The sequence below is a fragment of the Megascapheus bottae genome, unplaced genomic scaffold (assembly GCF_031878675.1).
Source record: "Megascapheus bottae isolate mThoBot1 unplaced genomic scaffold, mThoBot2.hap1 HAP1_SCAFFOLD_81, whole genome shotgun sequence".
Lineage (NCBI taxonomy): Eukaryota > Metazoa > Chordata > Mammalia > Rodentia > Geomyidae > Megascapheus > Megascapheus bottae.
In genome coordinates this window covers 15850-87938 of record NW_028327393.1, presented here as the reverse complement: position 1 = coordinate 87938, position 72089 = coordinate 15850, and the positions used below count along the sequence as shown (strand labels likewise).

Sequence of the window (72089 nt, the reverse complement as noted above, 5' to 3'; positions counted from 1 at the left end):
TTATTTATACTTTCTTTTTGCCAGTCCCGGGACTCGAACTCAGGGCCTGAGTGCTGTCCTTGGGCTCTCTCAAGACTAATGCTCTACCACTTTCTGGCTTTTTCTGTATATGTGGTACTGAGGAATTAAACCGAGGTTTTGGTGCAGGCTAGGCAATCATTCTAGCACTAGGCCAAAACTCCCAGCCCTTTTTAGACCTTACTAAAGAACTAAAATGAAGACTTCAACAATCTTTCATTTTCTTCAAACCTAATATTTTTTTAAAAAAGCTCCTGTGTATTTGGATGGCTAACAAAATATTTTATGGGATAACAGGTCACTGTGAACCTGTCATGGTGGGTGAGCCTATAAATCTGATTTTGAGAAAAAGCATTTCCATTTACATGGCATGAGAGTACTGAAACTAGTTCTCCTCAGCCCCTCTTCCTCAAATCCAACATTTCACTCCTTTCTTTATTGTATTTGTATATCTACCCACAAAGATAGCACCGCTATTAGAGATTCCTTTCCTGCCTCCATCTGAAATGTAGTTATTGACTTTTGAAGTATTAAAAGAAAATGCCTTTAGAAAAGTGTCTTCGCAGAACCGTGAAGTTATTGAGATGGTATTGTAAATTTTCCAACCCAGCTTAATCCATCACATAATCTGTTGTGTCCAATAAGAGAACAGATATTTCAGATGGGTCTTTGGAATCACCATAGGTAAGTGGTCTGTGTGATCAGCGGGCAAAGAATGGAGAACAAGGTGGTTAATATTCATGTTCATACATGAAATAACCAGTGAAAATATTAACATTTTAAGTTTGATCTGTAACGTTCTTTTTCTTTAGTAATTAGAATTAAAGTTAGGATCTCCTCTTGCATTCCAGGCAAATGTTGTGGAGTTCATATTCACAACTATTTTTGTACTTGCTTTTTGAGACAAAGTCCAATTAAGTTGCTTAGCTTAGCCTCAAATTTGTAATCCTTGTGACTCAGCCTCCCTATTAGCCAAGATTACAGAATCAAGCAACCATATCAGTACTGTCCATTTAAATAACAAATTATGATTTTCTTTTCCGAATCTTATTTTTATTATGTTTAAGTGGCTTTCCAAAGAAGTTGTCATTCTACGAAGCAGTTTATGGATACAATGGCTTTGAACCAACTCCACCCCTTTTATCATTCTTCCTATCTCTCCCAAGGCTACCCTGTCCCTCAATTTCATTAACTTGTAGGATACGTACTAAATTTTAAGACGTCATACTCCCATCCGAAATACAGTTTTCAAATGCGTATTCAGATCTATGCACATGCTGGTATGGAAGTCTGAATTCAAAGCCCTGCACTCTCACTTGGCTTTTTCCCTTGAGGCTGGCAACCTTCTGCTATACTTTGGCTTCTGGCTTTTTGCTCATTAATTGGTGATAGGAATCTCTTGGCTTTCTCTGCCCTGGCTGGCTTCAAATAATGATCCTTAAAATCAGCCTCCATAGTAGCTAGGATTACAGGAATGAGCCATGAGTATTTGGTATCAGTGGTAGTTATTTGATATACATTGTAGTCCCATCCCAGCCTACTCAGTATGACACTATGAAGATAATTGCTCATGATATTTCTAAGCAAAGAAAGAAGTCCAGAGATGTAAAAAAATACTTTCCTTTTCCTAACTTACATCATCTTTGGTCCAAGGCTTTGGTGGCCTGATAATAAAATACATTGGGAAATCAATCTGTTGTGTTATCCCTGGGTATTTTTTTAAACTCAATACATAAAAAGTACCAACTGACATATGTTTTGGGGCTATATCACTCATACCATAGACACTTCTATGAATACTTTTATATTTTGGAATGTTCCATTTTATAATGCTCATGCTTTACATTATGCTTTGCATTTCAGGCTAGGTACAGATACTTGCTAATTGTGCAAGAAAGCTAATTGTGCAAGTTAGAAACTTAGATATGACCTAAATCTTGATGTAAAAGCAACATGTTCACCTCACAGCATTCTGTTTGCAGTTTGCTCTTTGGAATATGAGTTGATAAAAGGGTTTAGATTTTTTAATTGCTATCCTTTTATTCCCTTCTTTCAAAATAATTGTTTTATAGATAAAAGTCTTACATATAACTCATTTTTCTACTTTAGACTCTCCTCTAGGCACTTTTCAAGACCATAGAAATGTAAAGTGTTTCCTTCTTTCCTACCTAGGATCTTCAAAATGAAAGTGACCATATAGTAGTAAAAATCAACACAGTAAAAACAAAAACCCACAAAAATAAACAAAAATTAAAAAAAAATTCTAAAAGGGTAAGCCAAATAATTCTGGCTCTTCAGCTCAAGGCCACCACCCAACCCTTGAGCCAAGCCCCACTCACCCCCATTTTCTAGAGGTTAATTGGAGATAAGAGTCTCAGGTTCTTTTGTGCCCAGGCTGGCTTTGAACTTTGATCCTCAGATCTCAGCCACCTGAATAGCTACGATTACAGGCGTGAGCTTCCTCAAACCTGGTTTTGCTTATCTTTTTAAAACTGAGACTTCTGTAGAGAAATATTTTAATACTAAATACTGATATGTTTGACCCATTCAAATAGCCATTTCCACTGTCTTAATTCCAGAGTTGGTTTACTTATTTATTTATTTATTTTTCTACAAAAATAGATTCTACTTATCCCAAATAACTTTCAAAATTAAAAAAAAACACTCCACATATAAGTCAGGTGTTTAAATTATCAGCTCCCACTCTGAACCTTACTGATTCCATTAGCATGGCATTCTAATTGACTTGGTTATCTAGTTTCCCAGACCACAACAGATTAGAAACAGTAAAGAAGTAAAGCGTAGAGACACAGTGACAGCAGAAATGACAGCTGACATTGCAAAACAAGAGAAAAACAATGTGGGCATAGAACTATATAGCCACATTGTGCAGTAATGGATGCTCACAAAGATGAGCCCTAAATCATTAATTAAGGGGATTCAACAGATAATATTATGTTTAGAGAGCTTTCTAAGTGAAAGAAGGAAGTAATTACATGTCATAGAGATTCTTATCTAATGTTTCTTCTTGAAACTGATATAAGCTGAAAAAATACAATTCTCTAGACTAGTCCGGCAAAATGAAGTGTTAGTAATCCCATCACTAAATTATTCTACTGAGTTTCTAACAACTTGGTCCTAGTTTCCATTTTTACTGGATTTTAGTAGCTGCCTTGTTAGAAGAAAAAAGAAACCAAAAGCAATTCTGAAGAAAGTTATTTTCTCATCCTACACAATGCTAACAACATAATGATTCTGAATAGAAGGAATGGAGAAGGCACATACCAATGACCTAATGATGGAGTTGTGGAAAGTCTTGCATTCTCATTTTAAACCCGGACTAAAAAAAGGACCAGTAGAAAGGTTGAATACAGAGTTTCAATTTTACCAAACTCAACAAAATCTGCAAATATTAATTCTCATTTAGATGCATAGTACTGAAGAGGCCATGACCTAATCAACCCATTATTCCAATACATCTCGAGAGAGAGAAAGTCTTTGTTTCACCAACTTAGTGCCAGCCCCTACCAGTGACCAATAAGTCTATTATCTTCTCCCTGGGGAGGGAAGAGGGATATGGAGGGTGTAGTAAGTGTTTTCTAAGAAATTGCATTTGAGAGTATGGACTTGTTGGATGTTGACTTTTATGTGTCCTTTTAATGTGTTTTTATGTAACATTTTATAGATTACTTTTTTAAAATATTGTTTCCATTTATTAAAGAAGATAACAGCCGTATTTTGCAGAAGGACAGAGGACTGGGAATAAGTGAGATAGGTTTTATTTTCTTTTTTTTCTGAGTTATGTGATAATATGTTGCAGAGACATGATTCTTTTTCCAAGTATATATTGTAATATTAATTTCTACCAAAGAAACTCCTGCTAGAATGGCTTGAGAAATGTGAGGAAGATGTGCTATAATTTCTGCTTACAGATTTTAAGTACTTGCATGCTGTAATGCTGTAATTTAGAACAGTGGAACTTGACCAACAAAGCATTACATTTTCAGGGAACCTATGTGAACATGAATGTATTACTGGAATTTACATGAGCATCCTGAAATGTTCTAACTCCACCTGGTGTAAAAAGGACCTTATCTTTAATGTTGCCTGTTTGCTTTTGATTTGTCTTGGCTATCGCCTGCCAAGAGGCTGTATAGCTTTAAAAGAATAATTTGTTAATAGGATTTTATTTAATCTAAGCATTTTTATTTCAGGTATGGCTCTTGTAATAGAAATAAATGGACTGAGACATCACAGAATGTTAAAGTGGGTCAGGGTCAACCTGTGGTTTTCTCAGAGCTGTCTGTTTGAAATGCTTGCTCTTCTCCACCTTTGTATCTACCTGTTTCATAAATTACTATAATATAGTTTGATTCTGTTGAACCAACCCCTAAAGAAACCAGTTAAATATTATTTTAGAAAAAGACATAAATGGTTAGTAATATAAAGAAAGGTTCTGTGAATCAAAGACCCTACAGATAATGTAGATGAGGTAAGGAGATTTGATGTATAATGTTAAGTGTGGTAAAGTTTGTAAATCAGAGAATGTCAACTCCCTTGAATTCACCATGGGAAACCAGTGCAGTTCAAGAATGCAGACTCAACATGCCTACATGCTTTATTTTTATTTTATAAATGCTTTTCACTTTCTTCATTCTCCCCCATTTTCCCCTTTGGCTATACTGAGATTTGAACTCAGGGCTTTGTATTTTAGTTAGATTATTACTCAGCTAACATTTATCGGGACACAGTTGCAATTTCCATGCTGATTTCCAGCTGTAATGTAACAGTGACCACATCTAGTAATTCAAATTCCTATAAAAGTCATTGACTTAACATTAAGTCACTTGCTGTTATTAGTGATAGAAGTGTCATGGCTGCCAAATGCACTTATTACTATTAGTTTATCAAAACAAACTTCCCTTTTTCCCTTGTACTTCAAGATTTGGGGGCTTAAACTTTAAGGTAGGAAACTACTAACCACAGTAAAATTTATCCAACATCCAACAGACTGGAAGTGATTAATATGAGAATATTGCTTTTAGACTGGAATTTATACATTTGGGCTCAATACATTATTGTCTTACTAATATTTACTAAAATGCATTTAGTACATAGAATGATGTTCTATGCCTGACCAAAGAATAGATACTTATTCATAAGCCTGTCTTTCATGGCTTGATTTTGTAGAGTGATCTTTAATTGTACACTGGCATAACTATATCTCAGTTCACTTTTGCTTGACCTCCAAGTAGAACACATTGTTTAGCTCAATGTTTAGACTGACTGGCAAAACAAGATAATGAGAATAGACAAGTTCTTGTGTTTAGTATCAATTTTTTTTAAAGTGATCATCATTCTATTTGTACTTAATCTTGTCTCTAATGCAAGTAATCTGTACTTTATAGACATGAGACATTTTGATAAAAAAGTAGAGAATCAAATAGATTTGTGTATTATTCTTACTATTAGTTTCATAAATTTCAAATAAAGGCAAATCATGTACAAACTTATTTCCTTGAGAGACCAGCTTCTCTGGTTTTAATGTCTTAGATGTAAGCTCATGAATAACTTCTTTGGGGTTACAATACACAGTCATAGAGAAATAAGGGTATTCTTGGGCTCACTTCATGTAAAGACAGAGTGGATGTTTGTAGGTACTTATTTGAAAATAAAGTATTCTGAAGTGAAGTAACCTCCTTCATCCTCAGGCAGGTCTCAGCGAGCTACTAGGCCACAGCTGATAATCATTTGGCTATAATTGCTGCTGGGCCATTGTAGAATTGAATAGCATAAATTGAATCTTAACAGAGTATACTTTTTCTTCCCATTGCTTGCTTCATCTACTCTTTTAAAGTAGCTTTAACTAAATTCATCCCCCAAAAGGCAAATTCCATACTCTATCACAAACTATTTTGATAAAGCTGTGCTAATTTCTTCTCTACAAGATGTCTGTCTCTTTGAGGGTGAATATTACCTTGAGTGCTATTCTATATACGCTATTATTTTTCTTTTATTGTCAGTCCTGGGGCTTGAACTCAGGCCTGAGTACTCTCCTTGGCCTTTCTCAAGGCTAGAACTCTACCACTTGAGCCACTTCACTATGCTGGCTTTTTCTATGTATGTGGTACTGAGGAATCGAAGCCCGGTCTTCATGCATGCTAGGCCAGCACTCTAGTACTAGGCCAAACTCCCGGCCCAGTCTACATTATTTTTGACTCCAAAATATCTTACCTTGCTGTTGTTTAGTTCTTTTTATTTTTTTTCATATATTTATTATTGTAATTAATAGAAGGGTTACATTATATTTGCCAGATAGATGGTACATTAATTCCCATACATTGATACCCTTTCATATGTCTTGGTTCCCATTTCGCTCTTTTTAAAATATTCAATACAAATACAACTTTCCTACCCCCTTAAAATGCTTGAGTGTGTGGTGTGGCTAATGAATTTGAGAAAAAAAATCATGTAATTTAAAAATGTTTAAGTATGGGCCAGGAGTTTGGCCTAGTAGGAGAGTGCTTGCCTAGCAGGCACAAAGACCTGGGTTCGATTCCTTGGTACCACATATATAGAATAAATAGTCAGAAGATAGAGCTCTAGCCTTGAGAAAGTCCAAGGGCAGTGGTCAGGCCCTGAGCTCGAGCCCAAGACTGGCCTAAATAAATAAATAAATAAAATGTTTAAGTATGTATGTAATTCAGAACTGTATGTAGTAATTAGAGGCACTATAATTAGGTGCTTAATGTCCTGTTTCAAACAGATAATGCTATGTTAAATTTTCTTAAACTTAAGTTTAAAAAGAAAGTCATTGTGATCCTAAGGTGACCTGTAGAAATAATATAACCTAAAGAGTAGAATTCTATCATTTTCTTTTTTTTTTTTTGGCCAGTCCTGGGCTTGAGCTCAGGGCCTGAGCACTGTCCTTGGACTTTCTCAAGGCTAGAGCTCTACCACTTGAGCCTCAGCACCATTTCTAGCTTTTTTTTTCTATGTATGTGGTATTGAAGAATCGAACCCTGGTGTTCTGCATGCTAGGCAAGCACTCTACCAGTAGGCCAAACTCCCAGCCCCAAATTCTATCATTTTCAACCTTGAAATGCAGGGAAATTACTTCAACTTTATGAGATACATTTCTTCATATATATTTCCTTAAACAGTAAAATGAAGATAATTTCCTTTACCTTTTAGAATTTTATGAAGACTGTGAAAGTACAGAGGAGAAAACTCCATGGCTTACTGCCATTAGTTTTAATCATCAATAATAAGTATTCTAATTGATTGCAGTATGTAGACTTTGTATGAAGGAAGTTTGTAATCACTTATGACATAAAACCACACTAAAACCTTAATTTGGGGAGAGGCAAAACACTTTATATTTTGTTTATCATTTATTATTTTATTCATATTGATTATATCATTTTTATTTATTATTTATTTTGATTTTCTTAAATATAGAATTTAGCTTTGTTCCTTCCTTATTCTATATTCTCAAAAAATACTTCTTTTTAATTTTTAATTCTATATAGCCTGGTTATCTCCTGGCTTAATCCTGACCATTCAAGTGAGAAACAATCTAAGCTTCTCTCTGGAAGTCTTCCTAGGGAGTGGTCTACCAAAGCTCAAGACCAGTTATCATCTGCAGCTATACTGATTATCTAGCACATCGTTTCTTTATAACTTTGTGACTTCTAATTTTCATTCATCTTGCTTTACACTTGCACATTTACTCTTCCCTTGGCTTTCCTCTCTCCCAATGGCCCTATTCATCTGATGATTCATATTGGTGCTAAATTGGAAAACGGAAGAGTATTGCCTATTTAGTATCACTTAAAAATGTCTCCACATTGTTATATTATCCTATGTGACATAAAAGATATGTGGGAAGGCTGATGTGGCTCGTACTGGTAGGGTACTAGCCTTTAGCAAAAACTGTTCAAGGACTGTGCCCAGCCCTGAGTTCAATATCATGATGGACTTCTGTGACTAGAGCTGTATAATTACTGTCATGAAGATCCAAATTTAAAAGATGCTAAGAAATTGAAAACAAATTGATTTTTTAAAGCCAGATTCAGAGAGACTCACATGTTTTCTCTCTTGACTTACCTGGTAGTGAGAGCTAGAATTTAAAAAACGCACTATGATGTTTATGCATGTAGATATAAGCAAACTGGCTGAAGGATGGTATAGTTAGGAGAGAAATCCAAAGGTATGACTCCTATGAAGAAACTGCTGCACAAAATGAATACCAGGAAGCAGAAACTTTTTTGTGGGGGAAGTTCAATAATGGGGAGCCACATAATAGAGAGAAAGCAGGTGAAAAAAGGTTTTAATCATATCCAATACATATTCTGTGGAACTGAGTTATGTAGCCTGAGAATAAGGGTAGATCTGAGAAAATGGAAGAGAATGAAGGAAGGAGTGCCACTGAGCCAGATATATATTATTCATAATCTGACATTGAATTACAATCTCATTGTACAACTCCTTAATAATAAAAGCTAAAAAAATACATTTGCCAACTTTGGTCATTGGTGTGGATGGCTAAAAAAATTTGTAAGAGTTGCTTCTAGTTGAAATATGGAAAATGAACATGTCCTAGCCCCTCAAAGCATCACCTTATGACTTTTGCCATTGGTATTAGAGCTGTGTGTGCCTCATTATTACAAGGTTGTCATTTAGACTAATAAAATCCTTTGTAAAGATCATCATTGTCAACCATGAAACTCATCTATATTCTGCAAGGAAGAACACTTTTCAAGTGAAATAGAATGAAAATTGTGATGCAGGTGTTCGCATTTGTGCTGTATTAATCTAAACAATACTTGATCAGAATGTGTTGGTGAACATGCTCAACAAATGTGTTCCACCAAACAAAACACCAGATGCAGAGCTGAGAATGGTTAAATTAGACTCATTGGGTAGAAAAGAAAGTGGAATGCTCTAAATAAATGCCATCAGCATTTCAGGGAATGGAAGCAAATTATCCTGATAATATCTCTGACCTTTTCTCAATTGACATCTTTAAAAATTGTATTTTGGGTGCTAGATAAAGTGGGAGAATAAAAAGTACAAATAAAATTTTACCATGATCATTTTTAAAATATTTCCTCTTCCTATCAGCTGTTTCCAATGTATTTTTCACATGTAATAGGCTATTTGTTCAATGTAAAAGTTCGCTAATAATATTTCTTTCATGATGTACTTCAACTGAAAGAAAGAGTGGACATACACATGGGAATAGAAAGAGTAGAGAAGGAAACTTTTCCCAAATATTTCCCTGTGAAAAGGAATACCCATTTTTGTCTTATGTTTGGACTGATTTCCATGAAAATATACATGACCTGAGATGATTATAAGATGTAAGGGGAACAGTAGTCTCTTTTTTTATGGGCTCGAAAACTACATTCAAGTACTCTGGTGTTAGCCAAGTGAGGTTTAAAAAAATCAATTAATTCAGTGAAAGTTCTCCAAACGAATTCAATTAAGTAAATCGATTGTCTGTGTGACTGAATTAGGCCAGTAAATTTCATCAAAATGGTAGAGTTTTTAACAGAAAACTCTCTAATTGACAAAAGAGTTACAATGTTAGGGAACAGGAAAGCCAGAATCAGACATTAGTGTATTCAACTTAAAATATTGCATCTGACTTGCTTCACGGTCTTCCAAATATGCCCTAGTTAAATTCTAGATGAAATATCAGTTACTCATGAATGATCACACATTCATTCATGTCTCAAGGTTTTCTAAAATGAAGCGTTATTTACTGAATCAAGCCTATGTAATATGTCATGACCGTTAGTACCTGATCTCAAGCAATGATTCAATGTTTTCACATGTAGTATTAAAATATATTAGTGAATAATTAATGAACCAGGGACTTGTAAATAGCTTCTGTTTTCTTTTCACCTCACAAAGCTTATGTGGTTTTCCAAGATTCAACACAGAACCCATCAGATTCAGGCACAATTTTCTGTGTTTTTTGAGAGCTTTTTGCATATCATCATCATTTTTCTCTTTAATTAGTACAATAATAATTATGCTAGAGAAAATATTTAATGGTTACTATGCATAAGGCACATAGTAACACATTATCACAGTCCATATCTTTTTGTCTGTAATTTTCATAGCAACTTGGGAAGTAGACAGAACATCACATTGTATAGATGAGAAAAATAGGGGCTCACCAGGTATAATTACATTATTAAAGTTACACAAGAGTGAAACTGAGAGTCAATCCCAATAGTCTACATTAAGGCCTATACTTATACTATTTTCTTCTTAGGGACCATTCTCTCATTACTTTGCTTTAGTGCATATTTTGTCTTCTTGATTATATCTTAAGTTTGAGTAACTCAGTCTGAGCAGAATCTTCATAGAGCTAGCCACAGTACAGATTAACATTTACATATCTTCTTAGCTAACATTCCTCCATTTGATTTTTGTTGTTAATAGTTACTAAAGTTCAGGTTTATTAAAGAGTAATGTGCTTATCTAACAATGATGATAAAGTAATTCATGGTTCAATTATCCTTTCTGCATCTCCTGTGGATTGACCTCAAGTTCTCCTGGATGCTCATACACATAAACTCTACCGTTGATGGAATTTTGAGATGATGGAAAATATCACCTTATTTACACTGCATAGTAATAGCTTAAGTTAACATAGTTTCATCTTGTTTTAAAGGAATCTTCTAGTTTGTTATCATTTCACTGGCCAAGTGCAAATGCTGAAATCTTTTTTTCCAAATTATGCTGCTTATTTATGCAGACAAACCACCTCTAGTTGCTTTCTAGAAAAAGCACAAATTTACGCTGTTTTCCAAACATTAGTAGTCTAGCACAACAAATGACATCACACACTTCAAATCTGTCAGTGTTTCTGTAATTGACTGGTAGCCCAAAATACTTGAACATCTTTTAAAATTGAAGAGCAATGCCAATCAGTTTGAAAATTTGTTGAATTCCTCGTATTTGTGGTTTATGTGATTGATGATTTATTGCAATTCTTTTGTCTATGAGTATGTTTTATTCTCTTACTGTTAAGAATATCTGCCGCTGAAGCTATTATCTTCCCTTCAAATATGCCCATCTTTGTTTTCATTGAGAATGCTCCAGAGCCACCCAACCTAAGATCACCTTATTCCCTTTGAAATGGCTATGAGTTCACAATGTGTTCCTATTTCTGCTCCCAAGCCCTCTCAAATGTCCGTCCTCATCTCCATTCCATTATTGCTGTAACAGACCTAGCATTCCTCTTTACCTTAATCTCCAAGCTTGCCTCCCTGACTTCTATTAACTTCCTTTACATTTTCTACTTATTAAAACTTCATCGGAGCTATGGAACGCTATTTAATTCATGTGTTCCTGTATAAGAGTTCCTGATACTCGTTGGTTTGCCGTCTACCTATCCTCTACAATACTTCCCCTTACCATCCTCCATATCTAATCCTTGCTCCAGGCATGCAAATTGTACTTAGCCGTTCTTCATCGTTGCCATGTTAGTGAAGCCTCATTTTGTTGTTAATTAGGCCGCAATTGTCTAAAAAGAAGAAATCACCCTTACTTTATTCTACCTTTCTCTTTCCTGACACCATCACCAAAGATCACCAAAGGTGCCTTATTCTTGTCTGAATGGTTGTATCCCTCATTTCTGTCACCTATCAGGCTTCTATTCCATTCCACACTGTGCAGTTTTTTTTTTCTAGTAGAACATTTCTTGAAATGGGAGGAAACGGAACCTATGTCTCATTTGCAATTTTATTCAATTATCCAAGTTAGATCCAGCTACGTGTAAAGTGTTTAATCAGTGGGTAGATGGGCTGATAGGTTCCTATCTGAAATAGGTGCACCCATTTTTTCTATACAATACTTTTTCTGTATCTGAATATTCTACAAAATAAATATCCTTAAATCAGTTTAAGCATTTCACATATGCAATAGTAATTCTCATTCTACTTAATGTTAAATATCTTTTAGGACACTTCTGAAGATGATCTTTTCTTTGTATTCTGCATAAAGAGCTCATAGTATTTTGTATTCATTTCCACATGGACAGATAATTTAAGCATGTTATCATTGTCTAATTGGCTTTATATGAAAGTGTAAATTCAGTATCACTGGCTTTATATTATTTTCAATTAATTATAATTCAAAATGTGTTTGGTACAAGGTATAGAGGTGCATGCTTATATTCCCAGCACTTCGGAGGCTAAAGGAGGAAGATCCTGAGTTCAAGACCTTCCTGGGCTACATTAGGAGTCTGTTTTGAAATATCAAAACAAAGAAAATTGGTAATAGGAAATAACACAGGTAAATTTAACCTTCTCAGCCACATTTCCTCATTTATATTCTTCAAACAAAAGAAATCTGTTCTTCAAATTTCTTTCTTTATCTCTAACTATCACGCATTCATTCTTAAAACTTGGATTCTCTTAGTTTATCAAAATCCTGGAAAATATTTATGGATAGTAGATACTTCTATAAGTAAGACATTATGATTCATGACATTGTATACACACTGCTAAAATAGCAAGGTTCTATTCCAACAATTAGTTCTTTATTTTTGTGCTTAAAATGTACCATGGCAGTGCAATACTAAAGCCTTTCCTCAGAGCAGCAAGCTTTCCTATACAACAAATCTCACTAAGTTCTTACTATTGATAGCACATATTTAGTTACAAGATGTGCATGTAATAATAAAATATTGATTTGTGACTTGAGGCTTAGTAAATATTTAATAATTTGGTACAGCAAATATTTATCATCAGGAGAAAGAAATGATTAGAAAATAATAAACTTGAAAATATAAAATTAATCATGAGTAATATAAGGTAGCAATATTTGGCTTCACTTTAGGTATCAACCAGGGGAAATGATTTATGATTTTTCCATATAGAAAGCCAAATAGATTAAAAAGTAAAAGAATCTATTAAGTTTCTCCTACATTGTGCAGAATTTAAAGTGTTATTAATCTTCCATATTACTGTGGTTTCTATAGCAACCTGAAAAATCTTGTTAAAATAAATTCCCCAACAGTTGTTTGTATTGTCCCAGAAAAAAATAGATGAAAGAAAGTGCAGTGTATCTGAAGATTGTGGAAATCAGGTTTTTAAAGACATGTTTCATGGGCACATTTTGGTTTGCAGAAAAGTATGTTCAAAACAACCAAGATCTACAGATGAATGCTAAAAGTTGTAGGCAAAAGTTTTAGGAGGAAAAGTATATCTGCATTATCTTACCCCCCGCATCTGGGATTTTAGCAACCACAGAGTGAAAACAGTTATTTTTACAGTAGAGAAATATAAGTTACCAAGGCAAAGAACAACACTAAAAAGACATACAAACATCAATGTCTCCAGAGGCATATTGCTCTGGGTAGGGAGGGCCACTTCTGGAATGTTTTTGCAAGCATGTAATCTCAATCTCATCATGAGAAAACCTCATGTGAGAAACCCACATTGAAAGATAGCCTACATGGTTCCTCAAAAGACTAAACATAGAGCTCCCCTATGACCCAGCAATTCCACTACTTAGCATTTACCCAATCGTCCAAATACAAGGACATACTAAACTCACCAGCACAATGTTCATTGCAGCACTATTTCCCATAGCAAAGATATGGAACCAACCCAGATGCCCCTCAGTAGATGAGTGAATCAAGAAGATGTGCTATTTATACACAATGGAACGCTATGCTACTGTCAGAAAGAATGACATTGCCCCATTTGTAAGGAAATGGAAAGACTTGGAAAAAATCATATTAAGTGAAGTAAGCCAGACCCAAAGGAATATAGGCTCAATGGTTTTCCTTATTTGTAATAATTAGTACATAACTTGGACTCTCCTAGCAGAGGATTATAATAGCTCAAAACCTAGATACATAAAACTATATAGGATGAGGCTAAATGAAAGGACCTCCAGGATATGGAAACAAGAGCTCTATAATGAGTGAATGTTTTTCTTAATGTACATTATTTCTCATCTCTTTTGTTATCCCTTGGTTATTCTCATATTGTAAAAATATCTTATCTTGTTATCTGGTATATTGTACATATGTTCATTTATTTGGAAGAATAGGAAAGGGATAGGGAAAAACAAGATGAGGGGAGGGAGTGGAGGGAGGAAAATGGGGACAAAAACATGAGAAGGGGTATCAATGTGTGTGAAGTAATGTGCCTTCTATCTGACAAATATAACTGTAACCCTCTATCAGTTATAATAATAAAAAAGAAAGCCTACAGAATAACTGATGAATATGGGTCCAAACTGTGTCTAGTACCCAAGTACTAAGAAAGACATCAGAAATAAATGTAATGTGGTATCCTAAAATGATTGAATTTCAGAATAATAGTATTAATGGAAAACTCTGGAGCCTACATCAAGTGTGTAGTTTGGCTCATAGTTTTAAACCATTGTTTCTTTGATAGTGAAAATGGAAGATTTTAACAGGAGAAGTAGAAGCGGAAGACACACCATAGCACACCCCACTATCTCTGTAAATTTTCTGTGAATCTAAAGTTGTTGAAGAAAACTTCTATTTGCACCATGTTTGGATTATATCATAAAGTCCATAACCAAGTATTGCTATAATTAATGAACATATCCATAGCATTAATGGTATGTCCTTTTTAATAATTAAGAAAACAATGATCAGTTTGTCAATATTCAAAGAGCAGGGTTTTTTTTGTCTGAACCTACAGGAAGCTTTGGGACATACTGCCATATTTCTAGGAGTTAGCACAGGGTGGAAAGGTAGAGACAACTCTTAGAAAATTGGTATGGTGAGCAAACACTTGTGTTTATTCTTCAGCTGACAGCACTCGTTGGGAGATTACTGTTCTAACTTGAGTTCAGGTTGATTCTGTTGTTTTGTTTAGTTTTGGATTTTTTTGAGTAACTCTATACAGCCAATGTATTTTTGTCCAGAACCATTATTTGTATCTCAGCCTTTCCACCTATAGACTACTTTTGCTGTAATAATTTAGACTGACTGTACTTTAACACATGTTAACTGGTTTAGCAGTAGATGGGTATGAAAATAAACTAATAAAAATTATTGGAAAAATGCGCTCGATTATATTTTAATCAAGCAGCAGGTAAGCAGCACTTAAACTATATCTAATTAAATTTTCTAATGTGGCATTGTTCAGCTTTATAGGCAATTAACATTTACATGATGTATGTGGTAGTTAGGGAAAGTTGGATTGGCTGTCTGTGTGTGATGAAGGTACCAGTATCAGGGCCTGAACTGGTTAAGGGTAATATTTGTATCTGTATACCAGTATTTCTCTCAAGGATAGCCTGCAGTAGTGACTTAATTTGTAAAATATAAATATTCAAACAAAAATTGTATAAATACTCTGTATTCACCTCTGTGAGCCGTTCTCTCAAACAGAATATTCTCAAGCACGGAGTACTTGAGTTAATAATTCTATTTGTATATTTAATTGTCCCAAGTATAAACAGTGATACTCTATGACACAGAAATAGGATGAGATTTGACAGATCAAACTGTACTATTATCTGGATAACAGTACAGGAAGCCTTTTGTAGCAAGGAAAAGAGAAGGGATGGTAAATGCTCTGTGTACTCCTAGGACTGAATACCATCCAACATGCTACATAATTCCCATTGTTCCAAAGAGGCATTTTAATATTCCAGGGAAACCTAGTAGAAACCATGACTACAGGAGCACTTGGTTGAAGGCATCCTGCTACATTTTTAGCCGTTGTCTGAAACTAGATGACATGTTAGGCAAATGAAAATCATGACAAAGGTGGTATAGACATGGCACATGAGACACAACTAAATTAGATTGGGATTTACTAAATTCTGGGAAGTTTTGATGAAGTTGTAATATGTAAAAGACGTGAAGATGGATGAGTAGATAGCACTGTAAGACCTACTAGTAACATCAGAATATAGATGGTAAGGGAAGAAAGGAATACAAATAATTACCTAAACTGCAAGGCCTTGGGTTCAATCCCCAGAACTGCACACAAAAAGAATACAGAAAATCCTAAATGGAAACAATTGAGAAAGGTTTGCAGAGAAGCTAACAAAAAATAAACAAAGAATTAATTTGGAAGCTACATTGTGTCAATGAATTTCCTTTGGTTATTAAAATTATATGATATGTTATATCTTAATCTTTATAAGTTAGGAAAATAGCCTTTAATCCATGCACATATTACTGCTTGCAGAATGTTATTTGTTTTACAGCAATTGATATAGTGAAAGAATCTAAGAGCATTTTCTGTATCTATGAACATGTTTAACCTGTGCTATGCCCTTTCAATACTTTGAAGACCTTTATTCATCAAATGCTTTGTAACACTTAAGTAAATGTTAATAGACATTATCTTACTTCTCTGAATATTGCAATCCTCAATTTGTCCCTGATGAACAGCAGACCATGCTGATAATGTAAAAATTCCAGTTTTTTTGCCACAGGACTCCCCTTAAGCAGGCGCCAGGCACAAGTAGCCACAGCCCCCACCCCGCCCCGCCCCCGCCCTGCCCCCGCGGAGGGCGCAAGGGGCGTGGCCCGGGGAAGGGCCATGGTTTGGGAGTCGCGGGGTGGGGGAGCCCGGAATTCCCTCCTCCTAAAGTCAGGCATCCCGGGCCGGCTCCGCAGTGGTCCCTGCAGGCTGCTGCCCCGCGCCCCATGCCTCGCGCCCCCACGCCTAGGAGGTGGTCCGGGTGGACGGGGAGAGCGGGAGGGCCTGGGCGGGCGTCTGCTCTGCCCGCCGCCCCTCTCTGTCCGGTCCAGAGCCAAGGCCACAGCGACCCTTGCAAGCGCGGCCTGAGGGCAGGTAAGGACCCCGGCGCGGCCCCGCGGGCTGGGACTGCTGACCCCGCTCCCGGAGGCGCTAGGCCCGGGCGCCCTACTCCGGGAAGGCGACTCCCTGATCTCCGCTCTCCACCGGCCCGGAGTCTGGAAGTTGGGGAGAAACTTCTCCCCTCCCCTGGCCCGGCGGGCGTGTGTCTTCTGCCCATGCTACCTGCTCGCCACGGCAGAGGTCCCCGCCCCACCCCGGGCTTCCAGGTCCCTGCCCGCGTCCTCCGGGGCGTCCTGTGCCCACCCCGCCCCCCGACAAGGTGTGCGTGTGGGTGGGGGAGGGAGGTTGGGTGGGAAATGTGTGTGTGTGAGTGGGGGGGGGGCGTTGAACCTTCATTCGGATCCCCGAGCCCTGCCATATCAACATTTAGTTTTATCAGAATTTTTAGACAGTAGCTGAACGTCAGTGAAAAATTGATATGTTTGTTGAGGACACAGAGGGTCCTAAATTTAGAAAAAAAAATAAAACCCCCACCAATTGCTTTTGGTCACAATTTTAAACATAAGACTGTTCATATACATGTTTCAAGGATAAAAGATGAAAGGGCTCCTAAAATATGTACTTAGTTATAACTACCGTAATGTTATAATAACTTTAATTTTCCAGTTAGTTTTGCTGCCTTCATAAACCACAAAATTGACTCCTTTCTGTTTGACCGAAAGTGAAATTACAGCTTTTATCTGTCTTCCTGGGATAGGTGGAATTTGTCTTATGGTTAGAGTATATATAATATTAATACATTGTTGGGGGAAAATGTCTAGTTCAGGAATCCTGAAACTGAAAAAAAAATCAGTGTTTATATAAATGAATTTGTATCTTATTATATGTAGTAGTAAAAGAAGAAATATACTAAAAGAAAAGCAGTGACTGAGTAAGATACTTATTACCAATCCAACTTGTTTATTCATGGTTCATTTTCGTGGATCTTAAGTTATACATACTTTTTATATGAGTAATTTTTTCCTTAAAAATATAATTAGCTCTTACGTTGGGCACTGGTGGTGTAAGCCTTTGGTCCTAGCTAGTCAGAAGGATGAGACCTGAGGATCAGAGTTCAAAGCCAGCCAAGGCAGGAAATTCTGAGCAGACTCTTATCTCCAGTTAACCAGTAAAAGCAAGAAGTGGAGGAATGGTTGAAAAGGTAGAACACTACTCTTGAGTGAAAAAGATAAGTGAGACCTTGCCCTGAATTCAAGCCGTAGCAAAAAAAAAAAAAAACCCACACAAATACATTTAGGTCTTAATCTAGTCAATCAGTTCCGTGGACATCCCTTATTAGTCTAGTTAAGAAAGAAGCCTAGTAAAACATTTTGAAAAGCATTGTTAAGATTTGCTGTCTAGGAATATACATCTGTCTGTTAAGAGATACAATTTCAATGAAATTATGCCTTTATAAGTTAAATATTTGCTGTCTTGGAATGCAAACTTGGGTGGCAAGACTACATTAAGAAAAAAAAGTCTGCAGGAAACTTATTTCATTAAAAGATAGGTTAGGAAGGAGAAGGCTGTGATTGCTATTTTGTTTCTGAAGTGGCAGGGTGTTTTTGTTTTTCCACCGTTTGTTTTTTAACCTAGTTGTGGTGCAGTGGAGTTGGCCTTTGTGTAATGCATTAAGCCGAATACCTCTTATGTGTGCTTTTCTATATCTGGGCTTTATTTTAGGTGGAAGTTTTCTTTAAAGAATGTGTGTAATGTATATAAGATACTTGGATTAAGAACTAAGTGTTTGGTGATTGGATTTAGAACTTTAGTGGGGCTTTACTTTGCCTTAGGGGTAAACTTAAAAAAAATGGTTGGGGTGGGGTAATGTATTGAGGGGTTACAGTTACGCCCGGCAGGTAGTGGGTATATTACTTTTTGAATTTTGATACCTCTTCTCATGCTTTTCTCCCTCTTTTGCTCCCCAACCCCCTCCAAGTCATCTTGTTTTTCCCCCTTTCTTCCCTATTTCAAATAAATGCATACAGTAACAACAGGTAGGGTTAGGTTTATTTAATCTTAATTTTTATATACTATTTAGTGTGTATAATTGCCTTGAAAATGCTATGTACTCACTTCCAAATGTATAATAATTAGAGAATTTCAGAAAAGATATTTGCAATAAAGTTCTGGGTTCTTTTAGGATGATAATTATTTGACTATTTTGAGAGTAGACACTAGGTTTACTTACTTTAAATGTAAGTGAAAAATAAAATAAATACTGTTGTGTTGTCAAATACCCTGTTTTTCAGGAAACTGGTCAATATATCAACACGGCATTTTGGCATCACGGGAGTAATTTTTTTTTACTTTTGTCCATTTTTAGTTTTCTAGAGTAGAATGCTTTTAGACCAATAAATCCAGCCTTACATTTGACATTTGACATAGATTGTTAGGAAATTCTGTGAAAAATAAGTTGTCATTACTTAAATTTTATGAAAGTGTATATCAGCGCAAGGAAGATATACATCTTCCTTCAAGGGATATGTTTCAGAAGGAAGCAAATGACTGTATGGTGTTAGAGTTTCAGAAATGCAGATGGAAAGACTTAGAAAAAATCATATTAAGTGAAGTAAGCTAGACTCAAAGGAACTTAGGCTCAATGGTTTCCCTTATTCGTCATAATCAGTAGAAACCTTGGGCTCTACTAGCAATAGAGCAAAATCTTGACACATAAGGCCATATAATGTGAAGCTAATTAAAAGGACCTCCAGGATATTGAAAGAAAAGCCATATAATCAATGATTGTTGTCTTTTTCTTTCTTTTTTCATATTTTTATTACAATTAATAGAAGGGTTACGTCCTAATTAGCTAGGATTATAGGTGTGAGCCTCTGTGCCCAGCAAGTCCAGTTTTATTTTTTTTTAATATTGATCTTTTACTCAGTGGCAAGGCATATGCATATGCATATATTCCTTTTTTGTGGGTCATGGGTTCCTCAGCTTTTCAGCTCTGTCACTTTGAGCCACAGAACCACTCCTAGTTTTCTGGTAGTTAATTGGCGATAAGAATCTCATGGACTTTTTTGCTGGGCTGGCTTTGAACCACAATCCTAGCTCTCAGCCAGTACCCAGCAACATAAAGATTTTGAGCCAGGCACCAGAAACTCATGCCTGTGATCCTAGCTACTCCAGAGGCTGAGATCTGAGGATCACAGTTTGAAGCCAGTAGTGGCAGCAAAGGGTCAGAAGTGGAGCTAATAGTCAAGTAGTAGGATGTTAGCCTAGACTGGAAAAAGGGAATGCATAACATTTAGACTCTACATTCAAGCCCCAGTACTGTGAAAAAAAAAGACAATCTTGTATTTCAAGTTATCTGCTTTTTGGACTTTAGTTAACTAAGCTGATTTAAACATCTAGAAAAGTTTTATTAGTGAAGAAACTAATTCTCGGCAATAATACTAATTGCATCCAAAGGAAAAATCATGAGAAAATATATGTTTATTTATTATGAATTAGATACTTTCATTCTTTACCTATAGTCATTGGAATGTCTTAAGTTAAAAGACTGAGATTAGCCAAAGACACCTAAGGCTAGTGTTGTAGACTCTGGGTTAGAAATGCCAAGTACTTATTTTTCCTTTTAATTATTACACAAGCATTTTATTAAAATCTTAGAAGAGATTAATAGAAATGAATATAAAGGAAAAAAATCTAAAGTCATACAAATTGTCACCATCCAAACAATTAGGCACTAACTCATATCCTTCTTTAACCATATGGTTCCTGATGCCTTTGAATTTTAATATGTTCAGCTGATTCCTTCCTATATACAAATACATATGATTTATACTCATTATCTATCTATCTATCTATCATCTATCTATTATCTGGACTCTTTCTTTGCTTTTTTTCTCAATGACTCACTTTTTTATCAATGAAATAAGCATCCTAAGTATGATTCTGTACACAGGAAAATATGTCTGGACATGTTTGGATTACTGGTCAGTGCCCTCCACATCCTAGAAAGATATACTGGATATAGAGGGCATATATGAGCCCCTGTATTCATGTGCTTTTGTTTCACATATATACTTCTCACATTTTCCTGTTCCACTCCTTCTAAAAGAGGAAGTTCAAGCATCTCGTCAGAATGTGATTCCCACATCTTCCCACAGCTTATTGTTCATCCCATTATTCTGCAGACTCCTTGCTTTGTTCTTTTAAAGAAGGGTGCTGCTCAATCCTCTGAGGCTGCAGATCTAACAACACGAAGTCCAGTAAAGGCACAAGTTCTAGGTAAGAAGTCCAATTTAATTCTAAAAATTTATTTGACAAATTTTCTTTGTAACATATTGGCTGCCATGTTTCATAATCAATAAAAATGATAGCTAACAAAGGTAAATTTAAAAGGTGGATCCAAGGAACAATTACAATGGCATACTTCATTTTTTTTTTTTGCCCGTACTGGGACTTGAGCTCAGGGCCTGAGCGCTGTCATTGGGCTTTGTCAAGGCTAGAGCTCTACTATTTGAGCCACAGCACCACTTCTGGATTTTCCTATGTATGTGGCAACAAGGAATCAAACCTGGGTCTTTGTGCATGCTAGGCAAGCACTCTACCACTAGGTCAAACTCCTGGTCCCCCCTTTTTCCTTATAGGCCAAAAGTCACTTTGTAAATTGACCAATTTTTTATCATTAAGTTCTTTGAATAGGTTCATTAGAGTATGCCACAGAATTGGATTCCATAATGAGGTTCAATTTAATGTGTTCTGATACAATAGGAATGTCATGGGATCACTTACAGGGGAGAAGAAGTGATAAGCTCACTTAGACAAGAGACTAGATTTAGGAAAATAAGGTATGGATATAGAAATGGCAATGAGCAGATGAAGAACTTTGTTGGAAAAGGAAGGTCACAGTGGACAATTATGAAAAAATATCAATTCACTTTCTAGAACAGCATCTTTTTTAAGAAATATAATAAATCACTCTCTCAGAAATGATGCTTAAAGTTGCGATAGCTATTATTAATGGAGAGTCTGATCTGAAACACAATCCTAAAGGTTCATGGTCACAAGGCCGTTCCTCCCTGGTCTTGTCAGAGAAAGTGACACAGTAGGAACCACCTTGCCACTAGGGAAGTGAAAACCATCTAAGGAAATACTGTTCATTCTGAAAGTTTTAGATGCAGTGCAAATTTGATAAAGAAGTAAACTTCACTTCAAAGAATGCCCGATCTGGGCAAGTAGGGAAAAAAGGCATCTTTAATGAATGTTACAAATAGTAGATTAAGTCACAAAAGAGGAAAACTGATTGCCAAATAAGAGAAGAAATAGTTCTTGAAAACACTTGCTGTTGAGGTGAAAACAATTGGAATGAGCTGCTGATAGGTTACTTAAATGAGGCAGATAAGAATAGGGTGATTGTGGTTCTTAATGTACAGTTATTTCTTTTTTCTTTTTTCCCCTTCTGGTTAATCTCATGTAGTTACTGTATCTGGCTTTGTTACCTGGTATTTTATATATACATTTATTTGTATATTTGGGAGGGGTGCGTGGTGAGAAACGGGACAAACATGAGAAGGGTTATCAATGTGCAAGAAGCAATGTACCCATTACCTGACAAGTGTAACTATAATCCCCTATACATTACCCTGACAATAAAATAAAAATAAAAATAAAAGAATATGCACTTTGAATTTGCTTTTTTATTATTTTTTTTACATTTTATTTTTAGCCTTTATGTGTTGGTTCACTTGTATCAAATAAATTAATCACAGAAATGTTTGCATGTCTTCCTCTCAGATGATATTCAGTATATATTCAATTGATGAAAATCTGGGTCATTAAAGTAATTCCTGAAGGGAGAAATAAAAGTATTTTGCTCAGGCAGGGTTACTTTGAACACTTGAGGATAAACTTTTGTTATGTCTAATTTAAGAATAGACTTCTTTCTTTTACTATCATTTATCTGACTTCAGTAGATGACTGGTGAAAAATATGGTTTTCTCAGCAGGCCATGACTCTCAGTCTATTGCAGCAGAAGAGCAAGAGAGTTGTGAGGGCAGGGAACATAAACAGCCTTTGGTATGTTCATCATTTACATTCTATCTTTTCCTACAAGTGTATTTTATTTATTCAATAATATAACCAAAGGAATTTATTTACCTCACAGACTACTCTAAACAATCAATAGTTCAAAATAACAAGTGCTCTATAATTATTTTACTAAGTATGAATATTGAGACATTATTGCATCTGAAGGAGATGACTAACAAGGAAGGGTTTATAATATTACAACACAAACAAATTTTTTTTTGCCAGTCCTGGGCTTGAGCTCAGGGCCTGAGCACTGTGCTTGGACTTTCTCAAGGCTAGAGCTCTACCACTTTAGCCTCAGCACCACTTCTGGCCTTTTCTCTATGTATGTGGTACGGAGGAATCGAACCCCGGTCTTTGTGCATCCTAGGCAAGCACTCTACCACTAGGACAAACTCCCGGCCTAGAATTTTTTACTTTAATGAATGGAATCAGAAAATATAACTAAAAATTTATAGATGGATTTAATGATAACTTAGCATATGTTGATATTGGGTAATTTGCCGTGATTATACACATATGAATGACGTAGAGATTACCAAGTTGAAGAAAACCATTAGCCAATGCATCCTACAGGAACTTAGGGCTTGGTTTTTTTATAGCACATTAAAAATTGTTATGTGTTAGACACTGAATCCATTTCCTTTTCGGAATAATTACCTTTGGAGAGATAGACAGGAAACAAACAGGATGAATATTTACATGAGAGAGAAGGAATCTGTCAGCAAAGAATTTTCATCTCTAGAATCCCTTCCAGTGAAGATGTTAAAAAGGATTTCATTTTCTTGCTTGCGGAAATGGAAGCCATTAGGAAGAAAATTCTATATTCAGACAATGGGTTCCCTAATATGACACTGTATCAGACAAATGAATATCTAGGATACATTATCCAGGGAGACAGAGCAGAGAATGCCTAGGTTCATCATTTTATACTTACAGTCATATATTGAGCAGTTGATAGTGAGATACTCATTATCCTGGCATCTACATTGTTACAATGAATAAGAAAGGAATGATGGCAGAAAGACAAGACACATTTTTCACATTTAAGAATTAGCTTCTTACCAGATACAGAGGCTGGGAATTGGAAGGTCCAGGTTCAAAGCCAACCCCCACAACAGTCTGGGAGACTCCTGGTCAACAATAAGTAGCCAAAAAGGAGGCAGGCAGTGTACCTCATGGGGTAGAGTCCCCGAGTGGTCTAGAAAGCTGAACAAGAGTAAGAGGGGCCCTCAGTGTAAAGGTTGGAACCAGCTGAATCTGAAAACCAAAGAAACAAAAACTGTCCTATTGCTTTCATTCTTAAAACTTATTATAACTTTTCCTCCTAGGAAAGAGTTGTATATTGTGATTAAACTTATTTAAATGTAATGTAAAGAGGGGCCTGGAGTTTGGCCTAGTGGTTGAAGTGCATGCCTAGCATGCACTAAGACCCAGGTTCGATTCCACGGTACCACATACATAGAAAAAAGCCGGAAGTGATGCTGAGGCTCAAGTGGTAGAGCTCCAGCCTTGAGAGAGTCCAAGGACAGTGCTCAGGCCCTGAGCTCAAGCCCAGGACTGGCAAAAAAAAAATGTAATGTAAAGAACAAAATTTCCATTGAGCTCTCTGTTATTTACTGCTTTCTTCTCACTGAAAGCTTTTCCTTAATATATAGGTTCTGTACTTCTGTCTTTGTGTATCTAGGACAATACTCTTCTTTTTTCTTTTGATGTTAATTCTGAGTTGTGATCTCAGGGCCCCTGCCCTGAGGGTATTTTTTTTGCTCCAGACTAGCAGTCTCCCACTTGAGCCAGGCTCTATTTCTGGATTTTTAGTGGTTCATTGGAGAAAGAGTCTCACAGACTTTGCTGCCTAAGCTATTTCAAACTGCGATTCTTTGACCTCAGCCTCCTGAGTAGTTAGGATTACAGTTGTGAGCCATTAGAGCCCAGCCGACATTACCTTTTCTTTTGCTTAATTCAGTATTAGGATCTCTCTTTATTATACAAATATCATCTTTTGAGATGTAAGCTATTCTTCTCCTGGAAAGTGTTTTTATATTTAATTCTATCCCAGTGAAAATAGTAGTACTTTTAAAATTATGTATTTGATACCCTATCCTCCAAAGCTCATGGGATATGCACGATTGCTGTCTATGTTCTTGAGTTAGTTGCTTGCTGAAATACTCCCACCAGCCATAGTTCTGTGCATCTGCTGGGTTTTTCTATAGTCACACGCTTGAATGACGTGATCAATGACCTGACAACAACCACAGCAGCAACAACAGTTGTTTCAGATGCAAATCAGAAAGAAATAGCCACTGCAAATAACAGGGTCCTTTTTAATGAACGGTAGCATTTACCCTTAATATTGAAAAAGTAATTAAATCATAGCTAGTATTCATACTTAAAATAGTATCTTTTTATCTTTATCTTATATATTTGATTCTTGATTTTTCCTCTAACCTTACATGAAATGAGTTCATTTCAGAAGGATCTTTAGTGCAAATATAAAAAGATGAATAATTACCATATTTGTATATTCGATATATGGCATTAGAAGTATTTTCAGAAACACATACACATTTTGAAATACTGTTACTTACTTTATAGACCACAGACCAAATCAATGGAACAGGTGGCACTAATGTCTTCTCTAAGTCGTCTGAATCAGTCCCAGAAGAGTCTGCATTGCCTCATTATGAGCATTTCTCCATGCAAAGTAAACAACACAGAATGGAAGGTGAAGGTAGGGCCACTGAATACCTGTAAGGTCCTTTTTTAACCAGTCCTGGGACTTGAACCCCAGCTTGGGTACTGTCTCTGAGCTTCTTTTGCTCAAGGCTAGGACTCTACTACTTGACCCCCAGCCCCATTACTCTTTTTCTGAGATGAGACCATTATGGAACTTCCTGCCTTGACTGGCCTTTAACCCAAATCCTCAGAACTCAGATAGCTTAGAATACAGTTGTTGTGAGTCACCGGCACCTGGCTTCTAAGGTCTTTTAGATTACTTACACTAGCACTGCTTATCACTGTTATACAATACCAATGTGTTATTATTGCATTAGTGTCACAAATATGCCTCAGGTTAAAGTAGAATGAGGGCTACACACTTTGCCATAGAGAGATGATTCCCACTGCATCGCTCTCAGTGGAAAATCCCTCCTGTGTCTTTTTACTGTTCTTCTCCTCTATGCTCTCCCATTCTCACGGAGGGTCACACCTACAATACGACAGGAACTTTAGGTACCTTTCACTTTCACCCCAACTTAGGAGACCCTAGTCAGCTCTGTAAATGCTAATCCCATATTTAGTGCCTACCAGATCTTTTCAAGCCTTGGTTCAAAAGCCAGCTACTGTTTCTCATTGCTACAGATTTCTCTAGATTTCTCATGTACCTTCCCATATCCATACAGGAGTATTCTTGCAGTCGAGCATTTAGTTTTCTTTTGATTTTTTAGGTGTTACTGATGCCTGATGAACTACACATGATATGAAATTTACAGTTTATTTTTTCACTATTGTATTCCATATATGTTTATTCATGGCCACTAAAGGAGCGAATAAACATCACTCACAAAATCTCTTCATGTTCCTTTATGTGACTTTATTGGGAGCTTTCCAAAAGCCAGGCAGGGTGACATGTATTTGTTTTGTTTTGTTTTTTGGCCAGTCCTGGGCTTGAGCTCAGGTCCTGAGCACTGTCCTTGGACTCTCTCAAGGCTGGAGCTCTACCACTTGAGCCTCAGCACCACTTCCAGCTTTTTTCTATGTATGTGGTACCGAGGAATTGAACCTGGGTCTTCATGCATGCAAGGCAAACACTCTACCACTAGGCCAAACTCCTGGCCCCGGCAACATGTATTTGTAATCCCAGTGCATCTCTGGCTAAGACTGGATTTAAAGTTTCAGACCAGCTGGAACTACATAGTGAGGCCCTGTGTCAAAACAAGTGGGGAGGAGGTGAGTGGCAGAAAGGAAAGATAAAAGTAAGGAAATTTCCAAAAGTTATGTAAATTCTCATTGCCATTAGCTATTAACATCAACATTACTGGTTTCCTTTTCTCTGTTTTTACAAGTACACTGTAATGTGACATTGGTTGTGAGTTTTAGCATTTTAGCTGGTCCCTGCCCTGCTGCATATCCAAGTCCTTTCATTGCTTCACAGACGCATGCTGATGGTTGCTATCCTGCCAGGGCCAATTCTATTTGTGTATCATCTCTGGTGAATTGTCTTTCCACAGCTCATCCTGAAGAGTTCAGATCACAGTTACTCTAACAGCTTTCATTTTTGAGAGGATACATTTTTGGCTTTATTTTTTAAGCTCTTAATATGATCACTGTGTGTGTGTGTGTGTGTGTGTGTGTGTGTGTGTGTGTGTACACGTGTGTATGCACATGTGCAGAAAGTCTGGAAGTCTGAGGCTCAAATGCTTGGCATTTTGCTTTTGGTTGGTTCTGTACCACTCGAGTCTAGGCTCAACCCTCTGGGGGTTTGCTAACTACCTGAAGATAAGGGCCTCCTGTATTTATTTACTTGCCCGCCCTGATCCTGTGAGCCTCCTGAGTATCTAGGATTATAGGGTTGAGCTACAGCATCCAGATCTATCAGCATATGATTTCTTTCTTTTATTAAGTTCTCCCAAGTGCAGAATAAAATGTATCAGTTGGGACTACTGAGAAAACTACAGAGTAATCACGGTGTTTAATACATGACTAGTTATGCTCATCAACCTTCTGTATGATTTCTGTAATGTACAACTTGATTTCTTGAGCCCTATTTTTGGAAGCAAGTCACTTTCAGATAAAGTTGGTTCTTTCTGTCTTGGTTTCATAAATTGTTAAGATATTTCAGGACAAGATTTATTGAGGGTTAATTCTGCCCTGTTGAAGCAAGGCCTTTTTGATGTCCTCTGTTCTATAAAGACATCAGTTCCTGGCAGTGTGTGAACAATAGGTAATTTTCTGTCATCTCTTCATGTGTTGTATTCCTCAATGCCAGGCCCCTTTCTGAACACACGTGATCCACTGCTCTGCTACATATGCAAGGGGGTCCTGTGTAGCTCTCCTGAATTCCCCTTGTTCCTCTCTGAACTCTCCAGTGCGCTGTCACGTGACACTCATCCTCCTCGCTTCCATCAGCCTGATTTCCTCACCACTGCATCTTGGGAACCTGGAGTATGCACCACCTAGCTCTCTTCTTTCTGTGCTTTGGTCTGTACCCCTCTCACAGAAGGGCCTGGGCACTGGGAATATTTTCTTCACTGTCTCTCAAGGACACCCCTCTGCAATAGTTTAGCAGTGCATTCACTGACTCCATTCTCTCAAATATGTTGTCTTCAAAGTGCTTTAGTGTGGTTTGCTTGAATATTTTTGGATTGGCTTCAGGCAGAAGCATAGCTCAACACAGTTTACTCCATCTTAGGTAGAAACAGACTGCCATGAAGCATCAATAACTATTGTAGATTGGATAAATATCAGCTCATAGTCTCTCTTCCTGTCTCCTTTTTAGTGTTTAATTATCAGGGTAGCTATTTTCTTCTGGAAAGTACTCCTGTGCCTAATAAATTCCTAGAACAAGGAGAAAATGCATCTAGTTAATCGACAGTGGTCATTTTTCTGCCTTTCCACTGCCCTAGGCTCTAAGCTAACCCAGAACAGGGATGTAACCTGCAGAGCTTTGTACAGTGGTTTCATATGGGGTAGAGTGTCCAGAGTGAGAATGAGAGATTATGGGTACATCTGGTCCTTTATGTGCCCAAAGAATTTTTTCTGTTTTCTTTCAGGTCAGCTATTTCAGACCCAGGATGCAATTCACTCATATAAAATATCTTCACAACTTAAAAAAGACAGTGTAAAATACATATAAGAATATGTTTGGAAAATGTATTGAAATGCCAGGAAAAGGAGCGAGCAGAAAGCAAAGTATTATCACAGTTACAGTGTGAAGAAGAACAGGAAAGAGAATTTTGTCATTGGAGGTATGTATCTAGTTGTGTGGAAACATTTGAGCTCCATTTAAATCCATACAGAAAAGAACTTTTGCTGTGACTGACTTCCCTCTCACTTTCTTCAGGGTTTTGTTTTGTGGTGCTTGATATTTTTTGATGAGTTATTTACCATTGATACATGAAGTAATTAAAGGAATATTTTCATTGCCAGCCCTGGGGCTTGAATTCAGAGCCTGGACACTGTCCTTGGGCTTTTTCCTCAAGGCTACCCTCTACCTCTCAAGCGACAGTACCACTTCTGGCTTTTCTATGTATATGGCACTGAGGAATCAAACCCAGGTGTTCATGCATGCTAGGCAAGCACTCTACCACTAGGCCAAACTCCCTGCTCCAGGAATATTTCCTGAACCTCAGTTTTAATGATGTAAACAAAGTAGAACAGACATCTCAGTATATTGCAAAAACTTTTTTTTCCAGTCCTGTAGCTTGAATTTGGCCTGGACATTGTCACTGAACTTTCTCAAGGCTAGCACTCAGCACCACTTCCAACATTTTTTCTGTGCATTTGGAACTGTGAAATCAAACCCAAGATTTCTTCCATGCTAGGCCACTTCCATACTCTACCTCTAGGCCACACTCCCAGGCTGCAAACTCTTTTTGAACCTTAATTGTTTTAATTAAAACTGATGCTGATGAAGAATATTCTTCATATAAGTAATTTTATATATTTCTAATTATTTACGTTCAATAAATGTTATGTGTAGCAAATATGTCTACCTGTGTAAAATATGAGTAAAGACTTTGATCAATATTTCAAAAATACTCATAGAATGTTTCTATTCTTTCACAATTCCTTACAATATACAAATGTCATTTCTACTCAGTAAAATGTTTTTAAAAATTATATATTTATTTTTCTACAGCTGGTTCTGGGGATTAAATCCAGTGCTTCAACTGTGTTAGATTCTTCTGTTTCTCTGAGGCTGACAGGAGCAGTCACTTATTCTCACTCAACAACAATGAAAGAAAAAGTTGATTAGAAAGTAGTTCTTTGGGGTGGGCCGGAGTGTGACTTAGTGGTAGAGTACTTGTCTAGCATGCAGGAAGCCCTAGGTTTGATTCCTCGGTGCCATATATATAGAAAAACCAGAAGTGGTGCTGTCGCTTGAGAGGTAGAGGGCTAGCCTTGAGGAAAAAGCCCAAGGACAGTGCCCAGGCCCTGAGTTCAAGCCCCAGGACTGGCAAAAAAAAAGAATTCTTTAATTATTTTATCTACTATCCCTATTATATATGCATATCTAAAAATTAATCTATGCTAGAAAAGTTACTGTTTTATTTTAGTAACTATTGTATTATTTAAGTTTATCATTTAAGTTCTTCCTAGTATTCATACTGATATTAATCAGTGACACTGTTACATAAAGGAAACATGGAAGTGTGGTTGCAGATATTAGAAAACTTAGCTTGGCTTGGGGTTCTGGTACTGGGTAGATACATGTTGTGTGAAAATATCTTAAGGGGCTACCTTACACTGCAAGTCATTCTTTGAATCATTGGAAAGATTGTATAAAGATAAAACTTTTTTGTAGAAAATGTATGCACATTTGTGCACATTAACCTTCAAACTTATTAGCTACATTGTGTTACCTAGTTTAGTTGAGAGAACAGTAGGATTATATAAAAATGACTTTCATCTCTTATGAAAAATATTAGAGTTTCATTTTCATATTTTATTCTAGTAAAAGTAGCTTCCTAAGTAACAGAATTATCTTTAATTGTTCCTTTTCTACTGTGGTAGCTTTTGGAAGAGATTTAAGTGACATACTACATAAGGCTAGAAAGGAAGGGATCAAAAAAGTTTTATTATGGTAACATGTGAAGAGATATCGGCCAATGAGCTTTACATTTTCTAACAAAAGAAATTTTAGAACTGTATTCATGTCTTAAGACTAGATGACAAGAAGACAAATGCACATTGCTCATCTGAACAGAACAAGGAAAGACAAGATAATAAAGAAGGCAATCAGCAACCTTGTGCATGTGATATGGAATTAGAGACTTTACGAAATGCCTTGACTCAGGTAAATAAATCTGCTACAGACATCCAATTGCTATGTTTATTTCATTTATTTCATTGCCAATATTATTTTTGTATCCCTTTGATTTAGTATATTCAGCAGGCACCTGCACAAGGAACTGCATGATTAGGCAATTTCATCACTGCAAAACCATCAGAAGGATGCACTTCCACACACTTAACACACCTGCTTCATCAGTAGACTTGCTATCCTGTGGGTCCACCTTTGTATGCCTGGCCTGTGTTTGACCAAAGCTCTGTATGTGATTTGTTATTGTTTCACTTAGGCAGGACACAGTGTGTCTCCTTCTAGAAATAATGATATTTAAAACAAATAATTGGGACTAATTCTTAACATCTAACATATGTTTAGTATATATTATCCCTTCCTTCTTTCCTTCCTTCTTTCCTTCTTTCTTTTTTTCCTTTTTCATCCTCTGCTCCCCTCTCCTTACTTTCCCTCCTTTCTTTTTTCTTCTTCTTCCCTTCCTTTTCCCTTCTTTTTTTTTTTGCACTACTTCTGGCTTTCTTCTATGTATGTGGTACCGAGGAATCGAACCTAGGTCTTTGTGGATGCTAGGCAACCACTCTACCACTAGGCCAAACTCCTGGCCCCTCCCCTCTTTTTTTGAGCAACTGAAATTGAATTTAGAGTTCGAATTTGTTGGACAAGTACTCCACTGCTTCAGTAACATTACCAATCCTTTCTTTTGTTTTTTGCGTGATTGTCCTGAGGCTTGAACTCAAAGCCTATTCACTGTCCCTGATCTTTTTGCTCAAATCTAGCACTTTATCACTGAGCCACAGCTCCATCTCTGGTGAGGTGTGTGTGTGTGTGTGTGTGTGTGTGTGTGTGTGTGTGTGCGTGTGTGTGTAATTGGAGAGAAATATCTCACAGACTTCTATGCTATGGCTGGCTTTGAACTATAATCTTCAGGTTTCATCTACATGAATTGCTAAGATTGCAGGACGATCCACCACTGCCTAGCTGCCAGTCCTTTATGTGATTTAGTTGCTTTTCTCTTGGTATACATTTTGCACAGAGATGGCCACAGACTATGGTCCTTCTTATCCTTGCCTATCATGTACTGGGATCTCGAGTACATTCCAACATGCCTGGCTTGCTGGGTGATAAGGGAGACTCATCACATACCCTCCTACACCTCCTTCCAAAGTCTACCTCTTACATACCTAGTGTGAGCTCCTGTGGCAGACCCTCGTGTTCTATGTTCTTTCTTTCTTTTTCATTTTATTATCAGGGTGATGTATAGAGAGGTTGTGGTTAGATTTGTAAGGTAGTGAGTACATTACCTCTTGAACATTTTCCCGCTTCCCATGTTTTTCTCCCACTTCCTATACCTCCACCACATCCCAAGTTGTAAAGTTCATTTGCAACGTATTTTCTTGTGAATATTCCTTTTACACTGCTTCATCCTTTGGCCTTTGTCTCAGCATCTTGCTTTTCCCCTTTCCTTCCCTGATTCAAATAAATAAATAAATATATGTATAATACATCAGGTACCAAAGTCAGATACAGCAACAACAGGTGATAAACAATAAGGGAAAAAAGAAAATAGAACAATAAAAATAAAAAAGCAGAGTAAAGAAACAGCTTCACATAATACATTAAAGGCATCAACCACAAGGGCATATCTCCTTTTTCCATATCCTGGAGTTCATTTCACTTAGACTTATATTTCCCTCCTTCAGTGTATATGTTCTAAAGGAAGGAGTAGAAGGCATATTGATTTTAATCACTGGAATAAATATTAATATAGGTATTTTAATGTTAAAGCTTTGAAAGTATAATTACACTAGTCAAATATTTTGTGAGGTGATTATGTTTCACACTAGAATCTCATCTCTGACCGTATTAAAGAATTATTTTTGATTGTTGTCAACATTTTGTCATAGGAGAAATTAAAGTCTATGTAAAGTATATTGGATAAAGGACCTTAAATTGTCAGATGCGCAGGTTAATACTTGTAATTTCTGTTAGTCAGAAAGCAGAGATGAATAAATCACAGCCTGGTAAAAATCAGGAAGCCCCAATCCCAGGAAATAACTGGGGCCTGGTGAAGCTTTCCTTTAATGTAAGCAACACAGGAAATATCAGTAGGAATATCATGGCCCGAGCCGTGCCCCCCCCCCAAAAAAAAACAAAATAGCTTAAAAGTAGAGATGTGGCTCAAATGGTTGAGCAATTACCTAGCAATCAAGAGGCTTTGAATTTGAGCCACATTACAAGCAACAAAATGGTGAATTAAAATAAGCACTGTTTCAAATTTAAGATCTGCTCCTCCCAGTTATAGTATGACACCAAAAAATTAAGAAAATGTATTTCTAGCTTTCAGAAGAACAAAAAGAAATCAAGAGGGAATTTTCCAAACTAGCAAAAGACAGAAGACTAGAAACTGAAATCTCATCAAATTGTCTTTGCCTGCCCAAGGAGATACAAATGGAGCAACAAAAACTGAATTCTGAGGTATTCCCTTTAGTCATTTCCAAGTATTGTATGATTGTGCAGATGGACACATTTTAAGAACCAGCTCTGTGTGTTATGGAATTGCATGTGTGTATGCAATTGTTGGTCTCATCACATGAGGTATAGTGCAACAATGACAGGATGACATTCCCAGTGGCCTCAGCCAAACAAGAGGTTTTTTGGGGGGAAGGGGGAGGGGGAGAGCCATCCAGGGTTCCCTTGCCCAGCAAGTCACAGGCTATGTTCAAAATACCGCTATTGCCAAAATCCAAAGACAGCCAGGCACAAGTGGCTCATGGCTGAAATCTTAGCTACTCAGAAGACTGAGATTTGAGGATCGTTGAGGATCGTAGTTTAACGTCAGCCTGACAGAAAAGTCCCCATTAGACTCATCTCCAATTAATGACTCAAAACTAGAAATGGAGTTGTGGCTCAAAGTGTAGAGAGCAAAAGAGCTCAGAGACAGTGCTCAGGCCCCAAGTTCAAAGCTCAAAAACAAAATCCAAAGAGAAAAGAGAAATTTGTAAATATTTTCCAAGAAGAAAATGGGTATTTTATCTTTTGTATCAAAACTCTTGAAATCAACCACTTGTATTCTAAGTTTTGATGTGTGGATGTGGACGTTAATTTCTTCCTTCACTTGTAGATAAGAGAACAGGGAGCTGGGATGAAACCCTACTGTAAAAGTCATTTCCTTCCTTTGAGAAGAGCCAGCCTCTACCTCACATAACCTCCTATTTCAGTCAGAGAGCTTTTGGGAAGTGATGTGTCACAACAAACCCTCAAGCTGAGTCCCTTCCACAAAACCTCATTCTCATCCCCAACTCCATATTCATTTGTTTCAGTATTTCAAGATAATTTGTAAAGAAATGATTTATGAATTTCCCCTGAATTGCAAATATATCACATTAATTTTTCTCTCATTTTACACCTAGAATAAAAGGCCTGAAATGTTAAGCATACGTATAATCTATAAGTAGTTGATAAAATATCTACATTATGCTATTGGATTTCTTTTTAAAAGAATATTTATGTTAGCTGGGCTCAGTGGCTCACACCTGTAATCCTACTCAGGAGGCTGAGATCTGAGGATCGCAGTTTAAACTCAGCCTGGGAACTAAAGACCATGAGACTATTATCTCCAATTAACCACCAGAAAACCGGATATAGCACTGTGGTTCAAGGGGTAGGGCAGTAGTCTTGAGCTGAAGAGCTCAGGGACAGAGCCCAGGTCCAGAGGTAGAAGAGTAGCCTTGAGCCAAAGAGCTCAGGGACAACACCCAGGCCTAGAGTTCAAGTCCCACAACTGACAAAAAAACATACTTTTACTGAACAGTTGTCATTATTAAGGAATTGTTACTAATGGAATTATTTATTCTCAAAAAATTGACATACCAAGGTTTTTAAGCAATAACTCTTAAGCAATTATATATCAAAACCACGTAAGGTAGTATAGGGTACCTATACTGTAACTGTACTAAGGTAGCTTTTTAAATAAATGCGCATGGTTTTCTCACAGTGGTAAATAGAGAGCTTGTTTCCTTTACTAGATATTACCATATCATCTCACTTACAGAAAGAACTGCCAAAAAAAAAAGGACTGCCTCTCCATTTTCTGCTAGGTCCCATTTTACTTTGCACCTTTGCATCTGAGTGCTTGCTAAAGTTGCCCGTCATGAGCCCTGTCTTAGAATGAATTGCTTTGAGGGATATCTTGACTTTAGAGTTCAGCATTTGAGGTGCATGGCTTTCCCCTGCCTCTGATTGTCAGCTCCATTACTTGCCGTCCAATGGAGAAGTGCCATTGTGCTTTCTGCTGCATGATCATGACCCCCTGAATAGCACTGAGAACAAGACATCTATCTCTTGCTTCCTGTGCCTAAAACCACTGCTGCCTTTGGCACCTGTAGATACTTGCTTTAGCCATGGGGATTGATTCTGAAACCTTGTGCTCTCCACTTTCTGTCATTGTTACTGCTGTGAAGAATTATTGGTCTCCTGAAGACTTCTCCAACCCACATGCCACTTCGTAAAGGATGGCATGTTATCAGAATATAAAATGTGATCATATGCAAATGCAGACAGTTCTCTGTGCTACTGGCCCTTTCTGGATGTTTCCTAGCTTAACATTTCCAAAGCCAGTGAATTCTATACTGTTCTGATTTTCATGGCAACAATGGAGAATTGAAGACACAGGCATTACCTTGCATGATAACACATACTAATTAGCTGAGGAGGGTGGTTCAGAGGCAGGCACTGTGCAAACTATGAACATGCTACCACTCACACTTTGAGATGCAGAGCCCATTTATTACAGAATAACATGCTATTCCATCCCAAGCGTAGCCTAGTTCTGCATATTTGTATATGTGAAAGTTTCATATTCTATACAATGTGTTAGTGCTTTAAATTCCAAATATAAATGTTTTCCACAAACACTTCCCCATTTTGCCAATTAGAATGTCTGATAAAAAAAACAAACCTTAAAAATAATGTTTGAGCAAGAAGTAAAAGGAGAATCTCTTAAAGGAGGAGGACTGGGATCATGTAGAGAGTAATAGGAGAAGCTAATAGAAGATATGATTAACATAAAATATGTGCAAAGAAACCCATTGTTCTAATACACACTCAAAACATTTTTAGACTACAAAAGTTCTAGAACAGGGTCATAATTATGTCTGTACAAGGCTAGCCAGTATAATTGTAGGCTCTGTGGACCATGTGAATTCCTTGAAACTGCCTTAGCGAAGTACACAGTATGAGCCCTAAAGTGGACCAGAACAGCATGGGGATGAAGGGGTCTCACAATGCTTGAAACATGCCAGCACAAAAACAGTTGGTGTACAAAAGTGTACCAGAATGTTGCTAAAATGTTTCTCATCTCTTTTAGTTGCAAGAAGGAAAGGAGGAAGGATGCACAGAAGCTGTACCAAAGGCAAAGGAAATGGAAGATGAAATGCAAAAGTATAAATTGAAGCAGCATAAATTACCTACATCTGTGTGAAGCTAAGGAACCTGCATTCTGAGTTCCTAAAATGCATATCCAGGGGTTTGGGAAGTAGTTCAGTGGTTGGGAAGATGGTTGGCTGAATGGGGGCTTTTATAGGATCCACAACAGAACAAGAAGAGAAACATGATATGTGTATAACATCTCAAGTTAATCCTAATTTTGCACATTTTATATGAAACAAAAGTATGATTACTAAAATCTTTTGAGGCATTTCAGAATTTCTATAATCATTTATTTAGAACCTTGTTTAAAATTATATGAAACATTTAAAACTGGATACGTGGAAATAATTATTTTAAAACCTGCCTTGTAGGCTTGTACTTCAAAATTTCCTATTGAAAGCTACCATAGAAAAGAAAACAAAGAAAATTGAAAGACTTCAACAAAAGCTGAAAAGACAAAGGGCAAAACTGGCAAGCTCTCCTTTGGTGAGTCTCTTCCCAAAGTCTACCACACTAAAGAGGAAGACTTCTTTTTCCATTGTCAGAGTAAGGAATGTTTAAGTCAATTTAACAAAGGTTATTGATGGCCGTATTTCTTTTCTCATTGGTTGTGGGGCTTGAACTCTGGGCCTGGCCACCGTCCATATCCAGCTCAAAGCTACAGCTCTACCCTTTCAGCCATAGTGCCAATTCCGTTTTTTTACTGGTTAATTGAAGATAAGAGTCTCACAGGACTTTTTGCCAGGGCTGGCTCTGAACCTTGTTCCTAAGATCTCAGCCTCCTGAGTAGCTAGGATTACAGGCATGAGCCACTGGTGCAGTATTTCTTGTATTCACATTGGTGCTTCATCCTCTTTACAGCTGTTGTGTTGACTTGATGGCACTTGAATTCAAAAAAGTTGATGAAGTTTGTAATAAGATGCCAAGGAAACTAGATCATTGTAAATGAAACTTTTATGCTCACTTAATTTTATCAATGGTTAAATTTTGCCATCTAGAAATTGGTGTAATATCAGTATCAGAGAGTATTTTTAAATTAAAAAAAATAAATTTATTGTAAAGATGATGTACAGATGAGTTACAGTTACATAAATCAGGTAATGAATACATTTGTTTTTGAACAGTGTTACTCTCTCCTTCATTTTCTCACAAGTTGTTCCCTCCAGATCTCCTGACCCTCCCCGTAGTTTAGTACATTTACAACATACAGTTTTTGATATTACAAGAAATTTAAGTAAAAAACAAACTTGTACTAGAGTCCTGAGTTTGTCTTTATAATCTAATATTTCGGTGATGTTTTGCAGAGGAATCATTTGTAATCTGAATTCCTCATGAAGAATGCATGGTATGTCCCTAGGGAACACTTTTCCCTCTAGAATGTTTTTCTCTCTGGCATCTGAAAAGAAAACCTAGCTGAGCATGATGCTACATACCTACATGAACTCAGCCCATGGGAGCCAAAGTGAGGGCAGCTTCTGTAGGTGGCTGTAGGTGCATAGGGAATTAACATTTCCCTATCTCAAAACAAACTGGGCATGCTCATAATCATGTTCATAATCTCATGTCTAAAATCTCAGCTACTTAGCATTGTTTAAGCATTGTTGCTTAAAAAGTATTCCCAGGTTTTATTCTTTGTTGTTGTTTTTGTTTCCTTTTTTTTTGTCTGTTGATTTATCTGTCTTTGTGGGGGTAAAGGAGAACATAAAGATAGGGAACAAAGAGTAAACAAATGTAGCAGTGGTACTCAGTAGATTCTATGTTGAAAATGAGTTGCACAACTTGTGGGTGGGAACGGGAAGGAGTGACATTGTCCAAGAAGAAATGTACTCATTACCTGACTTATGTAATGCCAAGCATTCTGTACTTCCCCTTTCTAATAACAATTAAAACTGAATATTAAAAACTAAAACATGAAGAAACTATTTCACTTGGTTCGTCAGACTTTCCAAGTCTTTCTTAAACAGCTCATCTCAGTAGAAATTTTTGAATCATTCAAGATGCCGATGTGTGGAGAGAACTGAAAGCTACATAAGAATTTAGCAGGAGAAAGTGTCTCCCGTCACCCATGCTTGCTCCTGTAATGATCAAGAACACAAGATGGCATGGGGAGGACTCGATGCGAGTAGTGAGGTAGTTGTCTCCAGGAACTGATTCTGGATATAGTAGCTGTTTGCATGCAGTTCCATTATACACGTAGACATTTGTGATGACTGATCTCTCTGAAGGCTGAAGAAACACTGAAACATATGAATTAGTACCATTTAAGTGGCATACTTTGATACACAGGACAGGAAAATACACTGATAAAAGGTTCTCCAAACCAGGCACTGATGGCTCACTCCTGTAATCCTAGCTACTCAATCAAGGTTCAAAGCCAGCCCTGGCACAAAAGTCTGTGAGATTCTTATCTCCAACTAACCACTAGAAGGCTGGAAGTGCACCATAGCCTTGAGCTGAAGAGCTCAGGGACACCGCCCAAGCCCAGAGTTCACGTCCCATGACCAACAAAAAAAGAAAGAAGAAAGGAAAAAAGAATAAAAAAGTGTCCTCCATGAAAGAGACTGCCAGGTTACATCAGATACATCAGGTTCTTAGAGAAGTGTATTAAGGAATTGAAAGTTATAAAACGTGTAGTTCTATTAGTCATGTTCAAAAATAATAAGGGTTTTGTTTTTGGTAATTCCCAAAGATGTGAAGTAGACATGTGGCCTAGGTTTATTAGCCACTTTGATCTCTTCTAAGATTCAAAAGTTCAATCTGAGATCTATCCAGCTGTATCCCTAACTCCTCCAGAGGTGCTCATGTCAGAGCCCATTAGCCAGGGATTCTGGGTGAATTTATTTCACAGGCACTGGGTTAACATGGAAAAACCAATCAAGAATAGGCTCTAGATATCCAACCCTGCAAATAATGCAGTTGAATATATGTCTGAAAGAAGCTTTAGAACAAGACCATGGCAAAAATAGGTCTCTAGAAAACGGCTCACCAAACAGAATTGGTGCAAGTCCTATAAAAAAGTCAGGGATTGTGGGTGAAAGCCAGACAAAAAATGATATTCAGCATCTTCAGGAAGTTTGTCCTCCTACACACGAGACCAGAAAATCACTGCTCACAGCAACATGAGTTAGAATGAACAAGCAACATGTGACACCATCTACAGAAGGGACCTCGGCATGTAAAGGATTTTGTAGGTCTGTCTACAAGTACAATGGCAGGAACAAATACCATAGAAGTATAAATGATCTCCTTAAATAGGTAAGGGCTGGAAATGTACATGAGGGAAATGAGTTTAGCCTTGAAAGGCTATGGAAACCGGAAGGGGTGGGACCAAATGTCAGAGATTGCTGCAAGTTCAATAGGAGTAGCCAGACGCACAAGGAAAGGTGTGGCCACTGTTTGTAAGTGGAAGTGATGAGCAAAGCCAGACGATTCCTCTGCTTGGGATGGCTTTCCACGCATGCTCCGCAGAACTCAGCCTCCTGATTGTCTGGGCTTACAGAAGTGAGCCATTGAAATCATTGTTACAGTAGCTGTTTTCATGAAGTTCTGGGCTTTGCATGGCCAACGCTGTAATGCTTAAATATGTATTTTAATTTGATTTAGAGCCAAGGGCATGTTCAAAAGGGTTCAGAAAATTTAATGGAAAATCAGATTGAATGCAGGCTTAAAATGTTGGAATCTCAAGTTTCTCAACTAAAACAAGAACAAGAGATGCACAAAATAGAGATTCAACATTCCAAGGAGTTCTGTGTAGAGAGAATAACCCATAGAGAGACCCAACACTATGAACTCAGCAAGTAAGTAATAAACTGAGAATGACAGAACATAATCCAAGGTCAGTGACTGTGTCTCTAGAGAAATGGTTGATGAGATTAGTAGGCTATGAGACATAAGTACTATGACTTTGGAATATAATTGTTAGTAAATTAACTTGTAAAATGTTACTCAAAAATGGGTACTATTATTTTCTTTATATGGATTTTCCCACTTAACTCTCTTATATGATGAATTTATTCTCTTAAATTATCTGCTACATATTCAATGTTAGTAATTAAGAAAGATATGTTGTTGTAAAATTCCTTTGCAGATTTGATATAAATAGAAATGCTGAATACAGCTGTTTTTTTGCAAGATTCTACCCTAATTATTTCTCATGGGGATGTAGCAGAAAAATACTATTAACTCCAAGGTGTCAGACACTAGGGCTAGTCTTCTAAACTAAGACTGGAATTGGTCAGTTCAGTGGCTGCATTTTTGTGTGTGGCCACTTGAGGGAGGCTGGAGATAAAATGCCTTTAGTGTCGCTCATCTGGGTGGGATATGTGCCTCTTCTTCCAACAATAGGACAAAATATTTTTGGGCAGCAAGTACGTCAGCTTCCTGGTCTCTTTTGTTATGCTCAGCACATTGCAAGCATCGACGGGAAGCATGGCTTGTTCACAGGCTTAACTCCAAGACTGTGTTCAGGAGCCCTTGGAACTGTGGTCCTTAGACACAGGAACTGGAAGTTTCCATAGAGAAGCCTCATGTTCCTTTGACCAAGTTATCAAAGAGACAACTCGAGAGATGATGGCTCATTGTGCTGCTACCCTCATTACACATCCCCTCCACATGATCACTCTGAGATGTATGATACAATCCATTGGCAGAGAATCCAAATACTGTAGACTTTGTGACTCCATAATAACTATCTTTTGGGAAGAGGGCTTGCTGGGATTCTTTTAGGGTCTCATTCCTCACTGCCTAGGTAACATCATTTCTCTGGGGTTCTGTAACTCCCTGGCCTACCTCGTGAACACATATGCACTGGACACTGGGGTTTCAACCATGAATGAAATGAAAAGTGATTCCCAAGCTGTCACAGCATTCTTTGCCGTATGTTGACCTATACCTTTATGCTTGTATCTAATCTTATGGCTGTCAACAACTGCAGGCTTGCTGGTGGATCCCCTCCTTATTCCCCACTGTATACTTCCTGGATAGATTGCTGGTACATGCTGCAAAAACAGGGAAATATGAGCCAAGGAAATAGCTTGTTTTTCTGGAAGGTCTCCTGTGGGAACTCTTATTATTACGACCTGAGAATGTTAATTTGAAGATGTGAGGCAGGGACAGTGACATTTCTATAGTCCCAGATGCACAGAATTATGGGAGAGAATGTTGATTTCTATACAGTGTGGCGTGCTTTTTAAATAATCATTTAATCTTGGGAAAATGGAAAAAAATGCCTTTGGTGTTTCTCTACTGCACTGAAAGGAGAAATGAAGAAGGGGTTAAAATATTTCCTTGTTCAGTGTGATGGCAAGTGGAAGACAGAAGGGGCAAGTCCTGTCAGGTCTCATTGAAGATAGATAAAAGGAAGAAACTGCTCAAGAGCTTTTAAAATGATTTCTGATCCTGCATTCAGCTCTTATTCGTCCCAGAGGTTGTGACTGAATTATAATTCAGTGACAAATGCTTGTTTCTGCTCATAATATATAGATAGATGATGAGACTGAATGTTTTCTAGTTCTTGGGAATATTATCTAGAAACTTTTAGTTTGATTTGCTGAAAGGAAATTGTTCCTTAGGTGTTCTTTATTGACTAATGAAATGCTGGTATTTGTCCTTGGCAAACTTCACAGGACTGTGGATAGCATGAAGGAGGCCATTGAAGGAATTTCCTTGGTGATTGCCCACACTCAGTCTCTTGCCCATACTCCTGTCACAAGGCCTAGCAGCGAGGGCTCTTCTATGGAAAACCTTCCACGTGATGCAGAATTGAAGGGAAGTTTCCCTCCTCGAGAAAACCATGTGACTTCTTCCTCAAATGCATACACTTCAGTTGAGAGCCTGGACCAGTACCTGAGCAGGGTCAGTTGCATTTCAATATGTTCCACTGGCTTGCAGTATTTGAATGATTGTTCTTCAGTTTTTGAAATCCTGACTTGTTTGACTGCTTTGTGTTCAGTTAATATTGCTACCATTCAGTGTTCATAATAGAATTGGAGATCTGGGCATTTTTTAAAACTTCAAGCTCTCATGCTGAATCTCTACAGTTATTTTGTTGTTGGTGGTGGTGGTATGTCTTTGTTGTTTACAGTGGTGCTTCCAATATCCTCCATACCTGTGCCCTCCACTCTCAGTATAATTTCAACAGTTGTTCTGGTTTCATTCATAGTTATCAAATAGTATACTTAAGAGCATTTCATACATGTCCCATACCTTCTTCTGTCATGTCCTTACTCCCCACTGCTGTCCCTTCCCCCAAAAGTTCCTCTGGTACATTCCTATTATTCATCTTTAAAGTCTAGATTTACAAGATAGAGAGAACCAGTGACATTTGATTCTCTCAGTCTGGTATATTTGGCTTAACATGATAAGCTCTACTTCTATTTTCCTGCAAATGATATTATTTCATTCTTTATAGCTGACTGATTTTCTGTTTTGGCCACATATTGTATTTATGCATGTGCTCCTTGATGAACAGGTATTTGTTTTGATTCTGTGTTTTAACTCTTTTGAAGAGTACTAATATAAGCACAAAGGTACAGTGAGAAAAGATATGTTTTGTGTAACTTGCCTCTATAAGGATATGGAAATTGGCATTTTAACTTTCTGTGGAAGCTGCATCTGAATTGGTTTGGAAATGAACACTGCTGTCTAGACACATCACTGACCGTGCTTACTACCTGCGTGACTTCACCTCATAGAACCTGATTGTCCTGCACCATCTCAAGCTTACCATCCACTCTTGAACTCATATGCTTACAATGTCAGCAGAGAATTTTATAGACCTGTAAACTTAAAAACTGAACTTTGTTTCATGGATAAAATTGTGTCATTTGTTGACCTACATTTTTTGTTGTTGTCAGTTGTAGGATTTGATATCTAGGCCTGGGCGTAGTCCCTGAGCTCTTTAGCTCAAGGCTACTGCCATATCCCCGAGTCACAGTGCTACTTCCAGTTTTCTGGTGGTTAATTGGAAATGAACAACTCACGAACTTTAGTGCCCAGGTGGATTTGAACTGCAATCCTCAGATCTCAGCCTCCTGAGTAAGTAGGATTGAGGGAGTGAGCTATGGCACCCAGCTACAAAATTTCATAATTACAATGTTCTTGACAAGAACAAGTTTTCCTAAATAACATTTATTATTCTCATTCTTTTGGAAGTGATGATATATTTCCATTGAATTTTAAGGAAATAAGTGAATTTTACTATACTCCATTTCCAACTTCCTGTGCCACACTTGTGAGCTCTATTCTTTGTCTTTAAATTCTCAGTCATACCATCACTAGAATGCCTGATGGATAAGTGAGTAGTAAAAAATAACTTCCATGTTAGGGATGGCGAGTTTAAATTATCAATTTGTTTCTCCTATTCAGATTCTGCGCTTACTGTCCTCCTCTCATCTATAGGTGTCATGTAACCATTTCATCCCACCTTGTGATACAGACCCGGTAAGTCCCCGTGTGTGCACCCCTGGAAATGTGCAAACTGTGACACATGCCAGTCACTGCTGAGTGTGTGAGAGTACATTGATGACAGTTTTGCTATTTATCCACTGTTTGAATATTTCTAGACCAAGATTAAAAATTACAGAAGCAAAATATTTATTGGAACACATAGACAAATATGTCATGTGACCCAGCTGTTTAGCCATTTACATCAGTGAGCCTTGGCTCAGAGCTCTGATGGGATACTCTAGATGTTTGAACACACAGAGAAGTCACACAAGTCTGGGTTAAAAATGAAATTCAGCCACATCTTCCTGTTCAGCTCCTGCCCAAATAGGCTTATAGAAGGAAAAAAATGAAAGATGCCCAAACATGTTTTAATATATAATTAATGATATCCTAGCTGGATAGTGTTTGTTTTGTTTTGTTTCAGAGTTTTTCATCTAAAAAAAATGAGGCTCCAGGTATTCATGATACACAGTCATTTACTGGGCTCATCTGGCACAAATGAGGAGCACACAAAAGCTTTCTACTTCCCCATTGTTAGGCTTAGCACAAATGTGGAATATTCTCCTTAGCACTTAGCAGAAAGATTACAGAATTATTTTTCAAGAAAATGATGATTGAGTATGAAAAATGAATATATTGACCCAAGCAAGATGTAGGGGAAAATAATTTACATAGTTGGAGGCAAGTAGGTTTTTGCTGATTTTTAATGGTATACAAATCATAGAATGTTTACATAGAATCTAACGGATATCATGTATGCATGATTATGCTGTGTGGAATTTGACTTTTGACTTTGAGTCTTTGATATTCTTTTATTGTTGGGAAAATATATAGAAGGGTTACAGTTACATTCATCAGTTAGTGGGTGCATTACTTCTCACACATTGATACCCCTTCTTGTGTTTTTGTTTCCATTTCCCTCTCCCCACCCCCTCCCAGTCATCTTGTTTTCCTCTTCCTTTTCCTATTTCAAATAAACAAATAAACATATATATAATATACCAGGCAATGAAGTCAGATACAGTAACAATATGAGATTAACCAAAGGGCAAAAAAGAAAAGAGAAATAGTACATTAAGAACAACAGTCACACAAGATAAAGCTCTTGTTTCCATATCCTAGAGATCCTTTCATTTAGTCTCATCCTATATGACTTTAGGTACCTAGGTTTTACACTATTGTAATCATCTGCTAGGAGAGTCCTAGATGTGTACTAATTATTACAAATGAGGGAAACCATTGAGCCTATAGATTCCTTTGGGTCTGGATAACTTCACTTAATGTGATTGAGTCTTTGATTTTCTTATTCTTTGAAATATCAGATTTCACGAGTCCTGATCTAGGAAGAGTTCAATACTCTTTTAGAATCAATCTCTCTCTCTCTCTCTCTCTCTCTCTCTCTCTCTCTCTCTCTCTCTCTCTCTCTCTCTCTCTCTCTCTCTCTCTGTGTGTGTGTGTGTGTGTGTGTGTGTGTCTCTCACAGACTCATACACACACAGGTACACACACACACACACACACACACACACACACACAAATGGGTTTAAGGTTCAGAGTTAATTCATCTGTTTTAAATATTTTAAACTACAGTCCTCCTTTGTTCCTGGAAACAAGAAGAATGCCCAAGAGAAGTAAAAGATTGCTGTGATGCCAGAAATCTTTAAGAGAAAAGCAACGGAATATCACAGAGCCTCATGTAAAATGTGACAAAAGAAACTGTTTGCCTGAAGGATGCTGTGGAAGGCAAAGAGGAAGGTGTTCATGAGTACACAGGAATGTCCCAAACTGAGATCTGAATGCCTGGTACAGCACAAGAACCTGGCCAACTTCTAGATACCTGGGCAAAACCAAATTGGCCTTTCACATCAGAATCAGAAATTTCAATGTAGTAAGCCTAGAGTTCCTAAAGGTTTTACAATATGTCTGTTTTGATAGATTCCAATAACACTTTTGTTACGCTCAATAAAGCTTCCATTATCATGCTTGTTACACAACAAAAGACTTTTAATTTCTACTTCTTGTTATTACTGTTCTTACTCCTCGGTAGAAAGATGGTCAGAGGTGGTAGATGAGTTTGGGAATAGGTGGAGAAAAGTGAGATAAGATAATGTTGGGTTATTAATAGAAGAGAGGAACATTGTTTTCATTGGTGGTGGTGGTTGGTGGGGCTGGAACTCTGGGCCTGGCCATGGCTCCTGAGCTCTTTTCTCTGAAGGATAGTTCTCTACTTTGAGTCATAGCACCACTTCCAGTTTTCCCAAGCCCTAGGTTTAAGCACTGGGACTGGGAAAAAAAAAGTTGGGACTGGCACTATCATTTTTTCCTCTGGAAGCACAGATGATAGTTTAAGTCTATAGTTTTCAAGAATACAATTCTAATTAATCCCAAATAACTACAAAACCAAACAACAACTAAAACTTCAAGCCTATCAAGTTCAGTTAAGTTTTGGGGGGCTTTGGGGGGGCTTATGTATTTTTTGGTTGGTCATCGGGCTTGAACTCTGGGCTTGGACCTGGTTTTGTCCCTGAGCTCTTCAGCTCAAGGCTATCTCTCTACCACAATGCCACTTCCACTTTTCTGATGGGTTTAATAGGAAATAAGAATCTCATGGACTTTCCTGCCTGGGCTAGCTTTGAACCTTGATCCTTAGATCTCAGCCTCCTGATTAGCTATGATTGCAGGTGTGAACCTCCAGCATCCAACAAGTTCAATTTAGTTTATCTTGACTTTTCAGATTTATCTCCTATTCTTTTGAGGAAAGAGTATGGTGAGCAGTTATGATGGGACAGTTGGGTAGATGGACTCAACAGTTCTTGTTCTCTAGTGTGTGGGGGAACTCTGGTTACCAATAATTATACATATCAATACAGATAATAGAAAAAATTGGGGGTTTGTACTGATGGATATGCTATTTACACAGTAGGCCACAACTATTTACAACTATGTACCAAATAAAACACTTAACATTGTTGTAAATTGGTGAGTCTATTGGATAAATCCCAGAGTTTGATGATCGTAGCCCAGTGACCACTGATTTCTCAACTGCAGTTGAGGGTGGAGGTGGTGGGAGTCTAGGTTTGTTTCATTTCTGCTTTTAGGAAGCAGCCCTTTGCTGTTTTGAACTGTGATCTTCAGATCACATCCTTCTGAGAAGCCAGAATTACAGGCTTGAGCCACCAGTCCCCAGAATACTGTTTTTGATGCAAACCCCAGAGCCTAGAGTTAAACAGACCTAGCTGTGATCATAGCTCAAATCTCCCTGGAAGGCCCAACCTTCTATCTCCTTGATGCTTTCTCTCTGGTGATCTCAGCCAGACACTGTGTAGAGTGCATCCCTGTTTCTATCCTGTGAAGAACAAGACAACAACTTCAGCCTCTGGGAACACACAGGCTCCTTTTTTGAGGCTTCTTCAGTTCCTCTTGTATCCCCATGAGTCAAAACAGAGGAGTGCCATGTACAGAGAAACTTGAAGGTCTTTTATTGAAGACAGTGGGCCTAGAGCTGGCTATTTCCAAAAAGATTCTCTCAACCAGGAAGGGAAGTTGAGCTGGGTTTTGAAAGTCAGCAAAGCTTAATTGGCAGCGAGGCTAACTTCTGACCAATTAAGCAGACAACTGGGGCAATGAGGAACCAGCAAGAGGTGTGCTTTAACTCCAGGTGGCCAGAGGCCAGGACTGGGTTAGATAGTTCATCCCCCCCTTAGTGGTAACTAATGGAAGCATTGGTTTAGTTTGAAATCATTCTCAGTTGTTAGGTAAGGTGGTATAATGGCTGAGGAGGTATCCTGGGGTAAAATTTGTCCTGGGTAGTCACAGCTGCTCTTGCCACACAGTTTCCATTCTGTACCACACAGCTCCCGTCCCTGTAGAGGCTGACATCCACACATGGCCATGTGGTTCTTGCAGGCCAGGGTGAGTTGGCTGGCTAAGGTCTAGCAGGGCTGGACTGTCATGAATGGGAGCCTCTGGGTTGTCATCAGGAAGAAGAGGGGCTGGGTTTAGACATCACCTGGGTGCAAACTGGAGCTGAGGCTGGTACTACATGTATAATCATGAATCATCTAAGTCTCTATGGTATGAGAGGTGATCGGTGTCAGCTTTTTTTTTTTTGGCTGATCCTAGGGCTTAAACTTTGGGCCTGGTGCTGTCCCTTAACTTCTTTTGCTCAAGATGAGCACTCTACCACTTGAGCCATAGTACCGCTTCTGGATTTTTGAGTAGTTTACTGAAGTGAGAGTCTCATGGAGTTTCCTTCCCAGGTTGGCTTTGAACTGCAATCATCAGATCTCAGCCTCCTGAGGAGCTAGGATGAGAGGTGTGAGCTACCAGTGCCCAGCTAAGACACATTTCAGGTATAATCACTGCATATTTCTAATACAGATTGGTTTACCCAAGAAAGTAAAGAATAAACTACAGCGCAGCTCCATTAACCTAAGAGTTAAATTTTAATATCAAAGATGTAGCCAGCAATGAGCATGCAGGTAACCATCAAAGACATTGTAAATTTAAGTCCCAAACTGCTCCTCTCAGTGAAGTCCTTTGTTGAGTCATAGCACAAAAGACTACTGGGACCTAACCTAAGAGTGTGCTCTCTAATTTAGGATTGAAATCCCTTCTGTAGTGGTCATGAGACCTGTAGTCTTCTCATCTAGTTGGTTTTCCATTTCATTGACTGCATCTCCATCATAATTCCTCCAGACAACTGTTCACAATGCTTGTATCTGGAACCCAAGAGGCACTGCAGCTTTCCACCTGAAATACACCAGCTTGTGTCTGTAAAGAAATTTAGCTGTGGAAGGCCAAATAACGGTTAAAAGAACATCAAATCCAGAACCACATTGGAAACAGAGTCCACTGAAAATACACTAGCTATAGTTTCATTATATTATTTTCCTCATTTTCAACAATTTTCTGTTACCAATCATCTTATGCCTGCATCTTTTGTTGTTTTTTTTTTTGTCAGTTGTGATCTTGAACTCAGGGCCGAGGTGCTGTGCCTCTTTGTGTTTGAGGATAGTACTCTGCCACTTGAGCTACAGTGCCACTTCCCCTTTTTGAGTGATTAATTGGAGATCAGTATTTCATGGGTATTTTTTCTGTCCAAACTGGCTTTGAACCATGATCCTCAGATCTCAACTTCTTGAGTAGCGAGGATTACAGGTGTGAGCCACTTGCATGGCAGATATGAGGGCAATGATAGAAAATAAAATTTTGCCATTCTCCCCCAAACTACTCCAAAATAGGAAAATTATTTTTATTCATGATTGATAGTACTGCACGTGAAGTTCACTGGGTGAATATAGTGGGAAGGAAATGCCAAAAGTAACCACAGATTGTTTCCATTTATGTGATTCCAGACATGTCAGAATAGAAAATACTTCTTCCAAAAGCAAAAGAGCAGAGCAACATAGGATAAGAGGAGAGGAAATAGAGATGATGGGAGCCAAGAGAACATTCTAGTAATTAATGCTACATTTCAGAGACATTTTTACATGAAATGAATATCTAAAAGCACTACCATCAATAAGCACATTTCAGTTTTCTTTCTTTATCCTGTTTCATATGAATATTGTACTTTTTATACAAAAAAGAAACTAAAGTCATATCATAGTAATGAATTGGGTATATGGTAGTTTAGGATAATATTTTACAGTTTACTGATCATAAGCTGAATCTATATAATAGTGATATTTCTGATTCCTGACTCCATTTTGAAACCCACTAAAGTGCAAGAGTATCACTCTTTTTATTTGCCTCAAATTTTCTTCCTTTTTTTTTGCCAGTCTTGGGCTTGAGTTGAGGGCCTGGGCACTGTCCTTGAACTTTCTCAAGGCTAGAGCTCTACCACTTGAGCCTCAGCACCACTTTCAGCTTTTTTCTATGTATGTGGTACCGAGGAATCAAACCCAGGTTTTTGTGCATGCTAGGCAAGCACTCAACCACTAGGCCAAACTCCCGGCCCAAATTTTCTTCCTTTTAAGTAGAAAAGAATCAAGTCTCAAAAACTCTGAAATTCAATTGTGTTACAGTACTTGCTCCAACAGATGTGTGAGGATATTTGTGAAAGGCAGTTGAACCTCAAATTATAACACATTCAGAAGCTTGTTTCCAAAATGAAGGGTTGCTGCAGTGGTAACAAGTAATATTAGCAATCTCAAGTCATTTTGTCTGAAGCCAAATCTAAGGAAGACAGAATTGTAAGGAAAAACAGTTCATGGGACTCTTTTCTTCAATACATTATCATCTTTCTATACATATAACATGTCTAATTCACCATCATGAACTTTCTGAAATTGACCCATGTTTTAAAAAAATGGTTTAAAAATCACACCTTTCATCCTTTTTCTTTAGTTAAAGTTTTGAACTGAAATGTTATGTGTGACAAGTAGCTGGCCCAACTGATATAAACAACTAAATCATATTAAACTTCTTTGTCAATATAAAGAGCTACATCATTCTATCATACTTGCCTTGAATTTAGGCATGAGAAAAACTTATCATAGCAATTCAAAAGGAGCGGATCAAAGAAAAGGAAAACTGTAGAAGAAGCTAAGACTTGATGAAAGCAATATTTGTAAAACACTCAGATCTGATAGTCAAGTATTAAAAATGCTCTAAAGGAGATAATGAACAAGGTCTACTATAACAGTCAGAAAATAAGACAATCTCACAAAAAAGAAATGGCATTGATAGGCTCTCTGCTGTTAAATGTAAAGACTAATGATTCAGTCCACAATTCCTTTTGGATTCTCAAAGGGGTTCATTTGAACATTATAAATCTCTTACTCTATTTTTCTCTTGGTTCTTTTCAGGGAATAGTTAGTTAGAGGTAGCAGAGAGGGAGAGACAGAGAGAAAGAGAGAAGAGAGGGAGAGAGAGAGGGAGATAGAGAAGTTTCCAGTATCCTTCAAGAGCATAAAGTAACTCATCTTGCAGAGAAACACAATGGTTACAACCAATGTGAGAAAGCCTACCATTCCTCTACTTACCTTAAAAGCCCAGGAAAGAATTCACACTGGAGAGAAATCCTAGGAATGTAAACAATATGAAAAAACATTCCCCTTTTCCAGGGTCCTTTAATGAACTTACACTGGAGAGAAGCTCTATGGATGTAAGCAATGTGGGAAAACCTTCATTCTTCCCCATTTCCTTAAAAGACAGGAAAGAATGTACACCAGAGAGAAACTCTGTAGATATATGCAATGTGGAAAAACATTCTCTTTGTTTTGTTAACTTGAGGCACAATAACGTAGTAACACTAGAGAGAAACCCTTCAATGTGAGTGATGTGGGAAAACATTATTTCTGGTTATCTTTGAAGACATGAAAAATCTCACACTGGAGAGAAATCCTAAGGATGTAAGCAGTGCGGAATAATATTTATTCATCCCTGCTACCTTCAAAAACATGAGAAACTCAGACAAAAAACCCTATATGTGTAAGCAGAGTGGGATTTTCTTCACACAACTCTCTCATCATTAGAGACATGAAAGAATTCACACTAAAGAGAAAAACCTATTTGCATAAACATTGTGTGAATAGTGTCTCTGGTCTAAGTGCCTTGGGAATCAAACTATACATGATGGTGAGAAACCATGTGGACATAAACAATATGGGGAAGAATTCACTCCTTGTCATTCCTTGTAAATCCTTTTGTTTTTTGTTTGTTTGTTTGTTTATTTGGGTTTTTTGTCATGAGGCAGAGCAGGAACCAGAGCACTGAACAGTGACCCTGCAGGTCAACCAGCTGCCCTTTGCCTCCTGTCAGGCCCTCTTCTGTGATGATGTATTAGGCAGTAATCCTTTCAGGGAGGAAATTTCATTTATTTGGTTATTTTTGTTTTATTTGTTATTGTTATTATAAAGGTGATATACACAAGGTTACAGCTACGAAAGTCAGATAATGAATGCATTTATTTTTCTTTTCAAACTTTTACTAGTCAGGGGGCTTGGGCACTGCCTTTGTGCTCTTTTGCTCAAACATTTTACCACTTTGAGCCACAGCACCATTTCTGGTTTTCCGGTCGTTCGTTGGAGATGAGTCTCATGGACTTTACTAATTGGGCTGGCTTTGAACTGTGATCCTCAATTTCCGCCTCCCGAGTACAAGGATGACAGGCATTCGCCACTAGTGCCCAGCTGTCACAGGTTCACTTCTTTTTAGACAGTGTCAGTCTGCCCTTTCTCTCTCCATTTATTGTTTGTGCTCATATTTGTATTTGAAATCAGCCTTTGGCATTGTCCCTTAGTTTTTGTTATCAAGGATAGTGCTTTACTCCTTGTGTCACAGCTCCACTTCTGGGTTTTGGATATTTTGGTCTTATGGTCTTTTCTTTCTAGCTGTCCTCAGATATCAGCATTCTAAGTAGCTAGGATTACTGACACTTGGCACTGTAGAGCACAAATCTTATCTCAGAAGCATGGATGGGCATGGAGGAATCTTTCTCCTCTGGGTCTTGGTGTACCAACACAGGAAGGTTGGCTCATAGGTGGTGATCACCTGATGCCAGGGCACCAGAATGTGATTACCTGTAATGCAGAAGGGCCTGCGGGGCCATATCTGGGAACACTTTGGGTGCCACACCTAAGGTAGGTGCTTCTTACATGAAGATGGAGGCCCCGGATGGTGTTCAGCACACTACAGTGCCCATGACAACCACACAGAGAACGATCCCATCTCAGTGTCCACAGTGTTTCCTATAAAGGGGGTGCAGGAACAGAAGCCCATAGACCAATCAGGAGCTGGGTCAGACCCTTCAGAAAGCCACAGAGACCAGGAAGCTTAATAGGAAGCAACGCTGTTAATCCCTGCCACAGGGACAGAGTTCAAGCCTTAGGACACACACGCACACAGACACGAAAACAGAGTTTGAGAGAGGAGTGCTGCAGCTCTGGATAATTTACAGGAAGCGACTCAACTTGCCTCTCTCTTCCAGATGACATCCAGTGGTTGGCAGGATCTAGTTCTCCCATCCTATGCTGAGCCCTCAGTGAGGAAGCCCCTAGACCTTAGCTGACTGGCCAGAGGCCCTGGCATTGGGGCTGTGCTGTCCCCGCCCCCTTCCTCTGGGCTCCGCCCCCACACTCTCGGGCATGCCCACTCTGCATAGGGGACAGTGGGTGACAAGGCCTTGGGTTCCTTGACTGGAAACCTCCTTGCTCTGCTCTCTGGGTAGTGGATGCACTTGGGAGCTTCAAGAGGATGCAGCACCTTTCTGCCATGCTGCTCACTTCAGCGCCCGGTAGGATCAGGCCAAGTCTAGTTCCTCAGGGCCCCTCAAGGCCCACAGCCTTCCATGTCCCACAGGAGGCTCAGAACCAGACATGGGCCCCCTGGGCTTCTCGCAGAGCCCACATGACAGATGTGAGCCACAGCATCCAGCTTTTTATTGAGCTGAAACTTGTGATATTTTGCTGTGATGTCCTTGGACTACCATACTCACTTCTCAGCTTCCTGTGTAGCTGAGATTATAGATGTAAGTCACTGCACCTGTGTTAACCATTCTTCTCTAAGTCTTTCTGCACATATATTTTTTCATTTTTTTCAAATTAACATTTTATATGGACGTTTCATGTTTTTGTGTTCTTCTTTGGATCTATACTCAAAATGTGATTATGATTTGTGCTTGTGATATGCCTCACATGATAAAAGTTTAAATCCACATCAGCCTTACAGAGCAGTAGGAATTAAGAATCCTATTTTGTTTTTAACCCTTAGCTTCTTATCAAATGAAAATAATTCTAAAGGCTCCAACTTCATAATTTCATATTAATATCATTAATGCCCAAGATAAGGATGTAAATATAGCATGTAGTGTCCAAGTGTTACTTTCTGTGTATAGATTGAGGGCGATAAGAGTCTGACATAACCTAACTTCTTGTGTCTGAAGGAGATAATTGAAAGGGTGTTTAATATTGCAAAACAAACAGAATCTTTCATTTTAATGAGTGGAATCAAAAAAATAGACTGATGTAAATACAGCTTAGCATAGATTTACATTGGACATTCTGCTGTGAGTATACACAGATAAAAGACCCTGTAGAGACTATAACCAAGTTGAAGGAAACCATTAATCCACATATCCTGTAGGAACATAGGAATTGGTAATTTATGCCATGTTAAAATTCTGTTATTTATAAAATTATGTATAAAATTGTGTTACATTGTATATTTGCTATGTATAGACACTGAATCACTTTCTCCTTCTGAAAATTTACCGCTGGAGAAACAGTTAATCAGTGAACAAACAGGATGCATATTTACATTGTAGTGTTGTATCAGCAAAGAATTGTCTCCAGAACCCCTTCATTGTAGGAATTGAGAAGGATTTTTCTTGGTGGCTGAAAGGAATACCAGTAGGAGGAAACATTCATATTGAGATTTTGGCTCCTCCAGAGAAAGAATACTGACAGACATGCCTCCAGGGACGCAGAGCAGAGAGTGCCTAGGTTCATCATTTTATCCTTCCAGTCAGGGAATGAGCAGGAGGCAGCTAGAAAGATACCCATTTCCTTGGCATCTATGTTGTCATAATGAATAGGAAAGGAATGATGGCAGAAGGAAATATTTCTCACATTTAAGAAATATTTTCTGAGTAACACACCTACTACCTGGTGAATGTAACTGTAATCCTTCTATACATTACAATAATAATAATAATAATAATAATAATAATAATAATAATAATAATAATGAAATATCTTCTGGGAGTCGTGCTGTGGTTCAAGTGGTAGAGCACTAGCCTTGAGCTAAAGAGCTCAGGGACAGCATCCAGGTCCAGAATTCAAGCCCTACCACCGGAATAAAGAAATATCTTCCTACCAAACACAATTTATACTTTTGTTAATCAAGAGGCTGGGAACTGGAAGGTCCAAGTTCAAGGCCAATTCATCACAACAGTCTGGAAGACTCCCTGTCCATAATAAGTAGCAAAAACGGATGTAGGCATTGTGCCTCAAGTGGTAGAGCCCTGGAGTGGTCTAGAAAGCTGAGCAAGAGTAAGGGGCCCTCATTTTAATGATTGGAACCGGCTGAATCTGAAAACCAAAGAAACAAAGAATTGCCCTTTTGCTTTATATCTTAAAGCTTATTATAATTTTCTCTCATAGGAGAAAGTTGTACATTGTGGTAAAACTTGCTCTATTAAATCTAATGCACAGAACAAAGTTTCCATTGAACTCTCTGATATGATTTACTACTCTCTTCTCACTGAAAGCTTTTCCTTAATGCATAGGTTAATATGCTTTTCTGTCCTTGTGTATCTAGGACAGAGCTCTCGTTTTTCCTTTTGGGGTTGCTCCTGAGTCTTGAATTAGGGCCCAGGCACTGATTATTTTGTTCCAGGTTAGCAGTCTCCCACTTGAGCCACAGCTCCATTTCTGGATTTTTAAGTGGTTCATTGCAGAAAAGAGTCTCACAGACTTTGCTGCCTAAGCTGGTTTCAAACTTTGATTCTTTGATCTCAGCCTCCTAAGTAGTTGGGAGTACAGGTGTGAATCACCAGAGCCCAGCTGGCATAACCTTTTCTTTTGTTTAAATCACTATTAGGAATTCTCTTATCATGGGAATATCATCTTTTTATATATAAGCAATTCCTCTCTTGAAAATGTTTTATATTTAATTCTATCCCAGTGAAATAGTAGTACTTTTAAAATTATGTATTTGATACCCTATCTTCCAAAGCTCATGGGATGTTCTTGAGTTAATTGCTTGCTGAAATATTCCCATCAGCCATAGTTTTGTGTATCTGCAAGGTTTTCCCATACTCACATGCTTGAAGAACATGACCAATGACCTGACAACTATAGCAGCAACAACACTTGTTTTCAATGCTTATCAAGAAGAAATTGCCTAAATGACAAAGCCAGTTCAAACAAGGTCCTTTTTACTGAACAGTATTAATTAATATTGAAAAAATAATTTAGAAGTAGTAGCCATTGTCATCAGAAAGAAGAATATCACCCCATTTGTAAGGAAATGTAAAGACTTGGAAAAAATCATATTAAGTGAAGTAATCCAGACCCAAAGGAACATAGGCTCAATGGTTTCCCTCATTTGTCATAATTAGTACAAACCTTGGACTCTCCTAACAGAGGATTACAATTAGCTCAAAACCAAGTTACAAAAGGCTACATAGGATGAGGCTAAATGAAAGGACCTCCAGGATATGGAAACAAGAGAAATATAATATGTGATTGCTGTTCTAAATGTACTATGTTGTTTCCCATCTCTTTTGTTGTCCCTTGTCATATTGTTACAGTATCTTACCTTGTTATTTGGTACATGGTATATACATTTATTTGTTTATTTGAAATAGGAAAGGGAAGGGGGAAACAAGATGAGGGGAGTGGGTGGGAGGAGGGAAATGGGGACAAAAACATGAGAAGGGGTATCAATGTATGTGAAGTAATGCACCTTTTATCTGGGGAATATAAGTGCAACCCTTCTATTAATTACAATAAAAAAAGAAAAAGTAGAACGTATAAAAGAAATAGTAGCCATTATATGTAGCTAAAGTAATATCATCATGTCTTTATCTTATATATTTTCTTCTTAATTTTTCCTCTAACCTTTAATGAAATGTGTTCATTTCAGAAGTATCTTCAGTGCTAATATAAAAAGATAAATAATTACCATATTTATATATTTGATATATGGCATTGAAAGTACTTACAGAAATACATACACATTTTGAAATACTTTTACTTTATAGACCACACAGCAAATAAATGGAACAGATGATTCTTTTTGTTATTTTTATTATAATGTTTTAAGGGGTTACAGTTACATTCGACAGATGGTAGGTGAATTACTGGAACAGATGATTCTAATGTCTCCTCTAACTTGTCTGAATCAGTCTCGGAAGAGTCTGAATTGCCATATTATGAGTATTTCTCCATACAAAATATACATCAAATGGAGGGTGAAGGTAGGGCCACCACATTGAAAGGAGGATGAAGTTTGGACAACTAAATATGTCAGAGGTGTTTTATCCTTTTTTTTTTTTTGACCTGGGACTTGAACTCAGGCTTGAGCTCTGTCCCTGAGCTTCTTTTTGCTTAACACTGGGGTTCTACCACTTAAGCCATAACCCCATTACTGTCTTTTTCTGAGAATCTTATAGGATGAGAGGGACTTATGGACTTTTTTTTTGCCTTGGCTGTCTGTCTTTGAACCACAATCCTCACATCTCAGCCGTCTTAGTAACCAGGATTAGACTGTGAGTAACCAGCACCTGAATTCTGAGGTCTTTTAGATTACTTACACCACCATTGCTTACCATTGTTACACAATACCAATGAGTTATTGTTGCATTAGGGTCACGAATATGCCTTAGGTTAAAGTAGAATGAGGGCTACACAGTCTGCCATACAGAGATGCTCCCCACTGCATCGCTCTCAGTGGGAAATCACTCCTGTGTATTTTTCATTGAGTGCTTCTCCTCTGTGCTTTCCCATTCTCACAGAGGGTCACACCACATACAAATACAGTACTGCAGGAACCTTAGACGCCTCTTACATTTACCATAGCTCTGGAGACCATGGTCAGTTCTGCAAATGCTAATCCCATAATTAGTGCCCACCAGATCTTTTCAAGCCTTGGTTCAAAAGCCAGCTACTCTTTCTCATTGACATGTTACAGACCTCACTTCTCTAGATTTCTCATGTACCTTCCCATATCCTAACAGGGGTGTTCTTGCAGTAGAGCATTTAGTTTTTGTTCAATTTTTTAGGTGTTGTTGATGCCTGATGAACTACACATAATATGAAATTTACAGTTTGTTTTCATCTATGTATTCCATATATTTTTATTAAAGAATTTATTAACATTGATTTTTATATCATATTTCAAATGACATGTTTAACAAACGAGTATTCAAGAAGGGAATTTTATATGCAACCATTGGCACTTAGTTTTTAGAACATAATCAAAATTAGACTAAGGGTTTGTATATCATAGATACATATTGATCTATGTAATAAAACATTATATCTATAGAGTTATAGGTTTTTATGTCTATGTAGTTGTGTTTATATTTCCAATACCATGTCCATAGCATTGGGTATGCAAATATTGAGTCCTCTCTCTTTTACTGTTTGGATCTAATAGCCACATATTAAGAATACCATGCGCCTTTTATTCCTTTGGTCTTGACTTGTCTCACTCAACATGATTCGCTCTAGATTCATCCACTTCCCTGCAAATGCCATTATTTTATCCTGTGTGTTGGCTGTGTAGAATTATATTGCATATATACACCACATTTTCTGTATCCATTCATCTACAGTAGGGCATCTGGATGGTTTCCATCACTTGGATATTGTGAATAGTGCAGAGATAAACATAGCTGAGCAGGTATCCTTATCATATCTTGGGTTATGATATGCAGGATAGATGCCCAGAAGTGGTATGGAGTGATCGTAGGGAAGGTCAATTTTCAGTTCTTTAAGAAACCTCCACACTGCTTTCCAGAGTGGCTGAATTAGTTTACAATCCCACCAGCAGTGTAGTAGGGTGCCTTTTCCTCCAGAACCCCGCCAGCATCTGTCATTGTCTGAATTCAAAATCTTGGCCATTCTTGTTGGAGTAAGGTGGTATCTTAGGGTTGTTTTTATTTGCATTTCCTTTATGACCATGGATGATGAACATTTTCTCATATGCTTTTCTGCCATTTTAATCTCTTCTTCTGATAAGTCTCTCTTTAGTTCCCTTGCTCATTTAATGGTTTATTAGGTTTGGGGGGATTAGTTTCTTGATTTCCATGTAGATACTGAATATTAAGCATTTGTCAGATGTATTATTGGTAAATATCTTTTCCCAGTTGGTTGGCTGTCTTTCTACTTTAGTAGCTATGCTTTTATCTGTGCAGAAACTTTTTATTTTTAGGCAGTCCCATTTATCGAGTCTCTCTCCAATCTGTTGTGACCCTGGGATTCTGTTCAGGAATCTTTTGCCTGTGCCTATGAGTTCCAGTGTCTCTCCTACTCTATCATATAGCAGTTTCACGGTTTCTGGTCTGACATTGAGGTTTTGATCCACTTTGAGTTAATGGTTGTGCATGGCGAAAGGCTAGGGTCAATTTTTAGTTTTCTGCATGTGGCTGCCCAGTTTTGCCAGCACCAATAATTGAATAGACAGCATTTGTTCCACAGTATATCTTTGGCTCCTTTGTCAAATACAAATTGCCAATAGGTATGCGGTTCTATTTCTGGGTCTTCTATTCTGTTCCATTGATCTTCTGGTCTGTTTTTATGCCAATACCAAGCAGTTTTTGTTATTATGGCTCTGTAGTAGAGTTTGAAGTCTGGCATTGTAATACCACTAGCATTGCTCTTTTTGCCCAGAATTGTTTTGGCTATTCTAGATATTTTCTTGTTCTATATGTACCTTTGGATTGTATCTTCTATTTAACTAAAGAATGTCTTTGGGATTTTGATGGGGATTGCATTGAATTTGTATATCAATTTTGGCAGTATAGCCATTTTCACTATGTTGGTTCTCCCTAGCCATGAGCATGGGATGGCTTTCCATTTCCTAATGTCCTCTTTAATTTCTTTTGTTAGGCTTTTATAGTTTTCATTGAATAATTCCTTTACATCTTTGGTTAAGTTAATTCCTAAGTATTTTACTCATTTGGGGGCTATTGTGAATGGGATCATTTTCTTGATTTGGCCTTCTGTTTATGTATTGTTGGTGTACAAGAAGGCTACTGACTTCTGAAGGTTAATTTTGTGTCCTGCCACTTTGCTAAAGTGGTTTATTAATTCTAGAAGTTTAGGAGTGGATTGTATTGGGTCACTCAAGTAGAGGATCATGTCATCTGCGAATAGGGATAGTTTAATTTCTTCTTTCCCTATGTGGATCCCTTTGATGTCCTTTTCTTTCCTTATTTCTCTGGCTAAGGGTTCCAGCACTATATTGAAGAGAAATGGAGAGAGTGAACATCCCTGTCTAGCTCCTGATTTTAAGGTAAATGGTTCCAGTCTTTCATCATATGTATTTCATATATGTTTAATCATGACTGCTAAAGAAGTGAATATACATCAGCCACAAAAGTCTCTTCATACTCCTTTATGTGGTGTGTGACCTTTCCAAAAGCCAGGCATGGCAACATGTATTTGTACTCCCAAAAAAACGGTTTGAATTTCCAGATCATCTAGGACTACATAGTGAGAACCCGTGGCAAAAGTGAGATGAGGGTGGGGAGTGAGGGGAACAGAAGATAAAAGGAAACTTCCAAAAGTTGTGTAATTTTTCATTGCCATTAGCCATTACCATCAACATTAGCAGTTTCCTTTTCTTGGCTTTACAGATACACCATAGTGTGACATTTGTTGTGAGTTTTAGCATTGTAGCTGGTCCATGCTTTGCACATACATGCCCCTTTCATCAAAAAGGTCCTTTACATTCTTAGTTAAGGTAATTCCTAGGTACTTTATTTTCTTTGAGGCTATTGCAAAAGGAGTTGCTTTCCTGATTGTTGCCTCATTCCTCTCACTGTTGGCGTAGAGGAAGGCAGTTGATTTTGAGGGTTAATTTTATACCCTGCCACCCTTCCAAAGTTTTGAATCAGCTCAAGGAGCTTGGGAGTAGAGTCTATAGGATTCTTTAAATATAGGATCATGTCATCTGCAAAGAGGGAAAGTTTTACTTCCTCTTTCCCTATTTGGATCCCCTTTATGCTTGCTTCTTGCCTTATTGCACTGGCTAGGAATTCTAATACTATGTTAAAGAGGAGTGGCGAGAGTGGGCATCCTTGTCTCATTCCTAATTTTAGAGGGAATGGCTTTAGCTTTTCGCCGTTAAGTATAATACTAGCTGAGGGTTTGTCATACACAGCCTTTATTATATTGAGGAATGTTCCATGGATTCCTAGTTTCTCCAGAGCTTTTAACGTAAAGAGGTGTTGGATCTTGTCAAATGCCTTTTCTGCATCTCTTTAGACAATCATGTGATTTTTGTCCCTGCTCCTGTTGATGTGTTGAATTATATTAATCGATTTGCGTATGTTGAACCAGCTTTGCCTCCCTGTGATGAAACCTGTTTGATCATAGTGTATAATTTTTTTGATGAGTTGTTGTAGACGGTTGGCCAGTATTTTGTTGAGAAGTTTTGCATCGATGTTCATCAAAGAAATAGGTCTGTGGTTCTCCTTCTTTGATGAATCTCTGTCTGGTTTGGGGATGAGGGTTATACTGGTAAGCTCTTAATATGGTGTTTGTGTGTTTGTGTGTGTGTGTGTGTGTGTGTGTGTGTGTGTGTGTGTGTGTGTGCTAAGACTTGAAATCTGAGGCTCAAACATGGCTTTTTGATTATGGTTAGTCTTGTTCCACTTGAGTCAAGCCTCCATTCTCTTGCCTTTTGCTGGTTAACTGAAGATAGTGCTCTCTTGTTGTTACCTGCCCCAGGTGGCTACAAACTCTGATCCCCTGAGCCTTTTACTATCTAGGACTATTGGGATGAGCCACTGGCATGTCTTTTCTTTATTAAGATATATTGGCATGCTGTTTTTTTCTTTATTAAATTCTTCCAAATGTCACAGGGAAGCATATCACTTACAGTTGGGATTACTCAGATAAGACACGGGTGGTAAACACATGGGTAACTTTAGTTATCGTCATCAACATTCTGCCTGATTTCTATCATAAATTGGTACTGCATAATTTGAATTTCTGAGCCATAATTTTGGAAACACCTGAGTTACTTACAAACAAGTGGATTCTCTGTCTTAGTTTTATAAATTGTTAGCTATTTCCACGGTTGATTGTTAATTCTGCACTAATGAAGCATGTTAATTTTGCACTGTTGAAGGAAGACCTTTCTCATGTCCTCTGTTTTATAAGGTCATCATTTGCCTGCAGTGTGTATGAATAACAGGTAGTTTCCTGTCCCATCTTCCTGTATTTCTATCTCAATGCCAAGCCCTTTTCTGAACACATGTGAATCCACATCTGCTAGCCATAAATTAATAAACTACCCTAGGCAACTGGTCCTTTAAAGAATGAGCAAATGTCAGTGCTACAGATGAAGAACCTTAAGAATGAGTTCCTCCTAAAAGGGCTCCTTCCCTTCCTCACTGCCTGTCCATCCACTACCCACGAGGGATATGCATCTGTCCTCATTGGATATACAGCCTTGGGCTGGGACCCCGCAGCCTTCAGAACCATAAACTTCTCAGAGTCAGGTCTTTTATTATAGCAACAAAAACTAAGACATCTACCATTTCCTCACACTCCCACTATTTTCTAGGTCAGAAAATGCAACTGATTGGAACAACTAGAGACAATTTTGAAAAATACATACAAGTATAATATTTGATTTTTAACAGACTATATGAGTTTGTAATATAGCAATCTGATATCCTCAAATATACTTGAATGTTAACTGCTGAAATTAGTATGTAATTTGCCTTTGGTTTTGCATTCAGTTTTTGGTGGTGCTGAGGTAGTCTTTACCACACAGCTGTGTCCTCAGTCCACAGCACAGCTTCTTATTATTAAATGCATTGCACAATATCTCATTGCAATTGAACAATTTGGGAATTCTTCCCTTATGAGTTGGGGTACTGACCAACAGAACTTACTCTTCATTGGGAAAGGCCTGTCTGTTCATTACGAACCATATGTTGGGCCTTACTGCTTCTACTTTTGAGTGGAAAAGCAATATTCACTTCTGTGGTCCTAAAACCGTTTTGAATCCCTGGCTGAAGTGAAATAAGAAAAAGATGACATAACAGATGAGGGATGTGTCTCAATTACATGGCGTCACAGGCCGTAATTTACCATCTTGTACCCATAAACTTGGTTTCACCCAAGTGTTAAAATTGTCACATAGGAGCCAGGAGAGTGGTGTTGGGGTAAAATGCTTGTCTAGCATGCACAATGCCAAAGAATTGGTTCTTCAGTACCAAATACACAGAAAAGGCCAGACGTGGTGCTGTGGCTCAAGTTGTAGAGTGCTAACATTGAAAAAGCCTAAGGAAATTGTCCAAGTCCTCAGTTGAAGCCCCAAGACTGGGGAAAAAAAACATGAAAAATTGTCACATACACTGGAATGAGTTATAAATATGGATGTTCTTCTTATTCTATTTTTAGTGTTTTATCTTGTAAATTTTTCCACAATAATTCGTACTACTATGTATATTGTATGATGAAACTGTATGGTAAGAAAAGTTTTAGTGACTATACCCATGGTGACAATGAGATTCTACCATGTCAGCCAGTCTATTTTTTTAAAGATAAAAATGAGTTCAATAGCCCGGAAGTCATTAAATATAGACAGTTTTACTGGTAAACTGTTTATATTTTCATTGTTTCACTGAAATATAAAAGCTCCAACATTCACTTTGGTAAAGATGGCATGCTATAAATTTGATTGTGCACGGATGGAAAAAAATGAGGTCTGAACATTCAGTAGAATATTTTCATTTTCTCCATCTCTCCTGTCTCTATTTTAACTGCTGCGCTTTTATGATCCACAGTGCCACCCCTGGAATTTTGCTTATTTAGAGGTAAGAGTATCTCAGAATTTTCTGCCTGGAATGGCTTCAAACCTGGTACAAGTGTGAATTACTGGCACCCACTAATTCTCACTAATGGGAAATATGTTCACAGCCAAGAAATGTATGTAGACACATTGATGGATGGATAGGAAAACAGAAAAACAGATTTTTCCAACAATTCTTTATTGAAAAAGACACTCAGCCAAGTTCTCTTTTGGGGCAAAATGAACAAGGGAGGCCTCAAGTTTGCTTTTACCAGTTCTCCTGGTCATACAGAAAACCCTAGTTCTGCATCGTTATTTTGAGATTATTTTGAGGTTATTTTTGATGTTTGCCTCTAGTGTGGCTAGACAGTGATCCTACATTCTGCTTCCTCCCCTAGCTGAGATGATAGGAAGGTGCCACCATGCCCAGGTTTTCTGCTAACATGAACTTTAACATGAACTTTTTTGCCTGTGATGATCCAGAACTACAATCCTCCCAACCTAGCTTTCTACACAGAAGCTACAAGTGTGAGGAAATAAATGCCTGTGTTTAGGATCTCTGTGGTAGTGTTTAATGGCAAAGTTGGATAACTAATATAACAGGGATGCGGAAACATAGCATGGAGAAAGGCTGAGCCAGGGTAAGAGGACTACAAACCAGGTGAGGGACAAAGTGAGAAGACAGCGTGCAGGGAAGGTCAGGGAGCAGGCAACAAGGAACTGTCATGCCCTTTTGTCAACTGAGAGGCCAAGCATCTTATTACCTTTCCACCTCAGGAGAATGAGAGGAGCCGATGTGATGATTATTATTTTTTCTGTGATTATTTCTAAGTAGTTGTACAAAGAGGTTTTAAATCAGCCAATGAGTTAATGAGTACACTGCACCTTGATAAATGTCTCTCTTCTTCCCCATCTCCCTCAACCCTATGTATCTCCCCTCATTTTACTAGGTTCCAGTTTCATGGAAGTGCATTGAAGAGTATTATGCTATCAATCAAATCCTAATGAATTTTATTTACTTATTTAATACCTGAGTTGAATTCACCCACAAAATATGACCCCTTTCTAGATGCTTTGGTTACAATGCTTCTGTCGCTGTCCCTGAGGCACTCACTGGAGGAGAAACCAGGCACGTGGGCATTAAATGTTACAGCAGAGGTGTTCACAGGGTCCTGTGGGAACACAGTGCAAAAGAGGGCCTAAGTCACCACCACCCACATAACGATCATCAGTGATGAAGAACTTTCAGGATCACACACACACACCAGACCTTGAAAACGTGCACTCACTGGCCCCTCATGTCTTGCAATCATAGTTACTCAAGAGGCTGAGATCTGAGGGCTATGGTTCAGACAGCCAGGAGAGGCCATGAGACTCTTATTTTCAGAAAGTGCTGATAGTAGTACATAGCTCAAGTGATAGGTGTAGCTTTGGGCCAAACAAAATCAAGGATGGAGCTCTAACCCTGAGATCAAGCCCAAACACACACACATGTGATCTAGAGGACTAGTGCTGCTCCTGTGGGTAATTTACAGGAAGCAGCTCATCATGTCTCCTCTCTCACAGATGACATCAAGTGGTTGGCAGGATCTAGCTAAACCATCAATGCTCAGTCCTCAGTGAGGATGCCCCTAGACCCTAGCAGACTGGCTGGAGGCACTGGCATTGGGGTTGTGCTGTCCCACCCTCTTCCTCTGGCCTCTGCCCCCACACTCTCGGGCACACCCACTCTGCACAGGGGAAGGTGGGAGAGGAGGCCTTGGGTTCCTTGGCTGGAAATTGCCTTGATCTGCTCTCTGGTTAGTGGATGCGCTTGGGAGCTTTAGGAAGACGCAGTATTTTCTGTCATGCTGCTCCCTTCAGCGCAAGGTAGGAACAGCCAGGTTCAGTTACGGGGGGAGGGGGGAGGGAATCCCATGGCCCATAGTCTTCCATATCACACCCAAGGTGCACAAGCCTGCATGGGTCCCAGGGGGCCATGGTAGCCAGGGTACTGCTCTACTATCTGAGCACACACTTGCTTGCTTTCATTCTTTCCTCCTTGATTTTCTTTCCAATTGTTCTCTTTTTTCTTCCTCTTCTTTCTTCTGGTTAATTAGAGATAAGAGTGTCAGTCAATGGATATTCCTGCCAGGGCTGGGTTTGAACCTCCATCCTCAGATCTCAGCCTCCTGCATACCTAGGATTACAGATAGGAGCCAACAGCTCCCAGCCTGTTCATGTTTTAAAACAGTCAATGCTTTTCCTTCTTATAGCATATTCAAACATAAAACAAAAACGATGGTTTGAGGCTCACACATGTAATTCCAGATAGTCAGGATCTGAAGATTGAGGTTCAAAGCCAGCTGGAGGAGAAAAGTCTGAGTTTCAACACTACTTAACCAGCAAAATATGCCAGAATTGAAGATGTGGCTCAAGAGGTAGAATTACAGCCCTGAGTTCAAAAGCTAAGGAGCAGTGCCCAATTCCTAAGTTCAAGCCTCAACACATACTTGTGTGTGTGCACGTAACACTCACACACAAATGCACACTTACACACACACAGAGAGAAAAGTTACATGTTCAGTAGTACAAAATTAATGCTTTCTTTTGCTGTTTCATATCACCCTGGGTTAGTGAGACCCATTGTGAATAAAAGACTGAGGTACATTCCTACCAGAACCTCCTCATCCACCCCTCATCCAGCTGCCAGACTGGTATCTTCCAGGCAGGCTGCTGGTATTTGTCCACTTTCTTCTGGAAATCCCAGGAATCCCATCCCTAGCTGGAGACTTGGCAGATGCCTGTACTTCAACAGCCAGCCAGCTACTCTCCCAAATCTCAGGATACAGAGGTTCACTGGGCACTACTCCTGGGTTGGTTTATCATTGTCGAAAAAGAGCAACCTATGCCTAGAGCTCTCCACATCTCAGGATCTGAAATAGCAATAGCAACTGTAAGGATACACAGGAAACAGCTTCTCCTCTTAAAGAAAAATCACTAGCTCTAAGCTACCCAGGACTACACTGACAGTGAGAGGCTGTCTCAAAAGAGCAAAACAAGCCAGAAACCAGAGGTTCATGCCTAGACCTCTGGAACTTTTCATACTCAGACAATAAGAACAAATGTTTTTCCACACTGCTTACATTCATACGGTTTCTCTGGAGTGTATACTTTCGTGTCTTTGAAGATGATAGGGAAGATCAAATGCTTTCTCACACTGTTTACATTCATAGGGTTTCTTTCCAGTATGAATTTGCTCGTGTTTTCGAAGGAGAGAGGAGAAAGCAAAAGTTTTCCCACACTGCACACATGTGCAGCATTTCTCTGCAGTGTGAATTCTTTCATGTTTTTTAAGGGATCTAGAGGAAGAGCATGTTTTCCCACATTGCTTACATCCATGGGGTTTGGGTTTCCCTCTAGCATGAGACTTTTCATGTTTTCGAAGGTCACTAGAAAAAACAAATGTTTTTCCACATTGCTTGCAACCATGGGGTTTCTCTCCAGTGTGAATTCTTTCATGTCTTTCAAGGTAGCGAGGAAGAATGAATGTTTTCCCGCACTGCAGACATCTATAGGGCTTCTCTTCAGTGTGAAGTCTTTCATGTCTTCGAAGGGAACAGGAAAATGCAAATGTTTTTCCACATTGCTTACACTCATAGGGTTTCTCTCCAGTGTGAATTCTTTCATGTGCTTTAAGGTAATGAGAAGAAGGGAAGGTTTTCCCACATTGTTTGCATCCATAGGGTTTCTTTCCAGTATGACCTCTTTCATGTCTTCCGAGGGTGCTGCTAGAAACAAATGCTTTCCCACATTGCCTACATTCATAGGGTTTCTCTCCAGTGTGAGTTCTTTCATGTGCTTTAAGATAACTAGAAAAAGGAAAGGTTTTCCCACATTGCTCACATTTATAGGGTTTCTCCATGGGAAGAGTTCTTCTGTGCTCCTGAAGGGTAGTGGAGTTAGGGAAGGGTCTTCTACAATGCACACATTCACATCAGGGTTCAACTTCAGTGTCGATTTCTTCATGTCTGTGAAAAACACAAGAATGGCTACAGGAGTTTTCACATTGCATAGCTGCAAATGGATTTTCCTCATGGTGCATTCTATGGCCAGTTTGATCCTGATGGGATTTCCTGCAGGCTCTCCCACATTCTTTATGAGTGGTGGGGATTTTCTCCCATTCCTGATTCACAAAGGCTGTCTGTCCTGTGTGAGCTCTGAAAGGCATACCCATGGGGGAAGGAGTAAGGATGGTTTCTCCAAACACATGGGTATTAAAGGGTGCTTCTCCAGGTGGAGTCTTCTTATTCAAAATGCTTTCCGCATCCTGTTGGAAGGCTTCTTCACACTGACTGCCCTGTTCATGTTCACACACTCTCTCTACAAATTGAGTTCTGTGAAAAACAAACACACACACACACACACACACACAGAAACTGAGAACTGCTTGCAAACTAGGAAACCATTAGAAAGTGTCTCCTGAGCTTTCATGATGTCCTCCAAATTCTCCCAATATTGGCATATTTTTTTAGATTCCTGAATTTTCTAGTTTTGAAGCTCCATTTGTATACAGATTAAAAGGAAAATTTTCTAAGATAAAATCAATTTCTATCTGTGTGCATTTGTATAGCAGCTTGGTTTAAAAATTTCCTGCCACTCTGCATAGTATTATCTCTGGTTAGGGCAATTATCTTACTTCCTCCCTAGGATTTTTGCATTTAACTTCAGTCTTTTCTTTTTCTTTCTTCTTTTCTAAAATGCAAACATAGAAATCAATGATTTTTCAACAATATAAAAAATATTAAGAATGCAATTATCATCACGAATAATGTGATCACAGTATATTTATAATCATATATTCACCCACATGTTCAGTTTTTCATTCCAAATCATGCAGCATCACTCAGGGCAGGAACAGCTCACAGGTTAAGTAAGGCAATATTTACCTATAGAGGCCAGATTTCTAATGATTTCCCCCATCACATCTCGGTAGAGCTTCCTTTGAGAAAGACTCAGTAAAGCCCATTCTTCCAGGGTAAAATTGATGGCCACATCCTCAACGTTCACAGTCTCCTAAAATATTCCACAAAGAATTCCAAAGCAAGAGTTAAAGTCACAGAAATGAGTCTCATCTTACTTTTTTTTTTCAAAAAGATACCTTATGTTGTCTATATAGTCAATTATTAAATACTCACCAGACATCTTTTCTACATGGTACTTCTCACATAGTACTTTGTTACTTTTTCCTCCCCACAAACCCACAATTCTAGCACTCCTTAAACCTGAGAAAGGAAGCAAGAGCTAAACGGGAAACATATGATGTAACAGAGGAAGAACAAAAGAACTTTGAATTTGTCTAGATGATATTCTACAAAGTGACAGGCAAAATAGATCAAAGGAGGGGACATGAATCCTTACTAGGATAAAACATAAATTCATTCAGGACACAGTAGATAGCACACAGTAAGAGCAAGTCTACAATCAGACATTTTTGGCAATCTGGTATCTATCGGGAAACATATACTGCATTTCTTTGTATGAGAGACAATAATTAAATTGTCTTGAAACAGGAAAGCTAAAAGTAGAACACTTTCCCCTACATAATGGCAAAGGCCTAAAATTTAAAGCATGGAGAGGATGATGTAGCACAACCTGAAGTTCAAGATCAGCAAGGGCTTAATAATTTGCTTCAGACTCATGTATTTTTGTCAGGACTTCAACTCACAGCCTGCACACTGTCATGTAGCTTTTTTCCTCAAGGTGAGTGCTCTACCTCATGAACTACAGCACAGCCTCTAGTCATGTTTTGGTTAAGTGGTGAAAGGAGACCCATAAACTTTCCTACTTAGGCTAGCTTTGAACTCTAGTCCTTAGATTTCCGTCTTTTGAGTACATAGGATTGCAGGAATGAGCTAATGGACATCTGGCCCAGCTCCAGACATATGTCCTAACACTTTTGTCGCAAAGTATTGTAGCCAATAAAACCTTGTCTGTAATAATATTACCCAACACATGGAGTAGTTTAATATGTGTAAACTAAGGGAGACAAAAGAAAATTAGGTGCAATACAAGTCAAAACAAAGGATTAATATGTTCAGCACACTAATGAATGAAACTATATAAAAATACACAAGGAGGGGGCCAGGAGTTTGGCCTAGTGGTAGAGTGCTGGCCTAGCATGCACGAAGACCCGGGTTCAATTCCTCACTACCACGTACATACAAAAAAGCCAGAAATGGTGGTGAGGCTCAAGTGGTAGAAGAGCTATAGCCAAGGACAGTGCTCAAGCCCTGAGCTCAAGCCGAGGATTGGCAAAATAAATAAATAAAAGAAAAAAAAAACAAATACACAGGAATGACTAGCTAGTCAAGATAATTTTGTACATATAAACAAATTTCCCTGGGACTGACTCACAATCACAAAGTGAAACGTTATGCATGAATAAAATTGAAAATGATGCACACTTTACTAACTTGATTGGCTAAAATTAAAGATCTGAGACATTGCCATCGGGACATATGCCACGTTTTTTTAATTTGGCCAGTCCTGGGGTTTGAACTCAGTGCCTGAGCACTGTCCTTGGACTTTTTCAAGGCTACAGCTGTACCACTTCAGCCACAACACCACTTCAAGTTTTTTTCTATTTAGTGATACCAAGGAATTGAACCCCAGACTTTGTGCATGCTAGACAAGCATTCTACCACTAAGCTAAAGTCCAGGCTCTATATGCCATCTTTTCAAAATGTTATTATTGTAAAGGTGATGTACAGGAGACCATGGTTATATCAGTCAAGGACTAAATACATTTCTTTTTGGACAATGTTATCCCTTGCCTTTTCATCCCAATCCACAAGTTCTTAGTTCATTTTCATTATAGTTAAACATGCCACAGTATCACTTCTGACTTTTTCTATGTATGTTGCACTGAGAAATTGAACCCAGGGCTTCATGCATGCTAGGCAAGCACTCTATCACTAGAGTGCTGGCTAGACAAGATGTGTTTACAACGTATAAAGAATGTCTACGTAATTCATCTTTTGGCCAATGTGGATAGAGAGAAAGATTACATTAGATAGAGAGACCAGAGTGAGCATGGTCTTACATTCACCGACAGTGATACTGCACATGTTAATAATCTCATGCACATTCAGCTTGAAGTAATCGATTATGAGAAGTCTGTTTCTTTATTCTATGCTCTCAAGTCCTGAATAAGAAAATCTCTATCTTCCACTTACTTCCTAACAGAAACTTCTGAAATGCATATGCAAAACAGTATTTCTTACGTGTGAGATTTCTGTCTTATTTTGCTGACTAGAACAATAGATTGTGTTCACTCTGTCCTTTGGGGCTTTTTAAATAGTTGACTCTCAGATCTGAGTGTTTCAAAATTATTTGTTACATTTATCATCCATTTCTTTTCTCTATGGTTTTCCTTTTCCTTTTCAATTTCTTCAGTAAGTTTTTCTCATGCCTATGTTTAAGGCAACTATAAAAGAATTGTTGTAACTGTCTATGTTGGCAAAGAAACTTAATGTGATTTAGTCTTTTTTTTTGCCAGTTCTGAGCTTGAGCTCAGTGACTGAGCACTGTCCTTGGACTTTCTCAAGGCTAGGGTTCTGTCACTTGAGCTTCATCACCACCTCCAGCTTTTTTCTGTGAATGTAGTACTGCGGAATCCAGCCTGGGTCTTCCTGCATGCTAGGCAAACACTCTACCACTAGGCCAAACTCCCTGCCACTGGTATAGCCTTTTATAGAAGTTAGGACCAGCTATTGTTACATCTAATGTTTCAGTTAAGAATTTGAAATGGGCTGGGAGTTTGGCCTAGTGGTAGAGTGCTTGCCTAGCATGCACGAAGACCCGGGTTCAATTCCTTGGTACCACATACTCAGAAAAAGCCGGAAGTGGTGCTGAGGCTCATGTGGTAGAGCTCTAGCCTTGAGAAAAATCCAAGGACAGTGCTCAGGCCTGAGCTTAAGGCCAGGACTGGCAAAAAAAAAATTGAAATGAAGAAAGTGGAAGAAAAGTATGTGATCTTTACCTTCTTTTTTTCTAAAAAGGTAAACAAAACAAAACAAAAATGTGAGTCCATTTTAGAAATTTCATGGTAGTTGAGTTTGACATGTTATGTATATAGAAACAGGACTAATAATCTATATAAGTAAATCATTGAGAAAAAGAATCTGTTTATCCTTACAATTTTGTCTTTCTTTCTCCCATTTCTCCTTCAAAGTTGGCATCAAGAGACAAAGTGGTTCAGTGTTCTAACTTGGGCTTTCTGATTATTGGTTCCTGCTTGCTAACCCCCTTTTTCTTCTTAACCCTTCATTCTGGAAACATGTTTCTGTATATGTTACAATTCTAGGTTCATTCAACACTCACAAACATCCTCACACACCTGGTGGAAATTAAGGTTTGACTGTTTTCTATCTAAAAGGAAAGATATTTGAGGTGAATAAAAACAGTCAGTCCACTGAAGTTTGGTGGGTTCCAAAAGAGTCATGGATGAGAACTATAAGTATGACATAGATGTAGCTTATGACCAGTAAGCTGTAAAACTTTGTCCAAAGTTAGCACCTTAGAATTGTGGTGAAGGATAGGAAATTCCTGAAAACTCTTAAGAGGTGAGGCCCCACCCACCCTCAGGTAGAGGTCTGCATGAATTGCTAGAGGCAGGGCTAGGGGCTTGGACCTGGCAGACCTGCACCAGGAACTCATCTCTTTTGCCATCCCTTGGTTATCTCATATTATTACAATATTTCACCTTGTTATCTGATATATTTTATATGTGCTTAATTGGTTATTTGAAATTGGATAGGGAAGAGGGGAAATCAAGATGG

At 38.2% G+C, this 72089-nt stretch overlaps 2 protein-coding genes and 1 pseudogene across 9 annotated transcripts in view; 2 read left to right on the top strand and 1 right to left on the bottom strand.

Annotated features, from left to right (window-relative positions):
- The first annotated feature begins 20657 nt into the window (after positions 1-20657).
- Positions 20658-45760, top strand: LOC150039898 (uncharacterized). Of its 8 annotated transcripts, none has more exons than XM_090327519.1 (12): positions 20819-21083; positions 22801-22874; positions 25482-25617; positions 28658-28852; positions 30771-30903; positions 33247-33384; positions 36275-36348; positions 36708-36822; positions 38334-38466; positions 41961-42189; positions 43735-43776; positions 45373-45760. In XM_090327519.1, the coding sequence occupies exons 9-12, from the start codon at positions 38402-38404 to the stop codon at positions 45415-45417; spliced, it is 381 nt and encodes a 126-aa protein (XP_090183645.1). In that variant the 5' UTR covers positions 20819-21083; positions 22801-22874; positions 25482-25617; positions 28658-28852; positions 30771-30903; positions 33247-33384; positions 36275-36348; positions 36708-36822; positions 38334-38401; the 3' UTR covers positions 45418-45760. The 8 variants fall into 8 exon arrangements, 3 of the variants coding, with proteins under 3 accessions (XP_090183645.1, XP_090183648.1, XP_090183646.1); XR_016534190.1 differs by having other exon boundaries at positions 20851-21083; positions 43702-43776; positions 45373-45476; XM_090327522.1 differs by lacking the exon at positions 38334-38466 and having other exon boundaries at positions 20821-21083; positions 45373-45757.
- LOC150039899 (mitochondrial carrier homolog 2 pseudogene) lies at positions 40480-41619 on the top strand (annotated as a pseudogene).
- An 18391-nt stretch (positions 45761-64151) lies between the features above and the next one.
- LOC150039897 (uncharacterized) overlaps positions 64152-72089 on the bottom strand; it is an 8535-nt gene continuing 597 nt past the window's right edge. Inside the window, exons 2-6 of the mRNA XM_090327513.1 lie at positions 69255-69285; positions 68196-68322; positions 67946-68001; positions 66393-67434; positions 64152-64439 (exon numbers count right to left, since the gene is read on the bottom strand). Coding sequence (XP_090183639.1) covers positions 64438-64439; positions 66393-67434; positions 67946-68001; positions 68196-68322; positions 69255-69285 — 1258 coding nt within the window. The 3' untranslated portion in view covers positions 64152-64437. The remainder of the gene's footprint in view (positions 64440-66392; positions 67435-67945; positions 68002-68195; positions 68323-69254; positions 69286-72089) is intronic.

What these genes read in the sequence shown, in the direction of transcription:
- LOC150039898 (XM_090327519.1), top strand. Translation starts at nt 38,402, where the DNA reads ATGCTTGCTCCTGTAATGATCAAGAACACAAGATGGCATGGGGAGGAC. An exon ending in GACTCGATGCGAGTAGTGAG is followed by an intron (nt 38,467 to 41,960) that starts GTAGTTGTCTCC and finishes CAAACTTCACAG; the next exon opens with GACTGTGGATAGCATGAAGG. An exon ending in CACCTTGTGATACAGACCCG is followed by an intron (nt 43,777 to 45,372) that starts GTAAGTCCCCGT and finishes TTTAAACTACAG; the next exon opens with TCCTCCTTTGTTCCTGGAAA.